Source organism: Myotis brandtii, unplaced genomic scaffold, assembly GCF_000412655.1.
Source record: "Myotis brandtii unplaced genomic scaffold, ASM41265v1 scaffold62, whole genome shotgun sequence".
Lineage (NCBI taxonomy): Eukaryota > Metazoa > Chordata > Mammalia > Chiroptera > Vespertilionidae > Myotis > Myotis brandtii.
In genome coordinates, this window is record NW_005370366.1 from 2,364,873 (window position 1) to 2,432,889 (window position 68,017).

At 43.4% G+C, this 68,017-nt stretch overlaps 1 protein-coding gene across 5 annotated transcripts; it reads left to right on the forward strand.

Annotated features, from left to right (window-relative positions):
- Positions 1-16,144: 16,144 nt before the first annotated feature.
- On the forward strand, positions 16,145-45,857 carry ATP12A (ATPase, H+/K+ transporting, nongastric, alpha polypeptide). 5 transcript variants are annotated; one of them, XM_014528169.1, is made up of 24 exons: positions 16,145-16,257; positions 16,929-17,087; positions 19,904-19,963; positions 22,903-23,106; positions 24,040-24,153; positions 25,071-25,205; positions 25,583-25,700; positions 25,945-26,213; positions 27,345-27,543; positions 27,709-27,818; positions 31,838-31,972; positions 34,943-35,135; positions 37,303-37,478; positions 38,661-38,797; positions 41,081-41,231; positions 42,138-42,306; positions 42,395-42,549; positions 43,750-43,873; positions 44,041-44,186; positions 44,675-44,808; positions 44,943-45,044; positions 45,270-45,312; positions 45,434-45,525; positions 45,608-45,857. In XM_014528169.1, the coding sequence occupies exons 1-23, from the start codon at positions 16,249-16,251 to the stop codon at positions 45,488-45,490; spliced, it is 3,099 nt and encodes a 1,032-aa protein (XP_014383655.1). In that variant the 5' UTR covers positions 16,145-16,248; the 3' UTR covers positions 45,491-45,525; positions 45,608-45,857. The 5 variants fall into 5 exon arrangements, with proteins under 5 accessions (XP_014383655.1, XP_005880078.1, XP_014383656.1 ...); XM_005880016.2 differs by lacking the exon at positions 45,270-45,312; XM_014528170.1 differs by lacking the exons at positions 19,904-19,963; positions 45,270-45,312.
- The last annotated feature ends 22,160 nt before the right edge of the window (positions 45,858-68,017 follow it).

Here is a 68,017-nt window from a genome sequence, read left to right on the forward strand (position 1 = left end):
GCTTGGTGGCGTGAACAGGCCACCTAAGCCCTGCCCCAAGCCAGACCCCCGTGTGCAGTTCTGGGTGGCGGCGCGAACGAGCCACCTAAGCCCCGCCCCCAGCCGGGACTTGCAGGAATTCTCCTGCAATGGGCTTCTAGTATATACATAAAATGGAATATCATTTAGCCATAAAAATAATGAAATCTTGCCATCTGCAACAACATGGATGGACCTAGAGGATATTATGCAAGTAAAAAAGACAGAGAAAGACAAATGCATACAGAGAACAGATTGGTGGTTGCAAGAGGCAGGGGGAGGGGCTTGGAAGAAATGAGTGAACTTTTTTGTGTGGTTTAAATAAACTATATAAAAATATTTTTTAAAAAGACATTTTTCTCTTTTTTTTTAAATACATTTTATTGATTCTTTACAGAGAGGAAGGGAGAGAGATAGAGAGTTAGAAACATCGATGGGAGAGAAACATCGATCAGCTGCCTCCTGCACACTCCCCACTGGGGATGTGCCCGCAACCCAGGTACATGCCCTTGACCAGAATCAAACCCGGGACCCCTCAGTCTGCAGGCTGACGCTCTATCCACTGAGCCAAACCGGTTTCGGCACATTTTTCTCTTAAAGGGGCTGGGTGACAAGCATTCAGGTATTGCTAGACTTCAGTAACTTCACAGTTGAGGGATTAATTTTTGCTTCCTGATTTTTAAGACCAGGATGTTCATAGGTACTTGTTATAAATGCGCTTTAGTGACCATTCACAATGTATTCACAAGATAAAGGAAATTATGAAATGTCCAAAATTAATGAATGAAAGAATGCTTTGGGAAGTTGCAGGCATGTCATAATGGCCTGTACTTTAATCATAGGTGCTAACATGGGTCATTCTCAAAGATAGACCACATGTTAGGACACAAACTAAGTCTCTACAAGTTCAAGAAGATTGAAATCATATCAAGCATCTTCTCAGATCACAATGGCATGAAATTAGAAATCAACTACATTAAAGACACTCTAAAACATTCAAATATGTGGAGGCTAAATAGCATGTTATTAAACAATGAATGGGTTAACAATGAGATCAAGGAAGAAATTAAACCTTCCTGGAAACAAATGAAAATGAACACAAAAATAACCCAAAATCAGTGAGACACGGTGAAAGCAGTCCTGAGAGGGAAGTTCATTTCATTACAGGCCTACTTCAAAAAACAAAAAAAACTTCTAATTATATAACCTTACAACTTAAAGAATTAGGCAGAGAACAATAAGAAAATCCAAGAGTAAGTAGAAGGAAGGAAATAATAAAGATCAGAGTGGAAATAAATGGCATAGAGACTAAAAAAGAAATACAAAAGATCAATGAAACCAAGAGCTGGTTCTTTGAAAAGATAAACAAGGTTGATAAAGCTGGACAACCTGGACAATATGGACATATTTCTACAAAAATACAATCTTCCAAAACTCAGTCAGGAAGAATCAGAAAACCTGAATAGGCCAAAACTACTGATGAAATTGAAGCAGTAATAAAAACAAACAAACCAAGAACCAGCAAACAAAAGCCCTGGTCTGGATAGTTTCACAGAAGAGTTTTACCAAGCATTCAAAGACCAACTAACACCTCTCCTCCTCAAACTATTCCAAAAAATCCAGAGGAAGGAACACTTCCAAGCTCTTTTTACCAGGCCAGCATTAGCTTAATCCCAAAACCAGATACAGACACTACAAAGTAAGAGAATTACAGGTCAATACCCTAATGAATATAGATGCTAAAATCCTCAACAAAATATTAGCAAATAAGATCCAGCAATACATTAAAAAGATCATACATCATGACCAAGTGGGATTCATTCCAGGGATGCAAGGCTGGTACAATATTTGCAAATCCATGAATGTGACACATCACATAAACAAGTTGAAAGACAAAAATCACATGATCATATCAATGGACACAGAAAAAGCATTTGACAAAATCCAACACCCTTTTTTGATAAAAACTCTCAACAAAGTGGGAATAGAGGGATTAATCCTCAACATAATAAAAGCCATATATGACAAACCTACAGCCAACATCATACTCAAGGATCAAAAACTAAAACCACTTCCCCTAAGAACAGAAACAAGACAAGAATGTCCACTTCACCACTCTTAGCCACAGCAATCAGACAAGAACAAAAAATAAAAGGCATCCAAATTGGAAAGGTGCCTGAGCAACAGATGAATGATTACTCTGACACATGTTTCTGTGAAAGAGAGGGCTAAGGGTCTGCTTGGCTATAGGAACCAAACAGCCCCATTTGCCTGCCTCCTTAGGCTTTTATTGTAACAATTTTATTGAACTAACATTAACTTCTAGATACTATCAACAGGGTAAATATCCTTGAGAAGACACATGCGTCTACAGTGTCCTTTAAGCAAGGACGTCTGAAGACTAAGCATAAAGATTTCAGTAAAACACCTTCGGACCCAGACTTGTTTAGAAAAGTCAAGGCAGGGGTGGCCACCTTTGGCCAGCTCCCCCTGGAAACCCCCGCCCTTTCAGAGATTCCTCCTTACAAACTTTCCAACCAAGTCCCGTGTTTCCCCACAGAAAGGTGGAAGTAAAACTGTCATTATTCACAGATGAAATGATATTATACACAGAAAACCCTGAAGACTCCACCAAAAAACTACTAGATTTAATAAATGAATTCGGCAACAAGATACAAAATTAACACCCAAAAATCAATGGCATTTTTATACACCAATAATGAACTCTCAGAAAGAGAAACTAAACAAATAATCCCATTTACCACTGCGGCAAAAAAAAAAAAATTACGATACTTAGGAATAAAGTTAACCAAGCAGGTAAAAGACCTGTACTCAGAAAACTACAGGACATTGAAAAAAGAGATAGAGGAAGATATACACAAGTGAAAGAATATACTGTGTTCATGGATTGGTCATGGAATCAACATCATTAAAATGCCAATACTATCCAAAGCAATCTATAGATTCAGTGCAATCCCTATTAAAATACCAATGGTATATTTCACAGATCTAGAAAAAACACTCCAAAAATTTAGATGGAACCAAAAAAGACCCCAAATAGCCACAGCATTTTTTTTAGTTTTTTACTTTTAACATATCTTTATTGTTGAAAATATTTACAGATGTCTCCCCCCATTTTCCCCTCTACCTCACACCCCCCCCCCAGGCCTTCACCACACTATTGTATATATGGGTTATGCATGTGTGCATATAAGTTCCCTGGTTAATCTCTCTCCATACCACCCCCCACCTCCACCTTCCCTCTGAGATTCCTCAGTCTATTCCATGCTTCTATGTCTCTGGATCTATTTTGTTCATCAGTTTGTTTTGTTCATTAGATTCCACATATGAGATCATATGATACTTGTCTTTTGCTGACTGGCTTATTTTGCTTAGCATCATACTCTCCAGGTCCCTTCATGCTGTCTCAAAGGGTAACAGATCCTTCTTTTTCACTGCTGCATAGTATTCCATGGTGTAAATGTACCACCACTTTTTCATCCACTCACCTACTGATGAGCACTCGAACTATTTCCAGATTTTAGCTATTGTAAATTGTGCTGCTATAAACATAGGGGTGCATATATTCTTCCTGACTGGTGCTTCGGGTTTCTTAGGATATAGTCCTAGAAGTGGAATCATTGGGTCAAATGGAAGCTCCATTTTTAATTTTTCGGGTAAACTCCGTACTGTTTTCCACAGTGGCCAAAAGCAATCTTGAGAAAGAAGAACAAAGTTGGAAGGATCACAATACCAGATATCAAGTTATATTACAAAGGCATTGTTCTCAACATAGCCTGTTACTGGCACAAGAACAGGAATATAGACCAAGAAATTGACCCAAGCCATTATGCTCAATTAATATTTGACAAAGGAGGCAAGAGCATACAATGGAACAGAGACAGTCTCTTCAATAAATGGTGTTGGGAAAAATGGACAGGTACAGGAAAAAAAATGAAACTAGACCACCAACTTACACCATACACAAGAATAAACTAAAAATGGATAAAAGACTTAAATGTGAGTCTTGAAACTATAAAAATATTAGAAGAAACTATAGGCAGCAAAATTTCAGACATCTTGGTAGCAATATATTTGCCGATACATTTCCTAGGGCAAGGAAGACTAAGGAGAAAATAAACGAACGGAAATACATCAAACTAAAAAGCTTCTGCACAGCAAAAGAAACCAGAATGAAAAGGCAGCCCACTGTATGGTAGAACATATTTGGCAATGATACATCTGATAAGGAGTTAATTTCCAAAATATATAAGGAACTCAATACACCTGAACAAAAGGCAGATAAACAATCCAATTTTAAAAATGGGCAAAAACCTAAATAGACACTTCTCCAAGGAGGACATACAGATGACCAAGAAACATGAAAAATATGCTCAAAGTCACTGATCATCAGAGAGATGCAAATTAAAATGACAATGAGGTATCACCTCACACCTATCAGAATGGCTACCATCAACAAATCAACAAATGACAGTGGTGGTGAGGATATGGAAAAAAGGGAACCTAGTATACTTCTGGTAGGAATGTAGACTGGTGCAGCTACTGTGGAAAACAGTATGGAGTTTACCCGAAAAATTAAAAATGGAACTGCCATTTGATCCAGTGATTCCACTTCTAGGAATATATCCTAAGAAACCTTAAACACCAGTCAGAAAGATGAGTATCACATGATCTCACTCATATGTGGAATCTAAGGAACAAAACAAACTGGTGAACAAAATAGATCCAGAGACATAGAAGCATGGAATAGACTGAGGAATCTCAGAGGGAAGGTGGGGATTGGTGGGTGGGTGGGAAGAGATTAACTAGGAAACACATGCATATGTGCATCCCATGGACACAGACAGTAGTGTGGTGAAGGCCTGGTGGGGGGAAAATGTGGAAAAAAAAAGTGGAAAAAAAAAGTGGGGGGACATCTGTAATGTTTTCAACAATAAAGATAATTTTTTTTTTAAATTGTAGGTTTGAAGTATAGACAAGGATATGCAAATTACTAAAGGGAAGTCTTCAAGCTCAAAGGCCTTCATGGTACTTCAAATTATATACAGAAAAACACTGGAATTCCCAAGCCTTGAGCTGTTCATGAAAAAATAACCTATACGGTTTCCAGAACACTGAGTTTAATTCAGAAACCATTTTATAGATGTTTATTCTTTCATAGGAGATATAGGGAAGGAGAAAAGTCACCTGTGGTGTAGCACAGACACAATGAATTCTCTCTAACAAGAAAGCAAAGAGCCTGTTACCCTGTACATTCTTGGTTAAGTCAGATAATCATAGGTTTGGCCACTGGATGAGTCATACGAATTTCATAATCACCATGTAATTGACACAGACCACTCAACCGGTCCTTTTCCCCTGGAATCCAGTTAATTGCTGGAATTAAATAGACTGACACTCTCTGGGGAAAATGGCTCCACCTCGGTTGTAAGTAGGAGCTCCCTGGGAATTAGCACTCTGCCTCACCAAGCTGCCCAAGTGGAAACAAGCAGATTGCCCTTAAGGAGGCAAAGGTTCTCTCTCCAAGTGGGAACCCAGCAAAGGTAAAGGAGAAGGTGTTTAATGCCCAGACTGTTACAAGAAGTAATTAACTGATGATGCTGTGTGTCTCCCCTACACAAACACCAGAATTTATTAAACCTTCATGCGGCTCACGCACATTCACTTAAGCTTGGACTCTGGGGCCAAAAGGACCATTCAATTAAATCAAAAGATCAAATATAACAAAGTAATATCTGTGTATTTCTATATATTCCCTAAGTAATTTCATCTGGTCCCATTGCTTTAATTATATAGTACCGAAAAATTGATGACTCTAAAATGTATATTTAAGTTCTAACCACTCCTCTGGGAAGAAATTAGAATATCTAGTTGCCTGCATGCTGGCTACTCATTAAAATTTTTTTAAAACTGTATTTTTAGCAGAAGTATCTTGGCCCCTCTGAGTTCCTAGGAAAACAGAATCAAATCACTTCCTTGCAGCCTCTCAAATACAGTGGGGCCTTGACTTACGAGTGTTCCGACTAAGGAGTTTTTCGAGATACGAGCCGTCTCTCGGCCGATTTTTTTGCTTTGAGTTGCGAGCTAAAATTTGGGTTACGAGCCAGCTTCAGATACCCCACCGCTAGTTGGCGCAGCGAACATCACAGTGAATGCCACAACATCAGCCCAGCATCACGTGTCTCACTCGTTCACTTTATGATTTGACATACGAGTAATTTGAGTTATGAGCTCCGTCACGGAACGAATTAAACTCGTAAGTCAAGGCCCCACTGTAATTCATAACCGGAGCCTATGCTCAGTGCTTCTCTCACCTGGAGCTGAGTGTTCATTGTGTGCCCCCCATTCCCCCCACAACACACTACTACTACCCAGACACCCCGAGGTGAGAAAAATGGCTATAGAGCAAATCACAAGGAAATCTCATTTTAAGATAGTACTTATTAAACTGTAGCAGTGCGTGATAATATCTGGTTATGATAACATCAATAGCTCTTTCATATACCAGGGGTCCTCAAACTTTTTAAACAGGGGGCCAATTCACTGTCCCTCAGACCGTTGGAGGGCCAGACTATAGTTTAAAAAAAAACTATGAACAAATTCCTATGCACACTGCACATATCTTATTTTGAAGTAAAAAAACAAAACGGGAACAAATACAATATTTGTATTTGCATGTGGCCCGCGGGCCGTAGTTTGAGGACCCCTGAATAAACCCTGTCCTAAAAGGCCATCAAGCATATAGGTCTCCCTTAGATGGCAAACGAATAACTGAGAACTGGCTTTGATGTTGGATTTCTACATGTTAGAAGTTGTCTGTGTGGTTTTCTGGGCTGATGAGTGTAAGGAGCATGTATTAGCTCAGGATTCTCCAGAGACAGAGAACCAATAAAATGTTTAAGTAGAGAGAGATTTATTTTAAGGAATTAGGGTTTATGGATGAGGATTAAGGTTATATTTTAAAGGAATTGTAGAGCTGGCAAATCCAAGATTTGCAGAGCAGGCTGGCAGGCAGGAGACCCAGGGAAGACTTAATGTTGCAGCTGGAGTCCAAAGGCAGTCTAGTCTGGAGGCAGAATTCCCTCTTCCCTGGGGGCCACAGTTTTTCTTATAAGTCTTTCAGCTGATTGGATGAGGCCCATCCACATTAACTCTATTGATTTAACCATTAATCACATTTCAAAAAAAATACCTTCACAACATCTAGACTGGTGTTTGACCAAAGACTGGGTAGTATGTCCTAGGGGAGTGGTCGGCAAACTGTGGTTTGGCAAACTGCGGCTCGCGAGCCACATGCGGCTCTTTGGCCCCTTGAGTGTGGCTCTTCCACAAAATACCGACTTCTGCGCATGGGCCATGAAGTTTCAATCGCACTGTACGTGCGCGCCCACACGTGGTATTTTGTGGTATTTTGTGGAAGAGCCACACTCAAAGGGCCAAAGAGCCGCATGTGGCTCGCGAGCCGCAGTTTGCCGACCATGGTCCTAGAGGAATTAACACATAAAGTGTCAACAGCAAGTTCCAGAATTTTCTAGAAGCTGAAAGGTCGTCTCAGAAGATGGCATGACTGAACTGAGACCAGCTTTTTTGCTTCCCTGTGGCATGCTTCTCATTGCTTGCTGAAGTGAAGTTGATTCTGCTCCTGGGCAGAGGATCTGGTTCCCAACCAGTGGCAGGCCTATCCCCTGGGAAAGGTGGCTCCTCTAGTCTAAAAGCAACTACAGCTAGTTCTTCCTGCTCATGTAGAGAGGATAAGAGGCAGAGAAAGATGCCTCTAAGTCACCATATAGGTGCTGATAAACTTCCCTAGGCATTCAGTGAGGAGAGGTGTCTGGTATTGGAGATCCCAACAGCTGTCACCTAGACTAGTGGGATTTTCAGTCACGCTCTCACCACAGGAGCAATGCCATTGTCACTGCAGATGACCCAACTCTTACACACTCCTTATGCTAGCACCAATACCACATAACTCATCATAGAGGAGTAGAGAACAATCAACAAAGCCTCTCAGTTTGCTGAACTGAATTGAAAAATGTTCTGAAGAGATCACGGGGTCTGGAAACTGGAAACTGACAACCTGCATGTGAGCCGCGTTCTGCTGGTCTTTGTTCCCTCTGCTAACCCAGAACCCTGGTGTCTACAGAGTCCTCCAGCAGCTCTGGGATGCCAGGAGAGGTCAAGTCTCCCTCTATCTCTTCCTTTGCTCCTGGTCACAGTCCACTGCTAACTAACTCCCCATCCACCAGACACCACGTTCACCACTTCCTGCAAGTTCCAGAGGCTTTGCCACTGTCAAGGCATAGAGCCTGCAGGTGTCCAAACCTCGGCATTTATGGAGATCTATGAAAAGCTTCTGAGCTCTTACCATCAGTCCTCTCTCTTCCATGGGCCAGAGATTCATCCATGAGCTGGGCTATGAAACAAATCAGAAGACAACACTCTGCAACTGTCCTTCTAATGCCTCAGATTTTTATACTGGACTGACCTGTGCATACCTGGCTCCTACTTCCCTGCAAGGAAGTTCCTCCACCCCACCTCCTTCCTTTTGCTCTTCCCTGCCAGTTACCCAGCCATGCCCAGTCATATCCTGATGTTAGACCCCATTTAGGCTCAAGCTGGAAGCCCTGTCATTCTTGCAATGTATTCCTCTGTCCTTGTGTAAACATAAACACGTTAGTTACATTAAAAAATATGGAAATAATTTGAAATGTGGTTAGTTTGGCGTCATCACAATTCAATATGATTTTGTAGAATGAATCTACATCCCTGTTTATGGAAAGCGCTGTACAAATGTCAATAATACTGCCCTGACTGGTTTGGCTCAGTGGATAGAGCATCGGCCTATGGACTGAGGGGTCCCAGGTTCGATTCCGGTCAAGGGCATGTGCCTTGGTTGTGAGCACATCCCCAGTGGGGGGTGTGCAGGAGGCAGCTGATCGATGTTTCTCTCTCAACGATGTTTCTGATTCTCTATCTCTCTCCCTGCCTCTCTGTGAGAAAACAATAAAATATATTTAAAAAATTTAAAAAAATAATACTGACACATAATCAGAAGCCAGCACATGGCTGGGACAATCAATTTGCTATTGATGGATGTACTTAGGGTTGTGTCTTTCACAGTGTAATTGGCTTGTACTGACTCACATATACTCACACATCCCTTTTTGCTGTGAACAAAGTGGCCCTTTTTCTGAGGGTGGCTACAAGACATTTGCTCTTTAGTCCACAGATTTGAGCTACAAGAGCAAAGCTCCCATTCTAATTAAATGCAATAAGACTATCACATAAGTACTTATAAAGGAAGGTATAAGTTCTCAGACCATAAAGTGTTAGAATCAAAGGGATCTTTAAAAATCTTGATGTGTGTATGTGTTTACGCAAGGCATGACAGGGCTTCCAGCTGGAGCCTCCTGAACGGTGTCCAACATCAGGGCCCTTGATCTTGGCTACACATTTGTACACCAGAAGTAGTTCAATCTCAGCTCACACCATTCAATGGAGTTCCTCTGCGTTGGTCCAGGCACCAGTATAGCAGCTTGAAGACCAGTAACCTGGTCCAGTGGTTCTTAAGCCCATAAGTTATAAGAATCACCGGGGGGAAGGGGGGAGCTTTATAAAATAAACTTCCAGGCCCTGGCCAGGTGGCTCAGTTGGTTGGAGCATTGGTCTGTACACCAAAAAGGTTGTGAGTTTGATTGCCAATCAGGGCACATACCTAGGTTTAGGGTTGGATGCGTGGTTGGGGCACATGTGGGAAGCAACTAATCGATGTTTCTCTCTTACATTGATATTTTTTTCTATCTTTCCCCTTCCTCTCTCTCTCATAAACCAAAAATAATTTAAAAAATAAACTTTTAGGACTTACCACAGATATATTTGTGTGTAGAGCCAAGGAATTTTTAAAAAACTCCCAGGAGATTATGATCAGGCAGTCTTGGGAACCACCAGTTAACAGAGATGTTACAAGTCTTGCCCCAGCAAATACGGTTAGCAAACAAGAAAACCAGAACTAGCGCTCACGTCTACAGAGTCCCCATTCAACATTACTTATGAATAAATTATTAACTATTAAAATTATTATTAAAATTAAGTCTCTCAAGCTGGAAAGAAACATCTATTTTTATGTTTTATAAGAAATTTAAAGCGTATTTTTTTTTCTATTTCATCAGGACCTCCTTACATCTAGAAATAACCTCGAGCTGCAAAATGAAAAATTTTCAGTAAGTTATATGAAAAACTTTCCTATTTGCAAGAATCAATCACTAAAATCAAGGGTGATGAAGGGAGATTGTGGAATCTCCTTTTTAAATATTTTAGAAATATTCTTTCATTTCTCCAAGAGAATTGAGACATGGAGGTACCTACTATGTGCCAGTCAGCATGGCCATGTCTTTGAGAGACCCGAAGGAAAAGTATAAGACCTGGCATCAAAGCATATTTCCTTAGTGAGGAGGAAACAAGTGATAGGAAGCAATCAGGGGCTGTAAGGCCAAGACTATGAACAACTTTACCCTTTGGAATGCCTCACAGAAGAAGCACGTCTCAAAAGGCTGAATCTGATGTTCTCAATCCCAGCCAGCTCTAGGAACACGAAAACTTTCACAATTTGTCTTTTCTTATAATCTTGTACTACACTGTTTCTTCGTGTGAATCAGCACTGGAGTTTTTTGGTTGTTTCTTTTCTCTTACTGGTGGGTATGGTTTTTTTCTGATTTGTTTATTCGGGGTTTGTCTTTTACCCAAGTTTTCCTTTGCTCCATCAGAAATGAAGTCTTTGGCATGCAGTTGTGAAGCCCACAGGGATTCTATCAATCTTGGTGCCTGAGTGATTCCAGGTGGCCTTGATCCTACCTGAGCCTGGTATGGTTGTAGAATGTGCGCCCTCTGCTGGTTCTCTCTAAAACTGAAAATTGGTTTAAAGATGGCATTGTATTCCCACAGACTCTTCTCAGATTCAAGAATGTGACCTCTCCACAGTGATAACAATTTTCTGGCTGAAAAGCTATTTGTTAAAAAAAAAAAATCTTACGCCCACACTCATCAAGTTGAGACAAATCCTGCTCACGTGGCTTTTGGGAGAGACTGGCACAGCAAAAAGAGAAAGTCTGAATGTGTTTTTATTTCCATGTTTGACTTAGCAATGAGAAGATCAGGATAGCTTAGGTCAATGTCCCCAGTGTCCCCAATGTACCTGCTGGACTGACCCCCAAGGCATCTAGAAGAAGTGGTATTTCCAGAGTTAGCAAACAAAAATATCCAGTTAAATTTGCATTTCAGCTAAATAATACATTTTTTTAGTATAAGTATGTCCCATGCAATATTTGAGACATACTAAAAAATTATTCATTGTTTAGCTGAAATGCAACTCTAATGGGAGCCTTGTATTTTACCTGGCAGCCCTTAGAGGGAGGAAAGAGAGATGAGGTGAAGGGAAAGATCAGTCCAGAGTGTGAGAAGACTCTTGCCTGAATACTGCTCAAATGGAGTAGTAGTTGGAAGCTGGTGCAATTGAGCCACTACAACTGAGACAACAACCAGCCCCACTGAGACCCTGATTTCCAGGCTGTAATCATGCAGGAGGCATCTTGTGCTTCAAAGTAATGGGTGGCTTTATTTCTTAAGGGCATAGTCTGGCAGCCACAATAAGATTATGAGATTGAAGTTGACCTTTATGGAAGAGACGGACCTTGTCTCTTAGGAATATTCTTCCATTCCATAGCTCCTTTTCCCCACATAGCTCTTAGAAAGGCTCAGTTCACCCTGGAAACACAGGATAAATATATATTTACTAGAGGCCCAGTGCATGAGATTCATGCACTCGGGGAGTGGGGGGGGGGAGGCCCTCAGCCTGGCCTGCACCCTCTTGCAGTCCGGGAGCCATCGGGGGATGTCTGACTGACAGCTTAGGCCTGCTCCCTGTCGGACATCCTGCGGAGGTGGGAGAGGCTTCTGCCACCGCCACTGCACTTGCCATGAGCCCAGCTCAGGGCTTCTGGCTGAGCTGCGCTCCTTCTGTGGGAGCACGCTGACCACCAGGGGGCAGCTCCTGTGTTGAGCGTCTGCCCCCTGGTGGTCAGTGAGTGTCATGTGACCGCTTGTTCCACCATTCGGTCAATTTGCATATTAGCCTTTTATTATATAGGATTGGGGTATGGAGAGTGGAGAATCCTATAAACTTCTCCCACTTAGACTGTGACTATTTAACTTACTAGTAGGTGACAATCATTTGCCCTTCCCCTGGTTTCCTTTCAAATGCACTTGACACAACAAATCAATGATATCTGAACTAACAGTTGCTTACAGACTAGACATGCTCAGGGCTGCTAAAGTATAAATGACAAAAGCATCAAGCCGCCTCATTGACAAGCTGCTCAGTGACAGGAACCTAAAATACAATAATTTGGTTCAAGTCTCATGTTGGAATGGCTGCAATCCCACAACTTCACAGAGTCAGGAGGGCTCTTGCCTTTTGCTAGAGAAACTCTCATCTTCCCCAAAATGTTGTTTCTATTATGCTACTGTCATTCTCAAGGGCTCCCAAGACCTAGGGTAAGGCCCAGTGTCTGCACAGTTCCACCCTGACAGCTGGACCTCCTGCCCATCCCCGAGAGAGCCTGTCCTCTCTGGCTATCAGGTCCCTTGTTCTCCCTGAAACACCACCATTGTCATTCCTATCAGCTGTGTCTTTGTAGGAGCCAGTACCTTCTTCTTCCTCCTCCTCTCTACTTCTTACAGGTTACCTAGCCTTCAAACTCCACCTGCACTTAACCCACCTCAAGAAACGCCCATCACTCCATTGCACAAAGCTCCCACTTCCCTTGGCACCTCTGGAACCCTGGTGTCTGCCCCCACCCAGTGCTGGACCATGTTCGGCCTTTGACACATCTTATGTTAATACTGGAGGCCCGGTGCATAAAAATTCTTGCACTCTGGGGCGGTCCCTCAGCCCACCTGTGCCCTCTCGCAGTCTGGGAACCCTCAGGGGATGTCTGAATGAGCGGGCCTAAGCCACAGTGGCCTCCCTCTGCAAGAGGCAACCGGCGAGCCAATCAGGGCATGGCGCCAGCAGCAAGCAGCCAGCCCTGCCCCACCACCCCCATCACCGTCCCCTCCCTCTTCCCACTGACACGTGCCTTGGCTGGCCTGGTGCCACCTGCTCGCCAGCCCCACGCCCTGCCGACTGGTTGTTCCACCATTCGGTCAATTTGCATATTATGCTTTTTATATATAAGATTCTAACTGGGTGATGTAGCTGAGATTCTTAACTGGGTTGAGAGCTCCTTCAGAAGAAAGACCTGGTAAGGTGCTACACATCTACACACGCTTCCAATACATATTTCAGGGATAAATATTTGAGTGTCTGCTTTGGACTCCCTGACTGAAGAATGTGAGAGCTGATGACCATGAGAATGTCACCTCACTCACCAGAAGAGAAAAATTCCTGCAAAGTTAACTGAGCATATTTGTGTGAATAATATCCTGCATGTCATGCAAGTTATATGTCATATATGTTATATATGTCTCTAAAGAAGGTCATTCAAGTGAGGAAAAATATAAGATTAAAAAACAAAAATCATTAAAATAAAATAAATTTTAAAAATTCATAATGCAGTCAATTTTTTTCAATCACCTATTAAAAAAGAAATTGTAATTTTCTAAAAAACAATCTTATTACCCAAAATGAGTCACAGAGAATGAACTCTGTGGTAAGCTAACATTTTGGGGAGTTGTATTGACATAAGTAGAAAACAGGTTCGTACTTGCCCCTGTGCTCTGGTGTGCCCCCTGTGGGCCTTTACCTGCTCTGAGAGCAGCACCTGCTGCTCTGGTTAAGAGCCCCAGGCAGGGCCATCACCACAGTACATGTGCTATGTCTGAAAGCAGGTTGTCCTCTCTGCAGGATGTTCCTACCCTAGTCCCAGGATGTCTTCTATATGAGGCAATGAGGAAACAGTGCAGAAATGTGCTGGGCTGCTTTGTTTTTGTTTTTTTCGTTCTGACTCCAACTCCAGGCAGCTTGTTGGGGGAGAAACACTGCCTAACCATAGCCAGGCCCGACAAGTGGACACAGGTGTGTGGAGACTGCCCATTTGTGTGGGAGAGGAATCTAGGAGAGGAAGAAGACAGTGGGCAGAGGGACCTGCTGAGCCAGATGTGAGGCCAGAAGGAGACCGTCCTCTTCTCATTGTCACCTAGACCCTCTTCCTTCTCTGTATCTAGCCTTCAAACTCCACATCCTAGGTATCCTCACATTCCTACCTATGAGGTGGCTGGTGGATGTCCCTTTACCTAGGACTCTGCAGCATGGGGCCTTTCAAGGCACCAACAGTGTTAGACACCAGGCCCTGAATCAGCCCCTCTTTCTACCTCTCTCCCATCTTTCATGGGGGTGCAAAGGGGAAGGAGAAAATCTTAATAACTAATTCTAAGGAATAAAAGTCTTGCCATATCTCCCATCTTTCCTTCTAACTCTTAAAGCACTTAGAGCCTATAACATTTAGTGTTCATTCTTTTCTGTCTTGGATCACTTATTGTTTATTCATCAATTTTCTCCCTCCAATGGATCAAGTGTAACTTCCTTGAGATCAGAGAATGATTCAATTTTAGTACCATTTCTCCCCACCACCTCTTATGTCCAGTATAGTTTCAAGTTCATTAAGTGAATTAACATTAAGTGTATTAAAATGAGCCAGGAATATGACAGCCTGTCCCAAATACATAATATTTGTTGATCAGAACAGTTCTAGAAGAAACTTTTGGCATAAATAGGTTTCTTTTGAAAGACAGGAAAACCCAACCTCATGCAGATGTCACTACTAGAGTATGAGGACTGAGGAGGTGTCCTAGGTTTTATGGGCAGCTCAAGAGAGGTAATTAGAATTGGGTGGAGCTCAGTGTCCATTGCCTAGAACTGCTCGGTGATAGCCCCTGGAGCCAAAAAGAGGTGAGACTGTGTGTCTCTGGGGAGATCCAGTTCATAGTTCTATCAGGTGAGGACTACTCCACTTGCGCATCACAGACACCTGGAGGCCATCCCCTCAAGGAATAATGGGATGCCGGTACTCTGGGGCAGAATGACTGGTGACAGCAAAACAATAACTCTGGAGTCAGGGTGGGTGTGGGGAGAGTGGCTGCATTTGTCCTTTTTAGTAGAGGTTGCATTCCAGGACACCTGATGGCCTCGGAGGCTGCCGCATGTGCCACAGTAGCGACGGCTAGGACTGGTACCCTGCAGGATTTTAGAGGTACTAGAGAATCTGACAAAGTTCTATTTTGTCCGGTTTGGTCATAACTAACACTGTTCTTCACATCAACAAGAATAAATCTTCTCCAAGGGAAGTGGTTACAATTTTCTAATGTTTAACCTATGCCATCACCACTGCATGAGCCCACCTCTCCCCAATCAAATCAGCATGACTGGGGATTTGCTCTTAAGCTTGGGCTGGACACGGGGTCTGGTGCATCTCCGCCAGCATCCTGCTTGTCTGCTCCACACCTGTCCAAAACGCAGGCAGACACTGGAACAGCGGCCCTGCACGAACCTGGGCAGCAGGTGCAGCCGCTGGCTGGGGAGATAGGCTTTAAATTCTGGAAAGAAAAGAAGAAAGGAAGGGAGGGAAGGAAGAAGGGAGGCTGGAAGTGTGTGTGGTTCCTGGGAACGGAAGCGCTCGGTCCCCGCAGGAGCGGGTGGGGATGCGCAGCTTACAACTTCAGTTCTGGCCCCAGCAACCTAGTCCGAGTCCTCAGAACCGACAGCCCCTCAGGCTGGCGCGGAATCCCTCACGTCTCCTCTCCACTCTCTCCCTCTCACCCAAATGGTTTCCAACTCCAAATTCCTATCTGGATCCTGCAAAGTAATTCAGCTGCTCCCCAGAGGCTCTTGGTTGTCCCCAAATCCCCTCGGAGACGCACCTGTGCGTAAGACCCGAGAGCAGCCTTCCGTTTCTAAAGGCCCCTTAGAGCACAGTTGTCGCCAGCTGTGCTGATGGTGTAACTGTATCAGTTCCTTCACTGGTAAGCAAGTCGCAGTCGCACTTTCAGGCGGCGGCAGACGTGGGTTCCCGAAACCAGAAAGGGCGGGGCGAGCGGCATTTAAGGCGCCGCCACCTCCCCAGCCAGCGGCTGCACCTCCGCCGCCACCGCCGCCGCCGGACCAGACCCTCTCCGCCCTCCCACCCGCGCCAGCCGCGACCGGGATTCCACCGCGTCATGGGCCAGGTGCGTGCAACCGGACCCCGGGCCGGTCGGTCGAGAGGTGCGGGGATATGGAGGCCACCAGCACCTCTCGCTCTTTGGCCTCCGCGCCGCTCCTCTCCCCGCCCTGCCCCAAGCCCTCAGTCGAAGCTGGAGCCCCCAGCGGACTCCGGGAGGGGCCGGCGTTCGAGGGCAGCCCCTATCCCAAGGGTAGCACTTGGCTGGGCTTATACGAATGCACCGTAGTGCAGTGCGTAAGGCGCGCCCTGCCTGGGGCTGAGGTTCAGGAGCTCATTGGGCAGTACCCCAGCATGCTCACGCCAACACAAGAAACGGGGAGCAGTGGGCGCCCTCCACCCAATAAATGGTGGGACGATGAGCACCCTCTACCCAAGAAATGGGGAACAAGGTCCCAGAAGACCCCATGGCTCCTTAGAGAGGTGTTCTTTCTGGGTGGGAAATCACACCCACCTTCCCCTCCACCCAGGAGGGGTTACCCCAGCCTGCCCTCCACACAGGAGGAGAGAGAAGAGAGGGCCAAGGAGCTGCTGTTTGAAGGTGGGGGAACCTCCCTACAATCCTGCTCCTTCCTCTCCCCAGGGGAGGAGATGACAGTGGGGATGGTGGTCCCCGACCCCCAGGGGAAGTCAGAAAATCCACTTGGGGCTAATACTGCACCTCTGCTTCTCCTTCAGAAAACACCCCGCATTTACTCTGTGGAGCTCAATGGAGCCAAAGACATGAAGCAAACAGACAAGGGGGATGGCAAGGATAAGTACAGGGGCCTGCAGGATAACTGCTTGGAACTCGGAAAGAATCAGCGCAAAGAGCATCTGACAAAAGAAATTGATCTGGTCAGTGGATTGGGCCCTGAAGGCAAAGGGGCCCCTGAGTGCTGCCCTTCCCCCTAGGAAGCTTATCGGGACCTTGTCCCTGTACCCTTCCTTTTCCAAAAGAAAAGGCATTCTGAAGGGTTTGAATTTCCTAGTAAGATTTATTTATTTATTTATTTATTTATTTATTTATATTTTTTTAGTAGAAAGAGAAAGGTAGGATAATATCTGCCCAGGGGCCAAGCCTCTGCAGAGTACCTGCATTCTGATTGTCGGCATTCCCAGGTGGGACTCAGGGAAGCCTCTGGGATTCCAGTCCCCACAGGCTTGGCCCACACTGCTCTCCTTTCAGTGAAATATAAGTTACCATTTGCCAGTTTCTAGCTGATAAAGTGAAACCATTTGATATTTACTAGGTTTGGGAGCATATATGCTCCATGAGAAGGTGATAAGACTGTTGGGCTTGGAGTCAGATGACTTTACACCCCGTTGAAGTTCTACGTGTAACTGGCTTCACTGAATTTGCATGGGTCTGTGATGGGGGAAAGTGAGAAAGGAATAAGAGTATTTTATAATTAAAGTGCTTTATTGAAGCTCAATATTATTACAATTGAAGAAGGACTTTGGCCACCGTGGAAAAGGACAGCCTCAGAACTGAAATATGACATTCGTCTCAGGACCATCAAAGGAGAAGCTTCTACACTCAAATTCATTGCAGACTCTAAAGTTCTATGATTGAACAGACAGTAGTGGTATAAGTTCCTGGGGGCTAGAGAGCCAGTGGTTAAATATTCAGGAATTTGACAAGCTGACCAACATATCGACATTGCATTAGTAGCTTGAAATTTGGCTGTGATGAGAAATGATCAGATACTATACATCAGGGCTTTCTGTTTCTCCTGGAGAGTTTGTGAAACTTTGAGCAGCATACTAGGCATTTGTCTGTATATATCCTGATAGACATTTAAGAACACAGCCCTGAAATTGTACTGACCTAAACTCAAATCCCACTCTGACTGAAACTCAGTTTCCTATTTTGAAAAAAAAAATGAAAATGAAAAATGGTGCCTACCCCATAAGCTTGTTAAGAGAGTTCAATGAAATACAGCAGGAGGAAGACTGAGAACAGCATCAGATAATAGACAGTCATTCTATTTGCCTATGTTTCTCTAGAATTCAGGATTGAAAACTTATCTAGTCTTCCTTGAAATTGCTATGTATAACATGAAAATATATCCATTCTGTCACTTGCCTATTTATTAGGATGAGAATCTCTCTTCTTGAGCAGTTTGTGAAGATGTGTAATACTGAAAAATAATTTCCATGGGATTAGCCAGTGTTCTTCTGCTTCCCAAGAATCCTGTAATTTGGGCAATGTGCCTGGATGCTCTTGCACCCTGACCTGTCCAGCAAATCAGAACCTTGATGAGAGCCAAAGCACTCTTGGCTTTTGAATAAACCCAAACCCAGCCCAGGGTGCTGCCCTGTGCTATTCCAGTTCTGGCCAGCAGAGGGGCCCCAGCCCCCAGCCTTTCTGCATTCTCATCCCCAGAACCAAGGCTAAAGGGAGGAGGAGGACAGGTGCTCTGCCTCCCAGTGCAGCCTGTTAAAAACCAGGTCCATCTATGCACACAGTGGCTCTACTCATCCATTCCCTGTTCCTTGTACCTGCCCAGAACTTAGCACACAGTGCATAGAACTGTATCTTAACCCTTTGAACCCTTGGCAATGTCATCTTCAATTGACATGAAAGAATGAGCAAAGCAAATTCTGGATGAGGAAAGGAAAAAAAAATTGTAAAGTCTTAATCTTTTTTTTTTTTAAATATATTTTATTGATTTTTTACAGAGAGGAAGGGAGAGAGATAGAGAGTTAGAAACATCGATGAGAGAGAAACATCGACCAGCTGCCTCCTGCACATCTCCCACTGGGGATGTGCCCGCAACCCAGGCACATGCCCCTGACCGGAATCGAACCCGGGACCTTTCAGTCCGCAGGCCAACGCTCTATCCACTGAGCCAAACCGGTTTCGGCAAGTCTTAATCTTTTAACATGACGCTTTTTGCATGTACTTAAGAGAAGAGGTGGCTCTAGTCCCAATCACAAGTATAAATCTTTGTTCTGGACAGTCAGGGCGTAAAGACTCTGTCCTGTGTCTGAGGGAAGCTGCTGGTGGGTAGAAGTCTTTAAAACAGAGTTATTGGCCCTCAATGTCAATGATGCCCAGGTTGAGAAATGCTGCTTGAGTCTAATGATCCTGGGCCAAAATTAGTGAGTCTGGACCATAATGGCATTATATGACAGGTTTTTAAAGTGCGGGGTTTCTGTAATCAGTGATCTACCTGAGTCTCAAGTACCTGAATAAGGACAGTCATGCTTCCCTCTCCCAAAGACTACCTCCCAGCAAGGGCTGCATGGGTCCCAAGTTGTCAGGGCATGTGAAATGGGGCTGCTTGGTGTTGCTGGTCACCTTCCATTGGTCCCACATTCATGTCTGAGTTTGCACCTGGACACCAGGTAGGTTCAGACTTGCATGTGCTGGAACTTAGACTGAGGTGGAATGCATTGCTTTGTTCATAAAAAACAATGTGGTAAATAGCAAGTTAAGTCTGAACTCTTCCCGGGGTGACCAGAAAGTCTCCTGAATCGGGTCAAGCCTCTCCTGCAGCAGGACCCTCCCGCCCCTCTCTGCAATGGCCACCTGGTACCCAGGGCTCTGTCTCTTACTCCCACACTTTCTGGCCCCTCTCCCAGCTCCCATGGGGCTTGTCAGAGTTTCCAGCTTGAGTTTTTTGGAATTACCTAATCCACTCTGTTCTTCTTTTCATGGACTTCAGGATGACCACAAGCTCAGCAATAAGGAATTGGAAACTAAATATCATACAAATATTGTTACGGTAAGTCATGAGGGAACTCAAATCAGGAGAAGCAGCCCTGTCACTGTAAAGAAAAGGGGTGTGTGGAAAGTTGAGGGCACCATTAGGATGAGTGACTTATGGCACTAATGTTGAGATGCCCTGGTGAGTGGACAGAAGGGGGCTGACATCAGGAGCTAGCGTTCTGAACCAAGGCCCTGGTCAAGCTTCTTGGCTGAGCTGTATGCTGACTCTATAGTTCTTTTGACTGTGACTACAGAAAGCTATGGTCTCCCCCCAAAGGTTCAGATGCTTGCTCATTGTCATGGTCAGTTATTTTTAATCCTGGTGTACAGGAAGTATGATGGCCTTATCAAAGAATGGGGAGACCCAGTGTTAAGAAGCCAAGGTCTGGGGTGACAGCCTTAGACCCTGTTTGTCCTCCTCCTCTCCTGAGAAGGACTGAGTGGTCCCTGGTGGCTCCCAACTCTCCCATCACAGAGGCACTGCTTCCTTCTATGAATTCACATTCAACTCATATTTCAAAAGCTTTGGTGGCCTGACATCAGGATATTTGGCTGCATCTGTTTAAGTCAACAAAAATACCCACTGTGTGTGATGCACTGGGTCAGCAGTGAGAGGAGCAGAGAGGAACAGACACCTCTATCATAAGGAGTTAGCAGCTCAGAGAGGAAGCCAGACATGTAGAAAAGTATCATATCATCCACTCTGTTCCACTTAGAGGGCAACCAAGAGATCTATACCACAGGCTGAGAGATGTTTTTAATTCTGACCAGTGGAAGTGTTTGAATTAGGACGTAGGATGATGGCTTGGATTTAAGTTGACAGAGTACCCAGGGAGCAGGAAGGACAGAGTGCCTGGAATTGATGGCAGGGAGGTAAGGTAGAAAATCAGGTGGGAAAGAGATAATTTTAGTGAAACTGTCCAGCAGTTTCATATTAAACTAAGGAATAAAGACAATATTAGTTGTATAAAGAGTATAATTTCTAAACAAGGAAACAACTTGGTAAGATTGGGTTTCAAAAGGCAATTCTGGGAGAAGACAAATATATATATATATACTAGAGGTCCAGTGCACAGATTTGTGCACATTGAAAGGAAATTAATTAGAAAGTGGCCGGCAGGGCGGGACTGTGTGAGATGGGCCAGACACGCCCTGTAGCCAACCTCCCACAGTCCCTCCCTGGCCGGCTGCACTTGGGGCGGTGCCGGGGCTCAAAGGGCATCAGCAGAGTGAGCGGGGTCCCTCTGGAAGGTGGGGGTCCCTTGGCCTGGCCTGCGGGGATCAGGCCAAAACCTGCAGTCCGACATCCCCCTGAGGGGTCCTGGAGTGCGAGAGGGCACTCTGCAAAGTTGCTGTTGCTCAGCAGCTCCTGCATTGAGTGTCTGCCCCCTGGTGGTCATTGCACATCATAGCTACCAGCTGGCCAGCTGGTCGGCCGGTCGCTTAGGCTTTTATATATATAGATTTTTTTCTTTTTTCACACATTTCATTTTTAAGTGGGAGATGGGAGGGTCTAGAAGAATGCAGGACTATGAGAAGAGCATGTGAACTATGCAGCAGCAGTAAGATGGGAGGGGGAAGGGTGCAGAAGAGACACTGAGGTTTTTTTAAACAAATCCTTAATCCAGCAGAAAAAGGAGATGTGAGCAGGGGGTCAGGTTGTGGGCTGGACCCCAGGGGTGGGGGTGAGAGATTAGAGAAGGCAGTGGGAGGAAGGGGTGATAGTGAGTCTGAGGTTCTGGAAAAGGCATTGCAAATGGGGGGTGATGGTATCCAGTTGCTGATTACAAATCCAGGTATTTAACAACTGTTTGAGCCTCTGCTGCAGAAAAAGCAGTAGATCCTATAAAGGACACACAAATGAACAAGGATAGGGTCCTTACCTTTAACTGGCTTACAACATAATTAGGGAGAGAAGGTATGTAAAAGACTTTCTCTATAAAAGGTAGTTTGGGGGGGAACCCTACAGATGATAGTTCAGGATTTCAAGTCTCTGTGCACCTGTGCGTGGAGGGCTTCTGGCTAGAAGTGACTGGCCATGTGGGCCTCAGGCTGGTAGGACTTGTAACTCTAAAGATGAACAAGAACTTAGTACTCAGGGCCAATATCTAGAAAAGCAGAAAAGCACCAGACTTAAGCATGAAAAATTAGCCATGTACTATATCGCAGTTCCAGAAGAGAGAGTATTTTCTGGATGTTACTGCATTGCCCTTAACCTTGATGACTAGCTTCTATATTTCAAATCAGATTGCTGCTATCTCTAGGTAAATCTCTAAGAAACAGAACCTCCTTAGCAGACAGAATATAGTTGCTCTGGGTCCAGATGCTGGTCGAATCCTGATGACTTAACCATCATTTGCCTCAAATTCCACATCTATAAGATGAGGATAATAATAGTTCCTTCTTCAGAGGGTTATTTTGAAAAATAAAATGGGTAAATATATGGAAAATACTGCCTGGCTGACATTAAGCATTCCTTTTAAAACAAGAAAACAACTTGGTAAGATTTTTTTTCAAAAGGCAATTCTGAGAGAAGACAAGGTGGGGGTGGAGGTGAGGTGTCACCCACTTTTCCCAGGCTGCCTCTGAGCATGGTAACCCCTCTCCACAACCTGCTGAAGTATAATATCCAACCCAAGGCAGGAGAAATGTCTAATTCTGTTTGGGTTTTTTTTTTGTTTCTTTGTTTGTTTTTATTGTTTTCATTTTAATTTTTTTCAAATACAGTTGATATTCAACATTATAATAGTTTCAGGTGTACAGCATAGTGACTAGACATTTAAATAACTTACAACGTGATTTCCCCCAATAAGTCTAGTACCCACCTGGCACAATACATAGTTATTACAAAATTATTAACTATAGTCTCTATGTTATACTATACCTCCCTGTGACTATTTTGCAACTGCCAATTTCAACTTCATAATTCTATTTATTTTTGTTCAACTTTCTCAGGGTCTCTCCAGCACCCAAGCTGCTGAGCTCCTGGCTCGAGATGGGCCCAACGCCCTCTCCCCTCCCAAGGAAACTCCGGAGATTATCAAGTTCCTGAAGCAGATGGTGGGAGGCTTCTCCATCCTTCTGTGGGCGGGAGCCATTCTGTGCTGGATTGCGTATGGAATTCAGTACTCTAACGATAAGTCATCATCCCTAGACAATGTAAGGCACTGGGGTCTCCTGCCTGGTTTTACTGAATCAGTAACAGGGAAGAACAGATTAATAAAGTGAGGCCTTTCAGGGGCAGAGCCCTGGGTGGAATCAGGAGTCTCCGCTGACCAATCGCTGCATGGGGTTGGCAAAATCAATAATTTTTCCCAGCTGTAAAACAGAAATTACATCTGACTACCTGATGTTTCAGATGCAGTATGAGCATAATTTTAAAAAGAGAGAGAAACATTGTAAGTTCTTAAGTAATATATATATATATATATATATATATATATGAATTAAAAAAATATTTTATTGGTTTCAGAGAGGAAGGGAGAGGGAGAGAGAGATAGAAACATCAATGATGAGAGAGAAAAACATGATCGGCTGCCTCCTGCATGCTCCCTGCTGGCAACCCTGGCATTTGGTTCATAGGTCGATGCTCAACCACTGAGCCACACTGGCTGGGTTAATTCATTCCTTTTAACATAGAGAACATGTGTGTGTGCTAACAACTAAGCAACAAAACCACACTGGCCAATGTGAGGCTGAGAGAAAGAAGCCAGATGCAAAGGGCCACATACCATATGATTCCATTGGTATAAAATGCCCAGAACAGGCACATCCTGAAGACAAAGCAGATCAGTGACTGCTAGGGCTAGGGGCGGGGGCAGGGAGACTGCCATTGGGCACAAGAGGTCTTATTGGGAGTACAGAAATGCTCTATAACTGGACTGTGGCAATTGTTGCAACTTCAATAAGCAACTGTGTAAATGTTTTAAAAATCATTGAATTATAGACTTAAAATGGATGTGTTTTGTGGCCTGTAAATTACACCAGGACACAACTGCCATCTCTCTGGCCTTCCCATGAAGAGCTCTAACCCTAGGAACTGGCTCACTCTGTGGCTGGTTTTTCTGACCAATGCCTCTCCTCCTGACCCAGGTGTACTTGGGCACCGTGCTCGCCCTGGTTGTCATATTAACAGGAATCTTTGCTTACTACCAAGAAGCCAAGAGCACCAACATCATGGCCAGCTTCAGTAAGATGATTCCACAGGTGAGTAGCAGCTGTCCCTCTTCCATTTCCACATGACTTCAGGTGAGGAGAATGAGGCCTTGGAGGCACAGGGTCCGTGATCAGGCTCAGGCTCATCCTTTTCTGTCTGAGAAGTCTTGGGCAAGTGACCTAATCTCTATGAACCCCCACTTCCTCACTGAGATAATCAGTTAGGTAAGAGACAGGAAAATGCTTAGTCAAGAGTATAGTAGGATGGAAACATTAGTCATTGCGCAGTATCTTCTATTATTGCTTGGAAGTGTTGGCGAACTGTTGAGACAAAAGTCATTCAGGTGGTCTGGTAGCCAAGGACATCAACTCATGAGTTTTTATTTGTGACCATCTTGGCTGCCACTGCTGAGCTTCACTGCATGTTGCCCCAGAATGCACTCAATGTGGGGCATCCACGCTCCTCTGTCCCTACAAGGGCCCCTGGTAGGTGTCCTCTAGGGAGACTGTGCACCACTGTCAGCACAGTGGGAAAACCACATTGTCCTTGGGCCCCAGAGCTGCCAGCTAGAGGGGACTCTGGGGATCTTTTGTGCTAATGGTGGAGGAGATCCACTTCCTCCAGCATTAAAGTTTTCCTGAGCTGAGCAAGATTATTAAGCCCTTTGATTCAACCTTTAGGATTCTTCCCTGACATCGAAGCCAGGAGTACTCATTCCTTTCAGTCAGACCCAGGGCTGTCCCTTTGCTATATCTGCCCACAATACATTTTCTGTGTCCAAGAATATCTCTAGGAGCTCCTCCTCAGGAAAAAAAAATAGTTCTTAGGGTCTTCAGGCCCAAGACAAAGTCTTTTGTTTCATCTTTTGCCATTTTGAGTTTTGATGTCTGAGTTTTGGTAAGTGGTGGACGGAGAAGCATCAGCATCATTCCCCGATCTAAGGCATCTACCACATTTTCTTTTGTAGCAAGCGCTTGTCATTCGAGATTCAGAGAAGAAGATAATTCCTGCAGAGCAGCTGGTGGTGGGAGACATAGTGGAGATTAAAGGAGGAGACCAGATCCCAGCAGACATCAGGCTGCTGTTTGCCCAGGGATGCAAGGTAAGTGTCACAGGTGCCCAAGGATCAGGCTGCTAACTGGCTGGCATTCTGTGGCCCTTCCAGTTCTTGGCGTAACTGGAGCAGGGGACACAGTGCCTCATCTTGAATATTTTGTTGTTTTCTTTTTGTGTGTGTGTTAAACCTCACCTGAGGATATTTTTTCCATTGATTCTCAGAAAGAGTAAGGGAGGGAGAGAAAGAGAGAAAGATCAATGTGAGAGAGACACATCGATTGGTTGCCTCCCACACATGCCCCAACCAGGTAAGTGCCCTTGACTGGAATCGAGCCCATGATCCTTTGGTGCATGGGCTGATGCTCTAACCACTGAGAAACACAGGTCAGGGCTCATCTTGAACTTCTTCACATTTTCTTCTAGGTTGACAACTCATCTCTCACTGGGGAGTCTGAGCCCCAGTCCCGCTCCTGTGAGTTCACCCATGATGACCCCCTGGAGACAAAGAACATTGGCTTCTATTCGACAACCTGTCTGGAAGGTAAGTCTTGCCAGCTCTCAGGACCGCCCACACCACTGGGTCCCTTTGGGCTCTATGTTTGTATCTCTTTTCATCTCTTGTACAAAGCTTGTCCAAGAGAAAACCTAGAATTGCAGGGCCTAGAGAACTGATGTTGGCCTTTGTAATGTCATGTGTTCATTGATCACGTAAGCCACCAGATGAGGAGTCTGTGGTCCTCTCCCAGCTGAGGACTCATGAAATAAAATATCCACTTCACCTGTAGGCACAGCAACTGGCATGGTCATCAACACGGGTGACCGCACCATCATCGGTCAGATCGCCTCACTGGCTTCAGGAGTTGGGAATGAGAAGACACCCATCGCCATCGAGATCCAGCACTTCGTTCATATTGTGGCAGGAGTGGCCATCTCCATCGGCGTCCTTTTCTTCATCATTGCGGTGTCCATGAAGTACCGTGTCCTGGACTCCATCATCTTTCTCATTGGCATCATTGTGGCCAATGTACCCGAGGGCCTCCTGGCCACTGTCACTGTGAGTCCATGCTGCTAGGTGGCCTGTCCCCTGACCCTGTTAATACATGCCACCCTGTTATGCTGGGGGAGCTCCAACTCCTCCAGCTCAGAGCAATACTCCCTCCCGGTCAGAGACAACCAGGAGACATTCTGAATGGAATGATTCTTAGAGGGACAGGTTGTTCATATTTGAATGCACTGTCCTTGAAAACTTTGCGTTTTCATTTAGGAGATCTCTCTGCGAATCACATATGTAACTTTGCTCCTTAAGATCTAGATAAGGCTTGAACCATCATTCACAGATTTTTGAGCAGCCAGATGTCTTTCTCACATTTCCACAATTTCCTTGGCAGTTTCTACAGCTGAGGAACTTAGGCACTTTGTTTACCTAAATTCTCTTCCCTTAGACACACACAGACACACAAACTCCTTCTCTTTTTTCTGCAGAGAAATACAGCCCTTTCCTGGACCTTCCCCCAAATTCAGCTTTGGGTCTCCCTTGGTAGGACCCATCCAATTAATCCTTAAACAACCCCCCCCCCCCAAGTCTCTGTTATGGAGACCCTGTGGGGTGGGGGTGGGGGAGTCTCGTGGTTCCAGTTAACATGTAAAGGTGGCCTCAGATCATTGGCCTGCTGTTGTCCTCAGCAAAGATGGACAGAAGTTTCTGAACTCCATGTCCCTTCTGACTCCAGCAGGTAGTAATTTGAAGAAATTGAGCCCAAAGAACCCTTTGAGATCTCGGGGCTTAAAAGAGAGAGCTAAGAACCTTTAAAATATGGACCTCTTAAAATGAGATACAAACACTTCTTGATTCATCAAAGCAACAAGCAAGCCTTTGGGACAAGCTCTTTGGCACAAACCTTATGCATTCACTCTTTTGTCCGACAGGAGCTGGGTGACCAAAGCACCCTCTGTAATTACACATGAGTATGGGCCATAACAACCTTGCTTGGTTTTGTCACCTGTGAATTCCTCAGGATTTCTTTAAGGTGTAAAAGGACAAAAGAAATATCCCATATTTAATTTAAAAAAAAGGATCGTGACATATAGGATTTATCAGGTACTGCCTGAAACTAGTCCAGCCTTAGCTACTTTTATGTTATTGTACCTGCATTCAATGGATTTTTCTCTTCTCTCTTCTGTCCAGGTGACTCTGTCACTGACAGCAAAACGGATGGCTAAGAAGAACTGCCTGGTGAAGAACCTGGAGGCAGTGGAGACACTAGGTTCCACCTCCATCATTTGCTCAGACAAGACGGGGACTCTGACCCAGAACAGGATGACCGTGGCCCATCTGTGGTTTGACAATCAGATCTTTATGGCTGACACCAGTGAAGACCAGTTGAGTAAGTCTTCTGGAGCATTCAGTTTGGCCCAAAGCTGTGGACTTAAGAAGAGGGGCACAGCCAGTGTGGCAGAGTTGGTGTGCAGTCTCAAAATTTTGTGAACGGTATGGTTTGTGGAGAGGGAGCCCAGCACCCACAGCATCCCCTGTGCTTTCTGTTTTCCAGAGCAAACCTTTGATCAAAGCTCTGGAACCTGGGCCTCATTATCAAAGATAATTGCACTGTGTAACCGAGCAGAGTTCAGACCAGGACAGGAAAGAGTCCCCATCATGAAGGTAAAGTGTCTGCATCATTGTCTTAAACCACAGCCAGTTTGAAGTCACTTTCCCTGTTCTAATTTGGTGCTAGATTTAATCTCTCCAACACAGGAAAGCTTGTACTAGTAAGAGCAAGCATGGCTTCCAAGACCTGCAAAAGGTTTTGTTCATTCTAACTAGCTTTGCAACATCCCAAAGACATCTGAAGGCCTCAGATTGATCTCAGTCCTTTGAAAATTTTGTCTTATTCCAGAAAATGAATGTGTCCTTAAGTTATTTTCCTAACTTCTTGATCAGATAAGTAGATATAATCAAAATTTTTATTGTATAAATGTCATTCGCTGAAGTTTAAAATATAATTGGATGGAAATGAAGAACTGATCTCAAAACACATTCTTCTTGGCTGCAGGTGCTCTAAGGGTCCTACAATATTGGAATATGCAACAAACTAACTCCTTTTATTCCCTTCCTTTCCTTTCTCTCTCCTTCCTCCCTTTCTCTCTTCTTCAACCTCCCAGTGAGTCATTGAACCTGTCCCCTTGGCTTTTCTCTATGTCATTTTTTTCATTGACTCTTTTTTGTATTTTCTTTTTAAATTTTCTTTATTGATTAAGATATTACATATGTGTCCTTATCCCCCCATTGCCCCCACCCCCCACTCATGCCCTGTGCTGAGCCATTTGCCGGATTGCCTCAGGCAAAGGCTAGATTAGCACCTCCCAGAAGAAAATAAAACTCTCTAAAATATAAGTGCCTTTCTGCTGTTTTGATGTATATCCATTTAGGCTATTCTCTCTCTATGTTTGTAAGTATGTAACTGTATGTAAGCACATATAATTATACTTTACATGTCTTAAAGGGATCATTTTTTCAGTACTTTTGTCTCTAGTTTTATCTCCACCGAAATGTAAAATGGTAAGACTTCCAGGAGAAAGTATAAGACAGAAAAATCTTTGTGATCTTACGTTAAGCAAAGATTTCTTAGATAAGATACAAAATGCATGGTCAGCAAAAGGAGAAGCTGATAAACTGAATGTCAACATTTAAAAATTTTGCTTTTAAAAATATGCCATTAAGACAATGAAAATATAAGCACCAACCAGGAGAAAGTACTTGTAAATCATACATCCCCTAAAGCACCTGATTATATGAAGATCTTTTACAGCAATAGTAATAGGACAAACAACCAAATTGAAAAATAACAAGATTTGCATACACACTTCAACAAAGACATCCGGAGGGCAGATAATCACATGGGAAGATGTCTAGTATCGTTAGTCACTAGGCAAGTGCGCAGTTAAACCAGTGAGGTACTACTGCCCACTTACTAAAATGGCTATAACAGGAAAGCCTGACGTTGACCCTACCAGCCTGATGAGGATGTTGGCAGTTTCTTAAAATGTTAAACATACTCTTACCATATGAACCAGCAATCCCACTTCTAGTTGTCTGTCTCAAGAGAAATGAAAACATCCATCCACGCAGACTTTATACACATGTTCAGCACCATTACTCCGAATGGCCAGGGCAAAACAGCCTCAATGCAGAGACAGGAAGCAGGTCAGAGGTTGCCTTGGCCCAGGGGTGGGAGAGGATTGCCTGCAAAGAGGCACGAGAGGCTATTTTGGAGCGGTGCAAGCACAGCTGTGAGTTTACTAAAACTCACTGAACAGCCCACTTAAAGTGGGTAAATCTTTTAAATGGTAGTGCAATCAAATTTTATTTGACAGGTTGCCATGTACAGAACCCATTGCCATTTGCTATTTAATATTGATTCTAAGAGATAGATGATATACCTGTTTTCCAGAAGAGGAAGCGGAGGACCAGTGATGTTATGTGACGTTCAGGTCTCAGAACCTGCAACTGGTAGACCAGTTGGCCACCTTCAGGTGCTCATGAATTTTATGATACATGAATTTTACTTTATTGAAATACCTCAGGGCATGTTTTAAAGAACTGCATCATGAACATCTTTCTATGTCAGGAACTATATTTGTATCATTTCTTTTTTTATTTTCTTTATTGATAAAGGTATTACATATGTGTCCTTAACTCCTCATTGCGTGCTTCTCCCCCCCACCCCCCAGCTGCTCATGCCCTCACCCCCCTGGGGTCTGTGTCCATTGGTTAGGCTTATATGCATGCATACAAGTCCTTTGGTTATCTCTCCCTTACCCCCACCTTCCCCTACCTTCTTGTATTTCTTGTTTTTCTTTCTCTATCAGCTAGCTCATCAATTCTCTTTTTAGCCAATCTCTTCTCTGTCTTTCAAATCTTTATGTCCAGTTCTAATTTCTCATCCCAAGTCATGGATCTCCAGCTAGCTGTGTGTTTGTTTTGCACTTGGAAGTTTTGACTGTTAGACTCTCAACAAAACTATACTACTTGTCACCTTCCACCTGTACCTATCTTGGCTCCAAATCAAGATCTTATCCCAATTTATCTCTTTTCCTGTGACATCACCATTTTACTTGTCATCTGAGCCAAAACTTTTAGAAGTCATCTTTACTTTCTCCTCACCAAGTCCTATCATTCTTGCTTCAAAAAGTCTATAATTTTCCCGGCCAGAGTGGCTCAGTGGTTGAGAATCGACTTATGAACCAGAAGGTTGAGGTTCGATTCTCAGTCAGGGCACATGCCTGGGGTTGCAGGCTCAATTCCCAGTAGGGGGTGTGAAGGAAACAGCCAATCAATGAATCTCTCTCATCATTGATATTTCTATCTCTCTCTCTCCCCCCACCCCTCTGAAATCAATTAAGGTATGTTTTTTTAAAAGTCTATATAATAAAAGACTAATATGCAAATTGACCAAATGGCGGAACAACTGGTCCTATGATGTACACTGACCACCAGGAGGCAGACACTCAATGCAGGAGCTGCCCCCTGGTGGTCAGTGCACTCCCACAGGGGGAATGCCACTCAGCCAGAAGCTGGGTTCAGGGCTGGTGAGCACAGTGGCAGTGGTGGCAGCCTCTCCCACTTATGTGGCAGCGCTAAGGATGTCCGACTGCCAGCTTAGGCCTGCTCCCCCTTGGACATCCCCCGAGGGCTCCCGGACTGTGAAAGGGTGCAGGCCAGGTTGAGGGACCCCCCCTAAGTGAACAAATTCCATGCACTGGGCCTCTAGTATATCTATAATTTTACATTTCTATTATCACCAATTGCTTGTATCAAAATAACTGTACCGGCCTCTTAATTGGCCTACCTAACTCAAGTTTATCCCTCCTCCAGTCTTTCTTGCATGGCACTAATTTTCCTTAAAAACTACATTAGATGAAATACATCACCTAACTTTGCTCAAAAACTTCCTTTGCTTCTGTTTTCTGCTTCTTGAACCTAGACCTCAGCTTGCATTTAAGGGCCCTCCATGTCCATCTGTACTCCCAGCATCTAGGACAGAAGTCTTCCACTTCTCACCTTCATTTATGGCATTCTGGCTTCTGAAAGGCTTTCTTCTCCTCTCTTTGTAACCGTCTTTCAAGATCTAATTCATAACTGCTGTTTTTCATGAAACCCTTCAGCTCTCAGAGCTCTAACTTTGAGCTTTGCTAATGCCAGTAGGTGGCATGATTCACTTTAACATTTTTACCATGGTCTTAACTCAGTCACAATTGTGTGTTATAATTTTGTCTGTCCAGCTAGTTTAGCGGTTCTCAACCTGTGGGTCACGACCCCTTTGGGGGTCAAATGACCCTTCCACAGGGGTCACCTAAGACCATCGGAAAACACATATATAATTACATATTGCTTTTGTGATTAATCACTATGCTTTAATTATGTTCAATTTGTAACAATGAAAATACATCCTGCATATCAGATATTTACATTACGATTCATAACAGTAGCAAAACTACAGTTATGAAGTAGCAACGAAAATAATTTTATGGTTGGGGGTCACCACAACATGAGGAACTGTATAAAGGGTCGTGGCATTAGGAAGGTTGAGAACCACTGAGCTAGTTGGTTCATTGAAAATAATCCCCAAAGAACCAGATTATGTGCTACAAATATTTATTTTTAACTCTTTTGATTCTCAGAGAGTTGTGGTTGGAGATGCCTCAGAAACTGCTCTTTTGAAATTCTCAGAGGTGGTTTTGGGTGATGTGATGGAAATTAGAAAAAGAAACCACAAAGTAGCAGAAATCCCTTTTAACTCAACCAACAAATTTCAGGTGAGTTGTTCCTCACAACTGAATTTCTGTTATCAGGAGAACGACATTTCTACATGTAAGTACTCTTAGGTTAGTACGAATTTTGAATGATACTTGACTTTAAAAATAGTCCTCTGAGATGGATGGCCTGGGTGTCTAGTAAACCCAGAACAGGTTTTCTCTTGCTGGCCTCCTTCCTCTGCCTAAGGCAGATAGAGAAAAAGAATGTTGTCAGCCCGGCTTCTCCTACCTAGAACAATCTGTCTCTATTACAGGCACATTCACTCACATCCTCACTCATTCACACGTGCCCCTGTGGGGTGACTTGCACAAATGAGGAGCAACAGCCAGAGCCCATAGGGTAAATGAAAGGTGGAGGAAGGGATAGAGCTAACTGTGTCCTCAGTCTGTGTCAGGTGCTTCATATACATTGTCTCATTGATCCTCACAGTAAGCATATGAAATGGGACTAATTAATCCCAATTTATGGGTAAGGAAACAGACTCTGAGTGTGTTAATGTCACCAGGCTCATTCCAGCATCAAAGTGGCACAACCAATTTTCACACATCTGTTTGACTCCTGAGCACAAGCTTTTTCTACCATATAAGTCAGAGGCAGAGCAGTTTTGCTCAGGCCAAATGAGGAAGCCTTGCCTTTATGAAGCCAGTGAGGAGTCTCTCTGATGACCAGCCAATGGCTTCCCAGGCCTGTCCCATAGGGATCTTCTTTCCACTCATTTCTCTGGAAGAAAATGGCTGTCCTTGCCTAGTTGTCTCCCTCATTTTAGGGGTGGCCAATCACCAAACATCCCCATCCTTCCTGTGTTTGGAAAAATGACTGTGTAGCCCAAGGTCCTGCTGCCAATGGGCTTTCCAGTAGACTCCAGAACTGAGCATAGGCATTATGATTTTGCCTTGCATTAACAATAAAGTGTATAAATAAGATAGCCATGTTTGTGTCAGAGTTTCTGGTGATTAGCCTACTATTTTGTTTGGATGGAAAAAAAACTGTTGCAAACATCTTTGTGGATAATGGGCCAATGAAGAATTGCAGTTAGCCAAACAGACAACCAACAAAAGTGTGAGATGTCAAATATTAAAGCCAGGAAATCAGATCTCTCGTTCAAAACTTTAGTGAAAATAGAATGAGTCACAATCCTAAAATAATAATAGTAATCATGTGTGCTAATTTCCACATGTATTAAATCACTCAATTTTCACCACAGCTCTGTAAGGTAGAGAGTGAGGCACAGAACTTTATCACACAGCTCTTGAGGGCTGAGCCAGGACTCACACAGACCCTGCAAAAAGTCTTTACTGGAGTAGATGAACTTCATCTACTCCAGTAAAGACTTCCTTCAGCATGTAAGAAATGAGAAAAAGCAGATCCCATGAGGCCTCATGTACTAAAAGCGGAAGGAGAAAATGGGCTAACCAGAGTTGGGACTAGAAAGAAGAGAGCGCTTGTGTGTGTTCCTGCTGACAAGGCCAAAACACCTCTTTGGATGTTGTTGGTGCCATTTGAACTTTATACTTGGGCAAAAATTAGCCATGAACAATGAGAAGTAGATGTTGTGACCTTGGAAAATTGTGAGGTTTCTGTCAACTGAAGGAAACAAAGTAGAAAGTCCACATCTTATTGGCCTTAGAATAGCAATTCGCCAAACTGAGGCTGGTCCATGAAGAGATTTTCAGTAGTTTATGACAAATTGGATTTTTAGACAATATTTTATAAAGTTTTATGTAAAGATGAATGTGTTTCATTTAAACAATTATCCTTTACATCCTACGTGATCAGGGTGGGGCCTCGAATCTGCCAGCCTGAATCAAACCCCAGCTCAGCCACCTGTTAGTGTGTGACCTTGCATGAGTCATTTAACCTTTCTGCACCTGAGTTTCCTGCATTGTAAATGGTGATAAGAACACCCACAGCCTTATGACAGTTTTGAGAATTACTTTACTATGTGAGCACTTAGGACAGCACACACTATATAAGTGTTTATTATTCCTACTTTTTAAATGTTGAAATGCTCTACCTTTGAGAAAACGATGATGATAGTAGATGGGAAGTTTGCTCTTGGTTTGGTTTTGGTTTTGATTGGTTAGTTGCTTTTTAATGTCTTTATATGACCATAAATTTAAAAAGCTGGCAAACTATGCTTGCCCTCTATTTTTTTATTGTACTCATCTCTGATATCTGAAAGTCTAAAATCAACTGATAGACCCAAAATAGTAGCATTTTTCTCATAAACTTACTCATTCTCTCTCAAATACTCCAGCTTCTTGAAATTCCTTTTGAGGGCTTAAGAGTGCCTGGTGTATAATAAGGACTATGTAAGATTTAGCCATTTATTATTATACACTTTTTCACACTTTTCCCAATTATCTTATTAGGATGAGTCCAGAAGAAGAATTACTAGTTCAAGGGCATTGGTGTTAGAATTGTGATACCTGTTACTTAACTTTTCTACTGAAAGCCTGGACGTGAGCCTGCCCACTTCCACACACCCACCATTTTCTCTAATATCCAGGTAGTAAAAACTGGATCAGTGTAGAGAGGATGAGGCACAGGAAAGCCTGTTGCTCTCATGCCTGCCTGAGCTCAGAATAGCTCAGAGGAGGTAGAGATGGGAGATGAGACGAGGTGGCTTACAACCCCTAACCCACAGGCACCCCATGCAGATCTTGTTCAAGGTAGAAGAAGATGCCATAAGCTGACAACCACATCTGGCCCCTCTAAAGCTGGGCTGTGACTAAAAGGCTGAGTCCAGATGTCTTGCATATCACTTAGCCAGAAAATGAAAAGGAGAGAACCCACCTGTAAAATTCTTCTTTACATTTCAAGGATAAGTAGCCCAATGAGAGAAAAAGTTGCTTTTCATTTTGTCATGTTGCTAGTTAAAAGGCTGGTACAATTCAGGCCCTCAGTAATAGAGACAGTGTCATGATTTACTAGCATGCTGTACTTATGTCCACTTTCTTCCCTCCCAGCTCTCCATACATAAGACAGATGACCCCATTGACAAGCGCTTCCTCATGGTGATGAAAGGGGCCCCTGAGAAGGTCTTAGAGAAGTGCAGCACCATCATGGTCAATGGCCAGGAGCAGCCTCTGAACAACAGCACAGCTGAGGCCTTCTACACTGCATACATGGAACTGGGAGGTCTAGGGGAGCGTGTTCTGGGTAAGCTCTTCGTGGCAGAACCCTTATGTGTCACCTGTTCAGTGCAAGGCTCTGTGCTGCGTCAGGGCACAAGATGAGGCAGGCTGGCCATCCAGCAGAGTAGCTGTGGCCTCCACAGGACTCACAAGAAGAAGAATGGTATACAAATTAAGAGCATATCACATGATGGCAGCAAGGAGGGTGGGGTTGCTGCTAAGCAGGAAAATCTAGGAAGGTTCAATGGAAGAATTCCATTTAAACCCAGCCTTGAATGACAATATTTGAAGGGAAGTGGGGGATAGGTTTCATGGTGGAGGGAACAACATAGGCCAAAGCCCAGAGGTAGAAATGATGGTGGGGGGGTGGGGCGGGGTGGTGAGCATTGTCAGGAAGCTGGTCAATGTGGAGTGTTGCAGGACTGAGGAGATTATGTCATCATGGGAGGTAGGGCTGCAAAGATAGACTGGAGGTCAAGGTTTGGAGTGCCTTATGTGGGTGAGGAACTGGGTTTCATTTGGCAGTCAGGACAGAGCCACTGGAGGCTTTGCAGCAAATAAGCTGGTCAGAGTCGGTGTTTTCTGAAGGATCATGCTTGGCGGCATCAGGGAGCAGACAGGCCTGGGTCTCAGGAGGAGGTGGCTGCTCTCATTCAGGTGACAGAGGATAGAAATTTGATCCAGGGCAATGGGAACATGAAGGAGATGTCAGTTACCAGAGACTTTTTTAGAGGAAGAATTGGTAAGATTTATCAAGTTATTGGAGGAGAAAGTAAGTTTTTAAAAATGTTGAATTATTTTACTTAGTGATTATGGGCAAATATTACCAGTAACAGAAATAGGGGATATTAGAGGTAGAAGGAACTATAGAAATACATTGTGGCAGGAACCTAATTGTGGTCACTTCAGTGATATCACAAAGTCCTGTGGAGGCCACAGCTACTCTGCTGGATGGCCAACCTGTCTCATCTTGTTATGAGAATCATGGGTTGACAGAATGGCACCTCTGAACTACAGGATGATAAATTCAAGGTAACAAGTTCATGGTCAATGATAAGGCTTAATAGACATAATGAAGGTTATTGCCAGTAGAGCGGAAATCTAAAGGATATTTGAGTTTGTAAAACAAGTAAAACATATAAATGAGATGATATGCTTGAAGTATTATCAAATAGCCCACATTAGCAAGTAGCCTTTTCAGGGCAGGACTGATACTTATCTAATTAGGGTCCTTCTAAGAACCTCACATTTGACCTCTTAGAGCCTGTGCTTTACTGAAACGTGTGGGCCATGCAGTGGGCCAGGATGAGAATAAATTTAATGTGAAAGCTGATGAGAAAGTCACATGATCTTGGAAGTCCCACCAGACACAGGAATCCCTTCACCTCAACCTGTGAGAGCCAAATACCATTTGAGCCAGATACTGTCTGCGCCACTACTATTGGCCTTTCTCTCGATTAAAGACTGAACTCCATACCATTCCCCTGATCCCCAGACCCTTTCCCCCATTTGTGCAGTAGCACGTGCTGTTTTTTCGTCCTAATTGGTCTTCCCACCCCCAAGTCCTCCCTAATGCCTCTCTCAAGAGTCAGCTCACATACGACCTTCTTAGTGACTCCCCAGGTGGCTGGAGTGTAGCTCTCGTCAATAACACTCACCATGCTCCATTATGCTTATTTCTTTATGTCTCTGTCCCCACACTCAACTGGGATATCTTCAGAAGTAAAGGCTGTCCATTCTTGATTTTCATAACCCTAGAACCGTGGTCAGCAAACTGCGGCTCTCGAGCCACATGCGGCTCTTTGGCCCCTTGAGTGTGGCTCTTCCACAAAATACCACGTGCAGGCATGCACATACAGTTCGATTGAAACTTCATGGCCCATGCGCAGAAATCGGTATTTTTGTGGAAGAGCTGGTATTTTGTGGAAGAGCCACACTCAAGGGGCCAAAGAGCCGCATGTGGCTCGCGAGCTGCGGTTTGCCGAGCCGCAGTTTGCCGACCACTGCGAGAACCTAATGGGCAAATGAATTTTTTTGGATGAGCTTAAAACATGCATTATGAAATTGAAAGAATGAATTCTGATAGACTCTACTGGTAAAAGAATAAAGGACTGAGAGTGTATGAAAATGTCCTTCCTTTTCTCATGTCATTCCATGGGAGACACTGACGTCCAAATCCACACCCATTCCAGGTTTCTGTCATCTCTACCTGCCAGCAGACGAGTTTCCAGAAACCTATTCATTTGATGTCGATGCCATGAACTTTCCCATGTCCGATTTCTGTTTTGTGGGGCTCTTGTCAATGATTGATCCCCCTCGGTCCACTGTCCCGGATGCAATCACCAAATGTCGGAGTGCGGGGATCAAGGTGGGAGTTATCTTCCTGACTTAAGAAGTCTTCCATGGCCCTGGCTGGTGAGGGTCTTGGGTTCAATTCCCGATCAAGGGTACATGGGTTGCAGGTTTGACCCCTAGCCATTGGGGTGTGTGCGGGAGGCAACCAATTGATATCTCTTTTGCACCGATATTTCTCTCTCTCTCTCTCTCTCTCTCTCTCTTTCTCCCACTTCCACTCTCTCTAAAAATCAATGGAAAAATATCCTTGGGTGAGAAATAACAAAACTAAACAAAAGAAGTCCTCCATGTATGTTGTGTCCCTTTCTAAGGACATTTGTCAGAAGAGATAGTATTTAGGTCTCTTCAAGTAAATACCATAATCCCCCCACCCCCCGCCTTTTTTTGGAGAAAGAGGAAGGGGAAGGGAGAGGGAGAGGGAGAAGGAAAGAGAGAAAGAGACAGAGAGAGAGAGAAACACCTATTGGTTGCTTCCCACAAGCATCCCAACCAGAAATCGAACCAGCAAACTGGGTATGTGACCTGATCCGGAATCGAACCCGGACCTTTCAGTGCATGGGATGACAACCAGCTAAGCCACACTGCCCAAGGCTTTAATTCCTTTTTAAAAATCTCTACTTTCACTACATTAAGCTTTCAGTAACTGCAAATAAAAGCAAAATGATTATGTCTGTGTGAAATAAAGCACAATCATAACTGCAGTGAGAAGAAAGCTAACTCCCTGTGCCATGAAGTAGCCATATTTTGCCCTAGATGATACTAGACAATAAAAGATTTTATTATAAACTCTTGAGGTTCAGCCTCAGCAATCCAGTTGCCTTCATGATATCTAAACCAAAATCTTCATTCCACTACCATGTTAATATCAAGATTGTTGAAGCCACATGAGGCTGTCCCAGGTAGACAGCTACCAGCTTTCACAAATACAGCAACATCAAAGGGAAAGGGCTTCCTCTAATCAGAGGAGAAATGCAAGAAGCTTAGAAGCAACGATAGATCCAGTGGGATCAGTGTGTCTTTCACAGACAGTTGTGTCTTTGATCTAAGATCAAGAACTATCCGTAAGAGCAGACCACAGTCAATGCTAACCATGTTCTACTAAATCATGGTAGAGCAGGTGATACGGAACTGCCCCTACTCTGGCCAGGTAAGTTCCTCATTATTCCCATGCCTTTTTTCCATGTTTGTGTTCTAGGTTATTATGGTTACAGGAGATCATCCAATTACAGCCAAAGCTATTGCCAAGAGTGTAGGTATCATTTCAGCCAACAGTGAGACTGTGGAAGACATTGCAAAACGCCTCAACATTGCTGTGGAGCAAGTTAACAAACAGTAAGTAAGCATAGAACCAGTGTTGCAGAAACTCAACTTCAGTGGGACACTGTGTTATTTAGAGAAAATCCCCTTTTTGCCAAACACTCTCTCAGGGTGATGCTAGGCTGGTTTCCTCTATAACTCATATATTCATTCATTCACTCATAATTTTATTGAGTACCTACTGTGTACCACAAAAATTACCTTTGTGTGAAATTTCAAAACCCAGTAAAGTAGATCTAAAATCTTATGTGCCTAATTTAGAGTGAGAAAATCTGAAACAAAGGGTTGATATGAAATTACTTGCCAGTGATCCAGTTGTATAATCTGGAATATTAAGAACCCTCTGGGTTTTGTGCTTTTTTTTTTTTTTTTGAAAGTAAATATAAAGATTGTTTCCTGAGGAAAGACTCAGTTTTTCTTTGTGTTAATTCTTTCCACAATCAATTGTTGAGTGTCAGTTATGTACCAGGCACCTTGCAAGAAACTGGAACTATAGAAACAAACAGACGACTTTATTCCCACCCTGAGGGAGCTTTCTTTCTTTCCATCTAATTGGAGGGACAGAAAACTCAAAACTGATTGTTATGATGAGTACAATGAAGGAGACACACTGGACTGAAGAGCTAGCAGTGTGGGAAGAGTTAGCTGATAATTTAAATAACTAAAGATTCCAGGTTACACTGGGAAAACAAATGTCATTGGCTTTATTATACTTTCACGCATGTTGGGGGAAACAGGGAAAGACCAGTGAACCAATTCTGGTTTACCCAAGTATTCATGCCTTTTAGGAATACACAGCTGTCAGGTAATAAATTATCACCAGGCCAAAAAATTACTAATTAAAACAACCAAACAGAATTACAACCTTTGGGCACTACAACAGTATTTGAAGGCTAAGTGTCTTCTCCTTTGTGGAAATAACATTCATTTATGAAAACAGGGTTAGAGCTTTTGTTTATTTTTTTAAAATAATAGGATTGTACATTTTCATACAAGTCACCGCACTGAGCAAGAAAGTGGGGTAGATACTTTTGTGAATGTTTTTATTTTTTTTTAATTTTTTTTTAAAATATATTTTTATTGATTTCAGAGAGGAAGGGAGAGAGGGAGGGATAGAAACATCAATGATGAGAGAGAATCATTGATTGGCTGCTTCCTACTGGGGATTAAACTCACAACCCAGGCATGTGCCCTTGACTGGAATCGAACCCGGACCCTTCACTCCGAAGGCTGACGCTCTATCCACTGAGCCAAACCAGCTAGGGCTTGTGAATGTTTTTAATTATCCACTTTATCAGCTCTAGCTTCATGCTCAGATAATGACTTTCCCAGCTGGAGGGGGCAGGAACCACCCTTTCCTTCTTATCTTGCTTTTATATTTTCTTACCAGAATTTAGGAAGATTTGTGATTTAAGTCAAGTGCTAGAATTCCAGTTTTTAGCACCAGCATGAAAAAACAGACCTACAGAAAAAAGCTCAAAACTTTAAAAATGTAAAGAAAAAGGCATGCAGTGTTTTGTACAGAGTATTTGAGCTGAGTTTTGAAGACTGAAAAGTGGATTGTTAGTGAAGGAAAGATGAGGCAGCAAGAACTGTGCAAGCCTTTGGGCTGTGGAGAGCCTGTGGGCTTAGAACTGAAACATAGGGGACATGATATGAGGCTCAACAGCACAGGCTACACCTGGCCGTGCCAGCTTCACCTGGGGTCTGCTCTAAGCTTAATGGAAAGAAAGCCTCTAAGAATTTTAACAGGGAACAACACAATCAGATCTGGAAAATCAGAGTTTTTAGAACCTTCCTTTTAGAGTAGCAGACAATAGTTTTCCTCAAAGAAGACCTCGATATATTTTTTCCTACCTAGCTCATTGCATAGTAGATACTCTATAAATCTGAAATAAACAACAACAGGAATTGTTACCCATGTTTTGGCATAAGCTGAATTCTAGGACCCAAAACATATAAACAGGCGGTGTTTTTTTATCCTCCATTTCCTTGTTAAGTAAAACATTGCCCAGGAAGTTTCACTTCTCACCCATTCCTATCAGGAAAAGGCTACTTGGTTATTCCCTATTGGGGAAAAAAATGGACTTCTTTTTTAGCCTCAGTTTACCATCTTGAAATGGAGACCAAAGTGTCCCCAGTATTCAAAATGCCTGTCATCCCACTCAAGTATTGGATATCAAGGACATTGGATTCCCAAGTGAAATCAAAGAGGCTTTAGTCCACATCCTGCCCAGAAGGGTGTTTCAGCCAAAGATCTGACCTTTGGCTTCATCCAGTTCCTTCTGACCTTTCTAGGGATGCTAAAGCTGCGGTGGTGACTGGCACGGAGCTGAAGGACATGAGTGAGGACCAGTTGGATGAGGTTTTAACCAGCTACCCAGAGATTGTTTTTGCCCGAACATCCCCCCAGCAGAAGCTGATTATTGTGGAGGGCTGCCAGAGGCAGGTGGGTGGGCAGCAGTGCTCAAAGGACCTCCCAGTCCCTCACCGTCCTGCAGGGAACTGAAGGGCTAAGATTCAGATCCCAGGTCAAGGCTTGGTGCCTTTTCAACCTCTAGATATAGTTCCTTGCCTGTCCTCATCATCCCACATGGCCACATCTCCGGTTGACCCTCTGCCCTCCTTAGATTCCCTCCCACACGCAGCTGCACTCTCCAAAGGGCTTTCTGACAGTGAAGCATCTGGTACTATGGTCGATGTGGGTACAGAAAGATTTAAAATTTAAGACAGAGAACAAAAATGTAAAGACATAAAATATAAAATATACAGTTATCCCTCAGTATCCTTAGAGGATTAGTTCCAGGACATCCCCCCCCCCGCCCCCCCCCCCACACAAAACCAAAACCCATGAATGCTCAAGTTCCTTATATAAAATGGAGTTTTATTTGCATGTAACCTATATTTACCTATAACTGACATTTTCACATTACCTACATTTGAACAGAGGCTATATCAGGGTGTGCCCCACATCACTTCCATCAGCATAGTGTTCAGCATGTGGCAAAGTCAAGTTTCACTTTTTGGAACTTTCTGGGGTTTATTTTTTTCTGAATCTTTTTTTATCCTCAGTTGAATCTTCAGATGGGAAACCTGTGGATATGGAGCACCAATGGTATCCCTCTTGCCTGCCACACACATTGATTTTAATTATTTAAACACATCTTGTTTGGAGCTCATTATCTGTCATCTGGGATTTCCCAACTTTATCTTTTCCCCAAATCCCAAACCAGGCCCTTTGTCTCCATTCCAGTTGGCCTCCATCCTGAAGACAAAAGAAAAACAATGTTCTTGCCAGACCTGGGACCCCATAGTCCTGTTCATTCCCATTTTCGCATTGTGTCCCTGTGCCTAGGATGCAGTTGTTGCTGTGACTGGTGATGGAGTGAATGACTCTCCGGCTCTAAAGAAGGCAGATATTGGGATTGCCATGGGGATAGCAGGTTCAGATGCTGCCAAAAATGCAGCTGACATGGTCTTGCTGGATGACAACTTCGCATCCATAGTCACCGGGGTGGAGGAAGGTGCGTAGTCTTCCTCCAAGTGGTCTTCCTGAAAACTGGGGTCACTGGGAGAAGAGCCAGTCCTATAAGGAGAAACATCTTTGCCTAGGTCGCCTGATCTTTGACAACCTCAAGAAGACCATCGCGTACACCCTGACCAAGAACATCGCTGAACTGTGCCCCTTTCTGATCTATATCATTGTTGGCGTGCCCCTGCCCTTAGGTACCATCACCATCTTGTTCATCGACTTGGGCACAGACATTGTAAGTACACTATAGGGAATAGGGTCTGATAACTAACCCAGGTCATGTAAACTTCAGAGTCATTGCCTCAAGGGCAAGGAGATAAACTAAACTTTGCCATGAAGGAGCTGAAGCTCTGCATTTCTAATGAGCTCTTCCGTGTGCCAATCTGTCAAATGTTTGGAAATTAACAACACTTCACTTCATATAACAGCTTTTCAAACATGAGTTCTTCACCCTCCAAAAACATATGCCGTCCGTCAGGGTCAGCTCTCTTTTCTTTTGAGAAGATGCATCTGTCACCAAAATAGTTCCTGTGTTGCTGGGGACCCAATGGCTAAAGTGATAACCCATAGCAGCCCCTTGTTAAATAAAAGGATCTGTGATCTGGAGGCTCCTCACCTCAACACAATAAGAAGCCACAGTTATAAAGTCTCACATTGACCTACAATGCTGTCACCTAAACCCTCCCCTCTACTAGTTTGCATCTGTGTAAGGAATCTTTGTGACATTATGCACGTGTCTCTGGCTTACACAGGCAAAGGAGGAAAGGCAACAGGGAGCAGTCTGAATTCCAAGTGAGGAGAGCAGTCCTGCAAATTGCCTCCTTGCCCTCTCTTGCTTTACACAACCTCCTCATTGCAGGGAGACGAGATAGCTCTACCTCAGAGGGGAAATGGGATCACCAAGGTTACAGTCAGATCATTTTCAGGCCCTTTAGATTTGCTCATTTTTCTCCACTGCAGTGGTTCTTCCAGTGTGGCCCAGGGAACTTACTAGAAATGCAGTCTCTGGCCCTAGCCAGGACCTTGTGGATCAGAAAGTCTGTGGGAAGTGGGGAGGGGCAGTGTCTTTTAACAGGCCCTCCAGGATGGAGGACCTGGGAGAGAATCACTGTGATCCAGGGAAGGGGACAGTAGGAGAAACCTGCCGCAGAGGGGCAAAGATACTTATAACTCGCATTGTATAGAGCTGCCAGCACATGGTGATGATGGAAGGCAGATTGATTTTTAAAGCCGACTGTTCTTAAATTCTCTGTAGACAATGTACTCACCGCCCCCAACCCCTTGCCTTCACCCTGAATAGATCAGTTCCATAGCCCATGGCCACCTTCCACCATCCTCCCTGCCACCCTCCCCAGGCCCCAGACTACACCCCTACTGACATCCTGTGGGTAGAGCACAGTGTTCAAGGGGTGGGCCTCAAGACTCTCCCCTCCAGGTTCCGTCCATCGCCTTAGCTTATGAGAAAGCTGAAAGTGACATTATGAATAGGAAGCCTCGCCACAAGAAGAAGGATCGACTGGTGAACGAGCCGCTTGTCGTATACTCTTATCTGCACATAGGTATGATGAGGGCATGTCCTGTCACCCAGGGGACTACCCAGTCACAGTCAGAAGCTGTGCTTTTCCTTGTGGGGTGTGGTTGGGTGGAAGGAGGAACCATGAGAAGAATGAGGACAGGGCAGTTCTGAAGTCATTGTGGAACCTACGCCTTACTCTCATTCCCTCAGGTATCATGCAGTCCCTGGGAGCTTTTCTTGTGTATTTCACCGTGTATGCACAGGAGGGCTTTAGACCCAGCACCCTCATTAACCTCCGGGTGGAATGGGAGAAGGACTCTGTGAACAACTTGGAAGATAGCTATGGACAAGAATGGGTAAGGAGTGGTTCTGCCTTCTCCGTCCTCCTGCTCCTCCCCTCCTGTCGCTGCCCTGCTCAGGCTGACACAGAACTTAGGTTTCCCTGGATGGCTGTAGTGACACAAAGAAGGTGAACGTTTTCCAAGTTAACAGGGCTTCTGGGCCCTGAGGTGACATTGCTGTGGCCTTTGCTGGGACTCACCTCTTGTCTTGAATTTGATGCCTAGAGTTCACTTTTTAGGAAAAAGTAGCCAGTCCAACAATGACCACAGTTGGGCCAAATCAATTAAGTTAGCATCTTTTCCTGCTTGCCTGTTAGAAAATAAACAAAAAACAACTATGTTTCTTTCCAAACACGAGGAGGTGATCCGCTCTCAATCTCAGGGAGGTCGGGAGAGTAGAGCTGCATGGAAATCTCTCTGAAGCTTTCCCTGTGGGGTATCAAGGTCTCCTCTCTCTCTCTCTCTCTCTCTCTCTCTCTCTCTCTCTCTCTGTCCATTGACAGACGCGTTACCAGAGGAAATACCTAGAATGGACAGGCTACACGGCTTTCTTTATTGGCATCATGGTCCAGCAAATAGCAGATCTGATCATCAGGAAAACCCGGAGGAATTCCATCTTCCAGCAGGGTCTCTTCAGGTACTACCTGTATCCCACCTCACCTCCTGGGTGATGAGGCAGCATCCCATGAGAGGCATTGACTCTGCTGGTGCTGGGTATGTGGTCCTGGGCCAAAGGCATTCAGAATCTTCATGCTTTAATGTTTCTTGTAGAAATAAAGTCATCTGGGTGGGGATTGCTTCCCAGATTATCATCGCTCTGATTCTCTCCTATGGCCTCGGAAGCATCACAGCCCTGAATTTCACCATGCTCCGGTGAGTTCCTTCAACAGTGGGGAGGAAAAGGCCAGTCCTGCTCTGAGCTGTCACAGCCTAAATAAACATTAGGACTTGGGGAGAGTGGGGAGGTTCCCCTCAGTCTTTCAAAAGAGACAAAACAGAGCAGTTCCGTATTAGTCAGAGGCTTTGACCTGCTAGTTTTCCCGAAGAGGAAATGGGTTTCCCACACCTCACCATCCCATCTCTACCCTCATCCAACAGGTCACCTCAAAGGCAGATGCTACTTCTAGTGGTCACAATCCAGGTTAAATAAGAAACTTTCCAGTTTCATGTTGTGTGACCCAATGGATCTGTTCTTTCCAAGGAGGCAGGGGCTGGGCCCTCTCTTCAGTGCATTCAGGTTCACCTCCCTCTTCTGCTTCTAGGCCTCAGTACTGGTTTGTGGCTGTGCCCCACGCCATTCTCATCTGGGTGTACGATGAGATGCGGAAACTTTTTATCAGACTCTACCCTGGAAGTAAGTTGTGGGATGATCTTTGAGACTCTGCCTATCCACTTCCACAGACTATCCATTTATAACTCACTTTCTACCTCTGCAGGCTGGTGGGATAAGAACATGTATTATTAAGACCACCTACTTCCCAAGCCTCCCACCAGAACACCAGGACATTCCTCTCCATCTCCTGGCCACATCCGGGACATCATCAGAATACATTCAGGAGAAGCCAGAAAACTGTAGGAAAGACACTACCAGATGTTTATACTGTAAAGCAGAGATTTGACTATTTATATATGATTTTCATTTATATATACACCTCCTTATATAAAAGAATGTGAATTTCAAGGTAATGTATGTGGAAAACTGATGTATTTATATGTATACTAGAGGCCCGGTGCACGGATTCATGTACATTGAAAATTAATTAGAAGAAATATTTTAGAAGCTGGGGAGAGACTGCAGGAGGTTGGCTCCAGGGCATGCCCAGCCCATCTCGCCCAGTCCCGATTGGCCAGACCCCAGCAGCAAGCTAACCTACCAGTTGGAGCATCTGCCCCCTGGTGGTCAGTGTGCATCCTAGCAACTGGTCAAATGGTTGAACAGTCAGACACTTGGCATATTAGGCTTTTATTATATAGGATAAAGCTCACTCCCATGAAATAGTCTTAGGTAATCCAGAAATCTGCTGGGGTCTCTCTGCTCCCTAAGCTCTCATAAGATTGCTCGGACCTCCATTCCATACCATCTTAAAACTTCAATGACCTCCCAAAGATTTCTCTGAATTCCCAGAGAACTTATATTTTTATACCTGCCTTGCTCAAAAGAGGCCAGTGCAGCTGAAGGTTTGCAAGATATGGAAGTGATGGTAGGTTTACATCACAAAAACATGGACAACCTCAGTTGTGACTCTGAGATGTCCTTCTTAAAGGTTCCCAGCCACCTAGCTGCATCACCTCAACCATCCTTGGTGTTCTCCCTCCTACCAGTGTGACCGCCCCCCTCCATCCCATGCTGCCCTCCACCCCTACCACCAACTACTCCAAAACGGAACTTCAAGTTCATTTTGCATATCCTGTTCCAGATGCTCTCCTGAATCAAAGGTATTTTTATTTCCCAGGATTCATTCTCAGTAGAGAACTATTGTTGTTTAAAACAGTAATATTTATTTCTTGTAAAACAGTTGCAAAGCACCCTCCAGCACTCATTTTATATCTCTCATGTTTCATGCCTTAACTTAGATTTATTCAGGTGAGACACAGACATCCATGTTAATAGCCCCAGAAAGACCTCATTTTTAAGTAAAAGGTATTTTATAAAACCAGGTCTCATTGTGGTGTTCCAATTAATTGGAGCTTTTTTGGAATGCAGAGTATAGTTCACACCCATAAACGAGATATTTCAAATTTTTTTTGTTTGTTTCTTTCAGTCATTTTACTTTTCTATGGAAGGTCTGAAAATATAGGATTTTTTCAACTCTCCCCTCACCAGCATCACCACCCTGTAGGCTGGGTCTCTGATGGGCCCACATTTTAAAGTCAGGATTTCTATGGGAGAATACAGCTTTCCCATAGGGAGGATAGGGATCGTAGTGTTCATGGCCTTTCCATCAATGGCACACCCAGCACAAACTGGACAGAGTTCCTTTTTCATTCAGTGGCCTCTGCCCTGTCACCTCTCCTTCATTACTTATTCAGACAAAGACATTTTGCTGCAGGTGGGTCTAGGTCAGATCTTTGGACAGGGAAAGGGCAACTTAGAGTCACAGTTCTCTACCATATTCTCAGGGTCACATTTAGAAGCATGAAAGAGGTCAGGGGCCAGCATGGTAACTTTATGTAAATAGATTATAATGTGCATATTGTATGTGTATCTTTAAGTTAAAATAATATTGCCATCCTCCAGGTTTTTAATCTCTATTGTCAGCCATAGTTATCGCACAGTTAACCTGGAACTAATCTTTTATCAGTAGTTCCAGTGAAGTGGAAACCCTTCCAGGTGGCATACAGCGGTTCCCAACCTGTGGGTTGCGACCCCTTTGGCAGTCGAACGACCCTTTCACAGGGGTCGCCTAAGACCATCCTGCATATTAGATATTTACATTATGATTCATAACAGTAGCAACATTACAGTTATGAAGTAACAACGAAAATAATTTTATGGTTGGGGGTCACCACAACATGAGGAACTGTATTTAAAGGGCCAGAAGGTTGAGAACCACTGCGAGTCTCATTCCAGTCTTGGCAAGGCAGCTAATGCCAGCATGTGAAGCACTTGACTCTGTGTGTGTGTGTGTGTGTGTGTGTGTGTGTGTGTGTGCGCGCGCGGACTCTTCTGGAGGTGTTTGTAAGGGAGGTTACCTGCTGAGATTCAGACTGGGATGTGTTCAGATCAGGCCCCTGGAAAGGCCACCCCTTCCCTGACAAACTATGTTATTATCAAGAAGAGGGGAGAGAAGGTACTAAGGCAAGGACTTTTAAAATATAACATATCTGAATGCACACATGCACTTCCTTCTGACTCTACACTTACAAAGATTGTCAAATCTCCACATTCATTCACTCTGCCATCATTTCACTAGCACAGTTTAATTCTCTTAACAGAACAATAACAATAACTGATATTTAATGCCCATTGTGTCCTTGGCACTGTGATAACCTCCTAAAAGCATCTCCTTAATGCTTGTGTGAAAAATAACACAAATGGATCCATTTCAAAATGGAGTCAGAGCTGCCATCCCAGAGGAACTGCCTCGCATGTCTTACTTCCCAAACTTTTTAATGTTTAAACTGAACAAAATAACCTTTTCACTGGGCCTAAAGCAGTACTGTCTTCCAAACAAGTGTTTGCAACGCTGACAGGAAAGTAGACATTCTGAGTACAGGACTGAAAGTTAAAGACATTATTTATAACTAGAGACCCAGTGCACGAAATTCATGCACTGGTATGGTCCCTAGTGGCTGCCGGCTGCTGGCCCAGGCCTCCCACCCTTCCCCCAGCCAGTCCCGCCCCACGGTCGAACTCCTGGATGAACTCCCAGTCTAGGGGACAATTTGCATACTACGCTTTTATTATATAGGATTAGCACCACAATGTATAGCTAAAGAATAATTTAGCTTATGTTCACCTGTAGAAATCCTATCTTAACATATTAACACCAATAGAAGTTCCTTCCTCCTATTCATGTAATTATTCTCCTTCCCATTCTCATAAAAACCCTTGCCTTCACCCCTAATCAGAACACCATTTGGGTTTCTGCACTTCCCAAATAGCTATTCTTTTGGATCTCAAATAAACACTTGTTGCCTCTCCCTTTGGCCTTTCGTTTTCAGGTTAGCACTCACAACCCCATCAGTTAGTAGTCTCAGCCTTGTATTACAAATAGGGAAACAGACTTAGAAGTTAGGTGACTTGCCCAGCACTGTGGATTTCTTCTCCTCCGCTAAGTGGCTCAACTGTAGAATCTATAGGGTGGTGTGGGGAGAATTTGTACTCCCATGGAAAACTATACACTATCCAGAGCTCATCCTTCAAGGATGCTTTTAGCTCTAAGGTTAAAATAGTCCTTGTCTACAGATAAGCAAATGATCTCGCCTGGTAAGAGCTGCTCCTCCTTCTTCTGAAAAAAACAGTCCTGTTCCCTTTACACAGTAACATTTCTGGAATCCAGATAAATGCCTTGTGCTTTTCTCCTTTGGAAGGCAGCTATGCTCACCACTATACCACCAACGCCTTGCTTTTCTCCTTTGAACTGGATCTAACACCTGCCTAGTTTCATCACCTAAAGAGTCAGCTAAATACATTCTTTAACATTTGTCTATTTTACATACGTAGGAGAGTCATGAGTTTACCTTTTCTTTGAAAATTGTCCTTTCACAATGAAAAGAGAAAAAATCCACCTTTCACTCCTTTTAGGGGCACTCTTAGTCTTGGTGTGCGGCAGAATGCACGGGAGAAGGATCAGCCAGCACTCTGAGGGAGGAAAGTTTAACCTTCATTTTGCAGATCTGCTAGTCCAGGGGAATTCCGGATCCAAAGCCTGAACTGAACTCGTGGGGAGGCTCTGACCTATGTATCTCCTCCTGTGGTGGGCCCCTGAGGGTCCCCACAGCTCCGCCCAAGTCAGCTGTGGCAGGGCCCTGGGATTAGGCTCTGCAGCTCTGCCCAAGTCAGTCAGAGTGGGCAAGTAAGACTACAGTTTTAACCAGATACTGAACTAGGTAGCAAGCCCCCCATTTTCCTTTTCATTGGCACAGTTAAACATTGGCCAGCTCCAGCTGCCTACACGTGAAACTGTGCTACTGACTCCCACTTGGCTCATCCAGCCAGCTGGCTGCATCCACAGACCTGTCTTCTGGCTCTCCCTTTTGCTTTATTGATGCTTCAGTGTATACAGAACATGTGGTTTATATACATAATGTGCATTACCCAGGCACACAGAATTAGCTTTAAGTCACAGAGCCCAGAATCAGACCCAATCAATCTGACTCCAAAGTCTGTGCTCTTAACTACTATGTGATACTATCTCTCACAAATGCCCATGAAATGCAAAACTATTTATTTTAGTCTCTTCTACTTGAAGAGAGCACACTCTCCAAGAAGACTTTTCATCATGATTCTTATGTATTAACATAAAAAAGAAAACCTCAAAAGTACTTTAATGGTCTTACACAATTTTTAAAATTCCATTTCGTTTTATAGCATCTGTGGGAATTAAATGGGGACATAGGTTTACTGCTACACTTCCATTCTGTAGGAGGGTCACTGAGGCTCTGAGAAGTGAGGTCTGGATAATAAAGCACTGTGATTCCTCATACTTCACCTTGACCGACCTCTGAAAGGTGATTTTGAGTTCAACCAAAGAGCAGAGCTGGCAAAATTATGACTAATGGAGAGCTCACTTTCCATGTCTCACTCCTGCAATAACATGCTGATGCAGTCTGGCCATGAGATTTCAGAAAACATTGTCATGGGAAGGCTGCCCCTATTCCTTTACACTATTCATCTTTACAAATATAGGCTGCCCCCACTACAGTCCAAATTCTTTCCACTCATTAATCTCACCAGGAACTTGGAAGGTCACAGTTCACTTAAGAATAGGGTTAGCCCAGCCTGTGTGACTCAGTGGTTGAGCATCGACCTGCGAACCAGGAGGTCACGGATCGATTCCCTGTCAAGGCTCAATCCCCAGTGGGGGGCATGCAGGAAGTAGCCAATCAATGATTCTCTCTCATCATTGATGTTTCTGTCTCTCCCTCTCTCTCCCTCTCTGAAATCAGTAGAAAAATATATATTTTTTAAAAGATGGAGAGAGTAAAACAGAAAGTCTGAGCAAGTAGGGAGTCAGTGAGCTTCCAGCTTTGTTCATGGATCTCACTGTATGTTAGGCACTGTGGGAATCCTCTGCATGTGTTATCTCAGTGAACTCCAAGAGCAGATCTATGATGCAGGGACTATTATCATGACCATTTTGCATAAAAGGAAAAAGAGAGTCAGAAAGGGAACATTATTTACCAAGATCACATAGGTAAGAAGTGTCCATAGAGCCATGTTTGTCCGACCTAAGCCTTTCCACTTTATTGCCCTGCCCCTTTCATATGCAGGCCTACATCCTTTTTCATCTCCTTGGTAAACAGCATCCTGGGTAAGAGAGTCCCAGGCCATGTGCATAGTATTTCCTTAATCTGGAGCTAACAACAACAAATGAAGCTCTTTGACCCACTGCTACCAAAACAGTTGGACCATGTCATTCCCCTGCTTCATAAAATCCAAAGTTTTAGCAAAGACCACAGTGCTGTACATGATATGCTTTTGCCCACCACTCCAGCTTCATTTTGACCCACTGTCAGAAACACCCACCACCACTACCAGAAAGAGTGCCAGTAACACATTTCAGGGGTCAACTTTTTTAAAAATATATATTTTTTTATTGATTTCAGAGAGGAAGAGAGTGGGGGAGAGAGATAGAAACATCAGTGATGAGAGACAATCACTGATTGACTGCCTCCTGCAGTCAATCCCACTGGGGATTGAGCCTGCAACCCAGGCATGTGCCCTTAACCGAAATTGAACCCGGGATCCTTCAGTCCGCAGGCTGATGCTCTATTCACTGAGCCAAAACAGCCAGGATGCAGGGGCTATCTTTAAGAAAATTCAAGAGATGGAAGATGGCAGCCAGCAGGACAGCAGTGAGGGAATGTGAGTGACTGAGGGAGCGAAAGGGGAATGTGTGGATGTGTGTGTAGTGTGTGTGTGTGTGATTGAGGGAGGGGCAGTTAGACCCTGCAGGACATTCAGGAGCTGGCGGACCAGACTCTCCTAGACAGAGAGCTCCTGCTATTGCTGAAATCACTCCCAGGGTGGTCGGCTCGACAGGAACCATGCCATCTTGAAGGGGAGAGCTTCTGTGACCAGGATCCCAGCCTCACCAGCACCCAGACTAGACTCAGACACTATCCCAGACCCTACAGGCACTCTAGCCAAAGACTTGCTGTCTCAGCTGCAGACTCATGAACACCAGGACTCCAGCCTCACCAGATGCCAACACCTGTGGGTCCTGGAGTATGCTTCCCTCCCGCTAGCCCACCACATAGTTCCCAAGCATCCCACTGGTGAGTCTCAAACTGTGCCCCCCCCGAATCCGCCAAGCCTGTGGCATCACCCTGGCCCTGCAGTCCTGCAGGCAAGCTTCTGACCAAGTTCCCTGCCCTCCAAGCCTGCGGCATAACCCCAACCCTGTGGTCCTGCAGGTGACTTTATGGCTGACCTCCCTGCCTCCAAGACCATGGACTCGGCTCCTGCCCCACACGTCCCACAGGCAAGCCTCTGTCTGCATCCTCTGCCTGCAAAGCCCGCAGTGTGGGCTCTGGACCCAGCATGTCCCACCAGCAAGCCTGGAACTGCACTTTCTAGCAGCCAAGACAGCGGCATCAGCCCAGCCCTATGGTCCTGCAGGTGAGCTTCTGACTAAGTTCCCTGCCTGCCAAGCCCCGTGCATCCCGCAGGTGAGTTTCTGGCTGAGTTCCCTGCCTCCAAGACTGCAGTGTGGCCCTCAGATCCAGCGCATCCAGCTGGCAAGCCTGGGACTGCGCTCCTTGTCAGCCAAGACAGCAGCATTGGCCCGGCCCTGCACTTCCCACAGGCAAGCCTCTGACTGCATTCCCTGCCCACCAAGACCAAGGCATCAGCCCAGGTCCTGCGCATCCAGCCAGTGAGCCTTGGACTGGTATTAGCAAGAATGGGGAGACAAAGAAACAATCCAAAGGAAAGAAAAGGAGGAATGGGCAGAAAAGAAACGAAATGAAATGGAGGCATGCAATATGTCAGAAAAAGAATTCAGAGTAATGATCATACAGTTCATAAACCGGATAGATGAGAAAATCAACAACTTATGTAAGAATCAGGAGGAAATAAAAATGATATAGCTACAATAAAAAACATGATGGAAGGTTTCAACAGTAGACTAGAAGAAGGAGAGGGCCAAATTAATGAATTAGAAGATAGGACAGCAAAACATCCAATCTGAACAACTATTGGAGAAAGAAATTAGAAAGCAGGTGAAGAGCCTAAGGGAACTTTGGGACAACATGAAACAAAGTAACATATATATAATAGGGGTGCCAGAATGACAAGAAGAGGAGCAACGATTAGAAAACCTATTTGAAGAAAAAATGACAGAAAACTTCCCTGATTTGGGGAAGAAAAGTCACACAAGCATAGAGAGTCCCAAACAAGATGAACCCAAAAAGAGCCACACAAAGACACATTGTAATTTCAATGGCAAATGTTAATGACAAAGAAAGAATCTTAAGGGCTGCAAGAAAGAGAGCAAGTGACCTACAAAGAAACTCCCATTAGACTATTAAATGATTTTTCAACAGAAACACATCAGGCCAGAAGGGAATGGAATGAAGTATACAACCCGTTGCAAAGCAAGGGACTGAATCCAAGAATACTCTATCCAGCAAGGCTGTCATTCAAAATTGAAGGGGAAATCAGGAGCTTCACAGACAAAAAAGGGCTAAGGCAGCAGTTCTCAACCTGTGGGTTGCGACCCCTTTGGTGGTCAAATGACCCTTTCACAGGGGTCACCTAAGACCATCCTGCATATCAGATATTTACATTACGATTCATAACAGTAGCAATATTACAGTTATGAAGTAGCAACAAAAATAATTTTATGGTTGGGTCACAACATGAGGAACTGTATTTAAAGGGCCATAAGGTTGAGAACCACTGGGCTAAGAGAATTTATCACTACCAAGCCAGCAATACAAGAAATGCTAAAGGGACTGTTGTTAAAAGAAGAAATAGAAAGGCAAGAAGGAACAAGGGTACAAAGAATAAAAATGGCTACAAACAAGTACCTTTCAATAATAACCTTAACTGTAAATGGATTAAATGCTCCACAATCAAAAGATATTGAGTGGCTGAGTGGATAAGAAAACATGACCCATACATATGCTGTCTATAAGAGACCCCCCTCAGAACAATGGACTCACACAGACTGAAAGTGAATGGATGGAAAAATATCTTTCAGGCAAATGGAAATGGAAGAGAAAGCTGGAGTAGCAATACTTATATCTGAAAAAATAGATCTCAAAGTGAAGGCCATACAAGAAATAAGGAGAGCCACTTCATAATACTAAAGGGATCAATACAACAAGAGGATATAACTCTGGTAAACATATATGCTCCCAATGCAGGAGCACCCCAATACATAAAAACACTTCTGGAAGATATCAAAGGAGAGATTGACAGCAACACAATCATAGTAGGGGACTTTAATACCCCAGTGACATCACTGGATAATTCCTCTAGACAAAAATCAGCAAAGAAACAGCAATCCTAAATGACTCACTAGATCAGATGGACTTAATTGACACCTACAGAAAATTTCACCCCCAAGCTACAGAATATACATTCTTCTCCAGTGCACAAGGGACATTCTCAAAGATAGACCACATATTGGGACACAGGCAAAGTCTCTCCAAATTCAAGACGATTGAAATCATATCAAGCATCTTCTCAGATCACAATGGTATAATATTAGAAATCAACTACAATAAAAACAATCAAAAAAATTCAAACACTTGGAGGCTAAATAGCATGCTATTAAACAATGATTGGGTTACCAAAGAGATCAAAGAAGAAATTAAAAACATCCTGGAAACACAACAATCCAAATCTACAGGACAGACACAGTGAAAGCAGCCCTGAGAGGGAAGTTCATAGCACTACAGGCCTACCTCAAAAAAACAAGAAAAACTTGTAATAAATTATCTAACTCTAGAAGTTCATACACTACAGGCCTACCTCAAAAAAACAAGAAAAACTTGTAATAAATTATCTAACTCTACAACTTAAAGAATTAGAAAGAAAGCAGCAAGAAAAGCCCCAGAGTGAGCATTAGGAAGGAAATAATAAAGATCAGAATAGAAATAAATGACATAGAGACAAAAAAAAAACCACACACACAAAAACTAAAAACAAACAAAACATTACACAATACAAAAGATCAATAAAACCAAGGGCTGGTTCTTTGAAAGGATAAACAAGATTGATGAACCTCTAGCCAGGCTCACCAAGAAGCAAAGAGAGAGGACCCAAATAAGCAAAATCGGAAATGATAGAGGCGAAATAACAACAGACCCCAGAGAAATACAAAAGATTGTAAAAAAATACTATGAACAATTCTATTTCAAAAAACTGGAAAACTCAGAATAAATGGACATATTCTGAGTAAAATATGACCTTCCAAAACTCAATCAGGAAGAATAAAAATCTGAATAGCCAATAACTATGGAGGAAATTGAAGCAGTCATCAAAAAACATCCATCAAACCAAAGCTGTGGACCAGATGGCTTCACAGGGGAGTTTTACCAAACATTCAAGGACGAACTAAAACCTATCCTCCTCAAACTATTCCACAAAATTCAAGAGGAAGGAATACTTCCAAGCTCTTTCTATGAAGCCAGCATTACCCTAATCCCAAAACCAGATAAAGAAACTACAAAGAAAGAGAATTACAGGCCGATATCTCTGATGAACATGGATGCTAAAATCCTCAACAAAGTCCTAGCAAACCAGATTCAGCAATACATTAGAAAGATCATACACCATGACAAAGTGGGATTTATTCCGAGGATGCAAGGATGGTACAATATCCACAAATCAATAAACATGATACATCACATAAACAAACTGAAAAATAAAAATCACATAGTCCTATCAATCAATGCAGAAAAAGCATTTTATAAAATCCAACACCCTTTCTTGCTAAAAACGCTCAGCTAAGTGGGAATAGAGGGATCATACTTCAACATAATAAAAGCCTTATATGACAAACCTACAGCCAATATCATACTCAATGGGCAAAAACTAAAACCATTTCCCCTAAGAACAGGAACAAGACAAGGTTGCCCACTCTCACCACTCCTGTTTGACATAGTACTTGAAGTGCTAGCCATAGCAATTAAACAAGAAGAAGAAATAAAGGGCATCCAAGTTGGAAAAGAAGTAAAACTGTCATTATTCACAGATGACATGATATTGTCCATAGAAAACCCTAAAGACTCCATCAAAAAAACTGTTAGACTTAAAAACTGAATTTGGCAATGTAGCAGGATACAAAATTAACACCCAGAAATCTGCGGCTTTTTTATACACCAATAATGAACTTACAGAAAGAGAAATTCAAAAACCAATCCCATTTACCATTGCAACAACAAAAAAATTAAGATACGTAGGAATAAACTTAACTGAGGAGGAAAAAGACCTGTACTTGGAAAACTACAGGCTGTTGAAAAAAGAGATAGAAGAGGACATAAACAAATGGAAGAATATACCATGTTCATGGATTGGAAGAATCAACATCATCAAAATGTCCATAGTACCCAAAGCAATCTATAGATTCAATGAAATCCCCATTAAAATACCAACTGCATACATCACAGATCTAGAACAAACTCTCCAAAAATTCATCTGGAATAAAAAAAGACCCCGAATAGCTGCAGCAATCCTGAGAAAGAAAAACAAAGTAGGAGGGATCTTAATACCAGATATCAAGCTATACTACAAAGCCACTGTTCTCAAAACTGCCTGGTACTGGCACAAGAACAGACATATAGACCAATGGAACAGAACAGAGAACCCAGAAATTGACCCAACCCATTATGCTCAATTAATATTTGACAAAGGAGGCAAGAACATACAATGGAGTCTAGACAGTCTCTTCAATAAATGCTGTTGGGAAAATTGGACAGATACATGTAAAAAAATGAAACTTGAGCACCAACTTACACAAAAATAAACTCAAAATGGACAAAGGACTTAAATGTAAGATGGGAAACCATAAAAACCTTAGAGCAAACCACAGGCAGCAAAATATCAGACATTTGTTGTAGCTGTATCTTTACTGATACAGCTCCTAGGGCAATGGAAATTAAGGAGAAAATAAACAAATGGGACTACATCAAAATAAAAAGCTTCTGCACAGCAAAAGAAATCATCAACAAAACAACCACAACCACTGCATGGGGGAACATATTTGCCAATGTTATCTCCGATAAAAGTTTAATCTCCAAAATATACAGGGAACTCATACAACGTAACAAAAGGAAGATAAACAACCCAATAAAAAAAATGGGCAAAGGACCTAAATAGACACTTTTTGAAAGAGGACATACAGAAGGCCAAGAGACATATGAAAACATGTTCAAAGTCACTAATCATCCAAGAGATGCAAATCAAAATGACAATGAAGTACCATCTAATACCTGTCAGAATGGCTATCATCAACAAATCAACAAATGACAAGTGCTGGAGAGCATGTGGAGAAAAAGAAACCCTCGTGCATTGCAGGTGGGAATGCAGACTGGTGTAGCCACTGTGGAAAAAAGTATGGAGTTTCCTCAAAAATTAAAAATAGAACTCCCATTTGACCCAGTAATCTCATGTCTAGGAATATATCCCAAGAAATCAGAAACATCTATCAGAAAGGACATATGCACCCCTATGTTCATAGCAGCACAATTTACAATAGCTAAGATTTAGAAACAGCCTAAGTGCCCATCAGTAGACAAATGGATTAAAAAATGGTGGTACATCTACACAATGGAATACTACGCTGCTGTAAAAAAGAAGGAACTCTTACCATTTGCAATAGCATGGATGGATCTGGAGAGCATTATGCTAAGCAAAATAAGCCAATTGGAGAAACATAAATACCACATGATCTCACTCATTTGTGAACAATATAAACCGATGAACAAAAATAGATCCAGAGACAGAGAAGCATCTAACTGACTGTCAAACATTAGAGGGCAGACAAGAGGGGTTGGGGTGGGGTAAGAGATCAACCAAAGGACTTGTATGCAGGCATATAAGCATTACCAAGGGAAATAGTCACTAGGGGGTGAGGGCATGTGCTGGTGGCGGGGGAGTGACTGGAGAGAGGTCAATGGAGGGAAAAAAATAATATTGTAACAGCTATGTATGGGCCAGGGGGGATACTTGAAATATTAGGGGGACTACTCTGTAAAGTATATGATTGTCTAATCACTATGTTGTGCACCTGAAACTGATACAGAATAATATTGAATATGAACTATAATGGAAATAAATAAAATTCAATCTTGAGTTATTTACAATAGCCAATATTTGGAAGCATCTCAAGTGCCCATCAGTAGATGAGTGGGAGGAAAGCTGTGGTACATTTACACAATAGAATACTACTCATCTGTACAAAATAAGGAAACCTTATCTTTGCAACAGCATGGATGGATCCGAGCATATTATACTAAGTGAAATAAGCCAGTCAGAGAAAGACAAGTACCATATAATTTCATTTATATGTGGAATCTAATGAACAAAATAAACAAACAAAATAGAAAAAAGACTCACAGACACAAAGAACAGACTGACAGCTGTCAGAGGGGAAAGTGGATGGGGGGCTGGGTGAAAAGGGTGAAGGGATTAAGCAAAGTAATCAGAGTCATAGACACAGACAACAACAGTATGGGTGATTACCAGAGAGAAAGGGGATGGGAGGAGGTAGAAAAGAGTAACGGGGAAATAAATGGTGATGGAATCAGATGTGACTTGGGATGGTGAACACATAATATGATAGTATACATATGATGTGTTATAGAATTACCTAGCTGAAACCTATATACTTTTATTAACCAACTAGAAGGCCCGTGCACAAAAATTTGTGCACTGGCAGGGAAGGGGGGTCCCTCAGCCCAACCTGTGCCCTCTCACAGATCACGCTGCCACTCGCCCTGCCCGCCCCGCCCCCCCCCCCAAGACACCACAGGCCCGGATCCCAAGCTAGGGCAGACAGCAGCTCTAATCACACTGCCTCTCGCCCTGCCCACCCCGCCCAAGACATGGCAGGCCAGGATCTCACCTTGGGCGGCGCAGCATGATCTGCCTGCAGTATGCAAATCAGCCGCCATCTTTGTTGGCAGTTAATTTGAATATCTTGCTGATTAGCCAATGGGAGGTGTAGCGGAGGTGTGGTTAATTTCAATCTTTGTCTATTATTAGATAGGATCTCACCCTAATAAATTCAATAAAAATTTTAATGCATCTGTCTTAAAAAGCAATTAAAGACTAATAGGAAAGAGCATAAGTGGGTGTTAATATGGATGGTGCAGACAACTACAGAGATGTGAAGAGTGTTTAGTGCTGGTGAGAATCCATCCCTGGGTTGGGCCAGGGTGGGGTGGGGGGAAGATTTGAAGGTTGCACTAGGGATTTGAGAGCAGGTTTATGTGTAAACACAAAGGTGAAATATGACATTGAATATGTTGTTTTTGCTAAAATGAGGTAGGGCAGTGAATATAGGAAGGCTGACAAATATTGTTTTCCAGAAAAGTCCTATCAATTCAGATGTGAGTTTATTTGCCTTTACAGTGAAAGGTGAGGGGGTGGGAGGAGATAAGTGGAGAACCTTCAGAAGGGAGAAGAAGGCTGAGCATTGAATTTTCCCTGTGACTGAAGGGTGGTAACCGTGATGTGTGATCCAAGTGATGGTGTGACCCCTGCCATCCCCTCACTACCATTCTTCTGTAATTCTCAAATCCTCCTTTGCCTTTAATTCCCAAATCTTCCTTAATTTGCTTCATCTTCTCCTTGAAGCCATCATCTAAATTGATGCCATCTCTGTTAGAATCATAACCAGGGTTTGTGAACCTCATTTAATTGCATATCTGACTAGAATGGGGAAGTAAAAATGCCATTTAGAACAAAAAATGGCAGCCAGAGAACAACACAAGACACTGTATAAGACCCAAGAAGTGACTCTGCTACTCGAACGTTGCAGGAAATGTTTTTTATTCTTTCACAGCATCTGCGAGGAGACATGGAGAGCTTTCTCTCGATAAGAAAAGGCAGGTCAGAGTTTGGAAAGATAAAAAACACAGCGCTGCAAGTATGTACCTACCCACGCCTCTGGCCAGGTGCCTTGTGAAGAGCTCCTGAGGAAAGGCCCATTGGGCAGGAATGCCTTACAGTCCACATCATAGATGTACAACCAGTGACTATGAGAGTCTAACCAACAAGCTGTTTTTCTATTCAAAGTTAACCCCAAATGCACTTCCCTCTGTCTGCCTCACCACAGAATGGATGCAGAGTATAGGCTTGAACTGACACTTCAATACCTCCCCCCACCTCCATCCCTCATAGATTTCCTAATAACTTGCCTCAATGCAAACAAATAAAATCACTGAAAACATGGGTGCTCATTCTGCCTTGCTGTCTTCAGCTTTGTGTTACCCAACGAAGAAAACCTGATGTAGACAACAGTGCATATATGTCTTGGAATGGCAGCAATGAGAGAAATGTACAGGATCACTGAGGAGTCAGAAGTCCTAACCTCAACATTAGGACTCAGTTCCCTTCAGGTCATTTCTCCAACTTTTAGGACCCCAGAGATCTTCTTGGGATTCTTTCTCAAGAAGGGACACTGCAGCCTAGCTAGTGTGGCTCAGTGGTTGAGCCTCAACCTATGGACCAGAAAGTTAAGGTTTGATTCCTGGTCAGGGCACATGCCCAAGTTTGGGGACTCTGTCCCCAGTAGGGGGCATGAAGCAGGCAGCCAATCAATGATTCTCTCTCATCATTGATGTTTCTATCTCTTTCTCCCTCTCCTGTCCTCTCTGAAATATATATATATATATATAATTTTTTTTAAGAAGGGACACTGCAATCTCCATTCTGTCCCCTAACTCTTCATAACAGTTATGAAGTTTGCTGATCCCCACAAAAGGCCCCCAAATCTGTCTTGGAGTGGCACTTGTCATGTCTAAAAGATCTAAAATTTTATATCCCTGTAGTCCATCTTTGCTATAATTCCCCAAAGTAGAGTATTCTGGAAGTGGATGTGGGAATTGGTGCAGTAAATTGTGGAAGCATGGTCCGGAAATCAGAATACCACATCTCTAGCTCTTCCCAAGAAAGTCAGAGTGCGTCTGAGCCTTGGTTTCCCATCCTAAATGAGGAGGAAGGAGTCAGTGATTTCCAAAGGTCCTTCCTGCTTCACTGCCCTGCAATTATTTTCAGAAAAAAAGCTGGAGTCACTTCTTGAAAAAGTTGGTTATTTTGTCTCCTCATACTTTTTCACTACACAACTCTGATAGCCAGTGACAGGACAGAAAGGTCAGAGGCAAGGTAGCAGAGGACCTTAAAACTACCTTCAAAAATGAAGGAAAGAACCAAATTGCAAATGTCATTTGTTATGGGTCTGGCGCCACCTGGTGCATTTTGAGCCATGTCAAGCTGGTTGGTGCAATGTTAATGTGTTCTCCCTTCTGCCGTTTTTTGTTCCGATTTCTCGTGAGTACATGCCACTACATTTATGCAGAAACATACTGTGTATGAGACTCTGCAAATGCTTTATAATAAATTATTTTGTTGCCAAAGAAAATGGGTCCTTGCAGTATCACAAGAAAAGAATTTCAAAGGGCATACATGTGGGAGTTAAGCATAGTGGCAAGATTTATTGGAGTGAAAAGAAATAATATGCCCTTGGGGATGTAGAGAGGGCAGGCTTTAGGAGCAAATGCCCCCAAATCCTTGCTAATTCTCCATACATTTTCTTGATTTCGGGAACAAGCAGGCTTTCTTTCAAACTGTCCAACCTTCTTCCTATTTCTTCCAGTTTGTGCTGGGCCTTCCCCCCTCCACCCCAACCCCATCCAATCCCTTTCCTGTGTCATCCTGGGGTTTTGTGCCCTTATCCTATCTATCCATTTTCCAGATTTTCCTCGGCTAGACTCCTAAACTTTATGTCACCATTTTGGCTCCTACTGTGCATGCCTCAAAGTTTTGCTTCATCATCTGGCTTCTCCTGCACACGTGCTGAGGAAAGGTATTTCCCCTACTGTTTTACCCCTCCCCTTGGTAATCCAGGCTATCAGGGGGGATGTTTCCCAGGGTGATTGGAAAACCAGTTCTTACTGCCTGCTCCAGAATTAAGTCCCCTGGGGAGGCTGTGAAGCTGCCCCTTCTGAGTTAATCAGGCTTAATGTCTGATTCCATTTGCTCCCATCCTTTGTTAATAACTATTTACTTACTGTAATAATTTTCATGACAGCCTGATACTTTTAACGAGTCTAGAAGAAAAATGGTAAGTTAAAGGTTTTATTGAAACAAAAGCAGAATCAATGTTAAAATATACTTAATCCTTTTTTAAACAGACTTTTTTCAGCTTTATTGGAGTATAATTGACAAAATTGTAAGATATTTAAAGTATACAATGTGATGATAAATAATATTATATTCCTAAGAAAAATCCCATAATAAACGGACCCTTATATTCTTTTTCTCATACTTCAAGGGGAGAAAATAAACATTTAAAATAAATTTCCTGTATAGAGAAATTTAAGAATTTTAATGCCTATAGTGCGGTGAATATAGTCTCTACTGTTTGGCTCTTTGGAATTCATTTAAGTTTTCTTTATATCAACACACTGATATATCAACACTATTTTGCAAATGTTTCATGACCCTTTAAAAGGGTACACTCTCTTGCCCTGAGCAGTTTGGTGCAGTGATTAGAGCATTTAGCCCACATACTGAAGAGTTGCAGGTTCGATTCTCTGCCCTATAGGGGCTCCTGTGGGAGGCAACCAATTGATATATCTCTCTCACATTAATGTTTTTCTCTCTCTCTCTGCCTCCCTCCCTCTCTCCCTCCTCCCCTCCCTTCTACTGTTTATAAAAATAAAAGCAATGGAAAAAACATACTCAGGTGAGGATTAACAACACACACAAAAAGTAAAAAGGTACATTCCCTCTATGGAGATGGTAGAGTTTGAAATATATCTACTTATAAATGTGTACTTTCTTGTTAATATTATCCATATCTCATATGGATTCTCTATATTGTTACTTATCCCCATGATTGAATGACTTGGTATATAGTATATCCACATGAGGTCATGGAAGAAGTTCTTATGCATGACTTTATATCCCTGGCCACTAGCACAATACATTGAACATAATGGGCACTTACTTATTAAATGAATAAACTATTTGGGGCTGTAAAGTGGGGCGGAATGCAATTGTTCCCAGTTCTCCATTCAAATAAGAAATGAAATTTTACTCTTTTCGCTTTCTCACTATTGGACTTATAGCTGTAATTACTGCACTTCTTTCTGAAGATACACTTCTCACTGACACTTAAGTTCCTGTGGCAGGTTCCACTCAGGCCTTCTGTTGGTAGAAAACTATCAACAAAATGAAAAGACAATCCACTGAATGGGAGAACTGAATCCACTGAATATTCTCTGATACATCCAATAAGAAATTAATATCCAAAATTTATAAATAACATAAAATTCAACATTTAAAAAAACCCACTCCTATTAAAAAATGGGCAAAGGACCTGAATAGACACTTCTCCAAAGAGGACATACAGATGGCTAATCCTATCTAATAAAAGAGAAACATGGTAATTAGCGTACGACCGCTACCCTTCCCATTGGCTAATTAGGGTGATATGCAAATTAACTGTCAGCCAAGATGGCGCCTAATTTGCATACTGCAGGCAGGGAGGGCCAGCTGGAGCTATCATCCGGCCCGTGTGGCGCCTAAGCCCCAACGCCAGCCAGGACCCCAGTGTGCGGCCCTGAGTGGCCGGGGGGGCTTGACGGCTCAAACAGCCACCTAAACCACGCCCCCAGCCGGGACCCCTGTGTGCGACCTGGGCGGTGGGGGGCTTGGCGGCTCAAACAGCCACCTAAACCACGCCCCCAGCCGGGACCCCTGTGTGCGGCCCTGGGTGGTGGGGGGCTTGGCTGCGCGAACAGCCACCTAAACCACGCCCTCAGCCGCCCTGTACCCCCCACTCCCATGCACGAATTTTATGCACTGGGCCTCTAGTAGACATATAAAAAGATGCTCACAAAGAAATGCAAATGAAAACCACAATGAGATATCACCTCACATCTGCCAGAATGGCTATCATCAATAAATCAACACACAAATGTTGGTGAGGATGTGGAGAAAAGGGAACCCTTGTGCACTGTTGGTGGGAATGCAGACTGGTGCAGCCACTGTGGAAAGCAGTTTGGAGTCACTTCAAGAAATTAAAAATGAAACTGCCTTATGACCCAATGATTCCCCTTCTGGGAATTTGTCCAAAGAAACCCAAAATACTAATTCAAAAGAATATATGAATTCCTATGTTCATTGCAGCATTATTTACAATAGCCAGGATATAGAAGCAGCCCAAGTGACCATCAGTAAATGAGTGACTAAAACAGCTATGGTTCATTTATTTTGTTTTTTAGATCCCACATATAAGTGAAATCATATAGTATATGTCTTTCTCAGTGTGGATTATTTCACTTAGCATAATACCCTCTAGATCTGTCCACAAATTGAAAATCTTTTTGTTTTATTAATTGAATTTATTGGGATGATATCAGTTCATAAAACCATATAGATTTCAAGTGTACAACTCAAATAAAATGTCATCTGCCCACTGCATCATGTACCTATTGCCCCAAGCAAAGTTTCTTTCCATTCCCATTTACCCCCCCCTTTACCCACCTCCCCATAGCCCACACCCCCTCTCCCTCTGGCTATCACCACACTATTGTCTATATCTATGTATTATATATATGTTTTTTGGCTAATCCCATCACCTTCTTTCATCCAGTGCCCCCACCCTTCTCCCTCTGACAGCCATCAGTCTGTACCATGTATCCATGCCTCTGTTTCTATTTTGTTCATCAGTTTATTTTCTTATTAGATTCCACATATTAGTGAGATCATATGGTATTTGTCTTCTCTGACTGGCTTATTTCACTTAATATAATAGTCCACCCAAGCTGTCACAAAAGGTAAGTTTTCGGTCATTATTTTTTCAAATTGGTTCTCAATCCCTTGCTCTCTCTCTTCTCCTTCTGGTACCCCTATGATGAGGATGTTCTTACACTTCATGCTGTCCCAATGGTCCCTAAACTATCCTCATTTTTAAAAGATGTTTTTAAAATATGTTTTTATTGATTTCAGAGAAATGAAGGGAGAGAGATAAGGATAGAAACATCAATGATGACAGAGACTCTTCGATCTGCTGCCTGCTGCATGCCATCTAATGGGGATTGAGCCGTTATATGCACTGACTGGGAATCAAACTGTGAGCCATGCCAGCCAGGCTATCCTCATTCTTTTACATTCTTTTGTTGTTGTTGTTGTTGCTCTGATTGGGTGTATTTTCCTACCTTGTTTTCCAAATCACTGATTTATAATTGATCCTTTGCTTCATCCAACCTACTGTTTATTCTTTCCAGTGTATTCTTGAAGTCAGATAATTGTATTCTTTATTTCTGACTGATCCTTTTTTATGGTTTCTATGTATTTTTTTTATCTTTATTGTTGAAAGTATTACATAGATCCCCATTCTTCAACATTAACCTCTTCCAGCCCACTCCCATCATCCCCAGGCCCTCACCACCCCATTGTCTGTGTCTATGAGTTATGCAAATATGCATACAAGTTCATTGGTTGAGCTCTTCCCACCCATCTTCCTCTGACTTTCCTCTGAGGTTCAAGTCTGTTCAGGCTTCTATGCCTCTGGGTCTATTTTTGTTCATCAGTTTATTTGGTTCATTAGATTCCACATATGAGTGAGATCATCAGATAGTTATCTTTCTCTGACTGGCTTATTTTGCTTAGCATAATACTCTCCAGGTCCATCCATGTTGTCTCAAAAGGTAAGAGCTCTTTCTCTTTTATTGCCTTGTAGTATTCCATTGTGTAAATAAATGTGCCACAGTTTTGTTTTGTTTTTATCCACTCATCTGCTGATGGGCACTTATGCTGCCTCCAAATCTTAGCTATTATAAATTATGCTGCTATGAACATAGGGGTACATATATTCTTTCTGAGGACTGTTTCAGGTTTCTTAGGCTATATTCCTAAAAGTGGGATCACTGGGTCAAATGGGAGTTCCATTTTTAATTTTTTGAGGAAAGACCATACTCTATTCCATAATGGCTGCACCAGTGTGCATTCCCACCAGCAGTGTACTAAGGTCCACGTTTCTCCACAACCTCATCAACATTTGTCATTTGTTGATTTATTGATGATAGCCATTCTGACAGGTGTGAGGTGATATCTCATTGTCGTTTTGATTTGCATCTCTCGGATGATTAGTGACTTTGAGCATTTTTTCATGTCTCTTGGTCACCTGTATGTCCCCTTTGGAGAAGTGTCTATTTAGGTTCTTGCACATTTTTTAATTGGATTATTTGTCTTCCTTTTATTAACTTATTAAGTGTTCCTTCCTCTTGATTTTTTTGGAATAGTTTGAGGAAGATACATGTTAGTTCTTTTTTGAATATTTGGTAAAACTCCTCTGTGAAGCCATCAGGACCAGGGCTTTTGTTTGCTGTTTATTATTATTATTATTATTATTACTGCTTCAATTTCATCAGTAGTTATTGGCCTATTCAGGTTTTCTGATTCTTCATGATTAAGTTTTGGAAAGTTGTATTTTTCTAGGAATATGTCCATTTCGCATAGGTTGTCCAGTTTGTTGGAATATAGTTGTTCATAGTATTTTTTTATGATCCTTTGTATTTCTGTGGGGTAAGTTCTTACTTCACCTCTCTTGTTTTGGATTTTGTTTATTTAGGTCCTCCTTCTTTGTTTCTTGGTGAGTCTGGCTAGAGATTCATCAATCTTTTTTATCCTTTTGAAGTACCAGCTTTTGGTTTTATTGACCTTCCCTTTTTTTTTTGTCTGTCATTTATTGCCACTCTGATCTTTATTATTTCCTTCCTTCTACTTTCTTTTGGCTTTTTTTTGTTGCTCTCTTTCTGATTCCTTAAGTTGTAGTGTTAGAATTCAGCCGTGGGCAAACTACGGCCCGCGGGCCGTATCCGGCCCATTTGAAATGAATAAAACTAAAAAAAAAAAGACCGTACCCTTTTATGTAATGATGTTTACTTTGAATTTATATTAGTTCACACAAACACTCCATCCATGCTTTTGTTCCGGCCCTCCGGTCCAGTTTAAGAACCCATTGTGGCCCTCGAGTCAAAAAGTTTGCCCACCCCTGTTCTAATGTATAGCCAAGGTTGAGAACCACTGTATTAGAGTAATCTAGGAAAACAGAAGCTAAAAATTAAAGTGATCTCAAATTCATAGTGGCTTAGGAAGCAAAAACAAATCTGGAGAAATATATCATTAATACAGGCCTCACAGGACTCCCAGAGACTAACACTTCTAAATATGGGTTTATAATCTATACTAATAAAAGGGTAATATGCTAATTAGACCAGATGTATTCCGGACATCCATCCTGACAAAGCCAGGGGCGTGGCCAGCCTGAAAACAGCCATCAGCCCCTCGCCCAGGCCCGTCCCGACCCCAGCGGGAAACCTCACCCCAGTGGGGGCGTGGTCAGTCTGCAAATGGCCCTCAGCCCCTCATCCAGGCTGGCCATGCCCGCCGGTGGGGACCCTCACCCCGATCAGGGGTGTGGCCAGCCTGCAAACCACCCCAACCCCTCACCCAGGTTGTCACCGCGCCCAGCAGGGTCCCCCACCCCGATGGGGGCGTGGCTGGCCTGCAAACCCCGGCAGCCCCTCACCCAGGCCAGCCCTGCCCCTCAGTGGGGACCCCCACACCCCACTTGGAGGGTGTGGCTGGCCTGTAAACTGCCCCAGGCCCCTCGCCCAGGCTGGCACCACCCCCCAGTGGGAACCCCCACCCCAATCGGGGCATGGCCAGCCTGCAAACTGCCCAGGCCCCTCGCCCAGGCCAGCCCTGCCCCCCGCCAAGGGGAGCCCCACCCTTATCCAGGACCCCCTTCAGGGCAGACCAGTCAGCCCCCACCCATGCACCAGGCCTCTATCTACACTAATAAAATACAAAGATGCTAATTGACTGTACTGTCGCTATGCCCAAGCCACGCCCATCAGCCAATCAGAGAGACTATATGCAAATTAACCCAACCAAGATGGCCACAGAGCTGGAGCAAGCAGGAGGCTTG

Excerpts from the sequence above, each read along its gene's own strand:
- ATP12A (XM_005880016.2), top strand. Across the intron at positions 17,088-19,903 it reads TGACAAAAGAAATTGATCTG|GATGACCACAAGCTCAGCAA; the intron begins GTCAGTGGATTG and ends CATGGACTTCAG. Across the intron at positions 44,187-44,674 it reads ATAGCTATGGACAAGAATGG|ACGCGTTACCAGAGGAAATA; the intron begins GTAAGGAGTGGT and ends GTCCATTGACAG.